The 71,010-nt window shown below is 38.2% G+C and overlaps 4 protein-coding genes across 16 annotated transcripts; 1 reads left to right on the forward strand and 3 right to left on the reverse strand.

The window, feature by feature from the left end:
• Positions 1-256: 256 nt before the first annotated feature.
• LOC141395111 (uncharacterized) lies at positions 257-5,266 on the reverse strand. The gene is made up of 3 exons (XM_073970545.1): positions 5,134-5,266; positions 4,864-5,070; positions 257-796 (listed from the first exon to the last, which is right to left on the reverse strand). The coding sequence occupies exons 1-3, from the start codon at positions 5,234-5,236 to the stop codon at positions 561-563; spliced, it is 546 nt and encodes a 181-aa protein (XP_073826646.1). The 5' UTR covers positions 5,237-5,266; the 3' UTR covers positions 257-560.
• LOC141395112 (uncharacterized) lies at positions 5,264-6,223 on the reverse strand. The gene is made up of 2 exons (XM_073970546.1): positions 6,085-6,223; positions 5,264-5,874 (listed from the first exon to the last, which is right to left on the reverse strand). Exon 2 carries the CDS (start codon positions 5,869-5,871, stop codon positions 5,452-5,454), a length of 420 nt encoding a protein of 139 aa, XP_073826647.1. The 5' UTR covers positions 5,872-5,874; positions 6,085-6,223; the 3' UTR covers positions 5,264-5,451.
• On the reverse strand, positions 5,264-41,155 carry LOC141395113 (uncharacterized). 12 transcript variants are annotated; one of them, XM_073970557.1, is made up of 6 exons: positions 41,038-41,155; positions 40,940-40,980; positions 27,085-27,829; positions 12,148-12,251; positions 6,085-6,309; positions 5,264-5,874 (listed from the first exon to the last, which is right to left on the reverse strand). In XM_073970557.1, the coding sequence occupies exons 3-5, from the start codon at positions 27,164-27,166 to the stop codon at positions 6,112-6,114; spliced, it is 384 nt and encodes a 127-aa protein (XP_073826658.1). In that variant the 5' UTR covers positions 27,167-27,829; positions 40,940-40,980; positions 41,038-41,155; the 3' UTR covers positions 5,264-5,874; positions 6,085-6,111. The 12 variants fall into 12 exon arrangements, with proteins under 12 accessions (XP_073826658.1, XP_073826661.1, XP_073826657.1 ...); XM_073970560.1 differs by lacking the exon at positions 40,940-40,980 and having other exon boundaries at positions 5,264-5,825; positions 41,038-41,146; XM_073970556.1 differs by lacking the exon at positions 40,940-40,980 and having other exon boundaries at positions 41,038-41,146.
• A 2,032-nt stretch (positions 41,156-43,187) lies between these two features.
• LOC141395114 (reticulocalbin-2) lies at positions 43,188-56,282 on the forward strand. 2 transcript variants are annotated; one of them, XM_073970561.1, is made up of 4 exons: positions 43,188-43,378; positions 45,292-46,016; positions 46,076-46,223; positions 55,236-56,282. In XM_073970561.1, exons 2-4 carry the CDS (start codon positions 45,812-45,814, stop codon positions 55,891-55,893), a joined length of 1,011 nt encoding a protein of 336 aa, XP_073826662.1. In that variant the 5' UTR covers positions 43,188-43,378; positions 45,292-45,811; the 3' UTR covers positions 55,894-56,282. The 2 variants fall into 2 exon arrangements, with proteins under 2 accessions (XP_073826662.1, XP_073826663.1); XM_073970562.1 differs by having other exon boundaries at positions 43,209-43,385.
• The last annotated feature ends 14,728 nt before the right edge of the window (positions 56,283-71,010 follow it).

Below are 71,010 nucleotides of genomic sequence, written 5' to 3' on the forward strand. Positions count from 1 at the left end.
GGCGCCCAAATAATCAATTATATGATGTGTCGGAGTTTGGTGTGACAGTCGTAGAATTTTGTAAGGAAAACAACTAAGTTTAAAATCTTTTCCAACTGCCGTTTTTGGTAACATAAGATGTCAAAATTTGACATAAATTCAATGCAATTGACACATTATGTTAACATCAGCTGGGCTGATAATGCTACTTTCTTATTGTATCATGATTGGGACTTATATTCTTGCAATTGCCATCATATATTAAAGAAAAATAAAATTTTAAGCTATTTCTGTATTCTTTTATTTATTCATCATAAAATAACATTATGCTACACATGTATTTTTTTGTTTAGTAAATGGTTTTTTATTTAAAAATACTTTTTTGGTTAGTTAAAGTTGAAATATATAAATTGTTGGTTTTGTTTTTCTTTTCAGTTGAAATGCACTTAATTTAAAAAAGAGACAAAATATGTTTTTCATATTTTATGCATGATTATGGTTAATTAATAAATGTATACAGAGATAAATAGATATATTTTTGTGTGTGTATGAAGAATGTATAAATATGTAGGATATTTTGTTTAGGGTTTAAGCAGTAATTTGAAATCATCATTTGCATTTTTTGCTAAATATTCAAATGGTATTTTTTCTTTATTATCGGCTATGTCTTTTAGTTTGGGATTTTTCTCTAGAAGAAGTTTACTAACATCCAAATGACCACCAATTGCTGAACGATGTAATGCCGTTTGACCATCATCATCTTGTATATCCAAATTGGCGTGAGAATCTAGCAATAGTTTGACTATGCTAAGATTACCTGGAAAAATATTAGATATATAAAGGTAAGTGAGGTTGAAGAACATAGGCATTGGTACAATTGGTCCGTAGTTGCAACAACCACATTAAACTTTAAGAAAAAATTTACATCATTTACACTTTTTCATGTGGTTGTGGTCACAAAACGTGGATTTTTAAAAGATTCTTAGGAGCAACCAAAGTGATCACAAAACGTGATTTTTTCAAGTTTATTTGGAGCAACCAAAGTGCTCACAAAACGTGGATTTTGTAAAGATTTTTTGGGAGCACCCAAATCGCTCACAAACGTGGATTTTTTTAAAGATTTTTTGGAGCACCCAAACTGCTCACAAAACGTGGATTTTTTAAAGATTTTTTGGAGCACCCAAAGTGCTCACAAAACGTGGATTTTTTAAAGATTTTTTGGGAGCACCCAAAGTGCTCACAGAACGTGGATTTTTTTAAGATTTTTCGGGAGCCCCCAAAGTGCACACAAAACGTGGATTTTTTAAAGATTTTTCGGGAGCACCCAAAGTGCACACAAAACGTGGATTTTTTAAAAATTTTTTGGAGCACCCAAAGTACTCACAAAACGTGGATTTTTTAAGGATTTTTTTGGAGCACCCAAAGTGCTCACAAAACGTGGATTTTTTTAAGATTTTTTGGAGCATCCAAAGTGACCACTAAACGTGGATTTTTTAAAGATTTTTTGGAGCACCCAAAGTGCACACAAAACGTGGATTTTTTAAAGATTTTTTGGAGCACCCAAAGTGCACACAAAACGTGGATTTTTAAAGATTTTTTGGAGCACCCAAAGTGCACACAAAACGTGGATTTTTTAAAGATTTTTTGGAGCACCCAAAGTACACACAAAACGTGGATTTTTTAAAGATTTTTTGGAGCACCCAAAGTGCTCACAAAACGTGGATTTTTTAAAGATTTTTTGGAGCACCCAAAGTGCTCACAAAACGTGGATTTTTTAAAGATTTTTTGGAGCACCCAAAGTGCTCACAAAACGTGGATTTTTTAAAGATTTTTTGGAGCACCCAAAGTGCTCACAAAACGTGGATTTTTTAAAGATTTTTTGGAGCACCCAAAGTGCTCACAAAACGTGGATTTTTTAAAGATTTTTTGGAGCACCCAAAGTGCTCACAAAACGTGGATTTTTTAAAGATTTTTTGGAGCACCCAAAGTGCTCACAAAACGTGGATTTTTTAAAGATTTTTTGGAGCACCCAAAGTGCTCACAAAACGTGGATTTTTTAAAGATTTTTTGGAGCACCCAAAGTGCTCACAAAACGTGGATTTTTTAAAGATTTTTTGGAGCACCCAAAGTGCTCACAAAACGTGGATTTTTTAAAGATTTTTTGGAGCACCCAAAGTGCTCACAAAACGTGGATTTTTTAAAGATTTTTTGGAGCACCCAAAGTGCTCACAAAACGTGGATTTTTTAAAGATTTTTTGGAGCACCCAAAGTGCTCACAAAACGTGGATTTTTTAAAGATTTTTTGGAGCACCCAAAGTGCTCACAAAACGTGGATTTTTTAAAGATTTTTTGGAGCACCCAAAGTGCTCACAAAACGTGGATTTTTTAAAGATTTTTTGGAGCACCCAAAGTGCTCACAAAACGTGGATTTTTTAAAGATTTTTTGGAGCACCCAAAGTGCTCACAAAACGTGGATTTTTTAAAGATTTTTTGGAGCACCCAAAGTGCTCACAAAACGTGGATTTTTTAAAGATTTTTTGGAGCACCCAAAGTGCTCACAAAACGTGGATTTTTTAAAGATTTTTTGGAGCACCCAAAGTGCTCACAAAACGTGGATTTTTAAAGATTTTTTGGAGCACCCAAAGTGCTCACAAAACGTGGATTTTTTAAAGATTTTTTGGAGCACCCAAAGTGCTCACAAAACGTGGATTTTTTAAAGATTTTTTGGAGCACCCAAAGTGCTCACAAAACGTGGATTTTTTAAAGATTTTTTGGAGCACCCAAAGTGCTCACAAAACGTGGATTTTTTAAAGATTTTTTGGAGCACCCAAAGTGCTCACAAAACGTGGATTTTTTAAAGATTTTTTGGAGCACCCAAAGTGCTCACAAAACGTGGATTTTTTAAAGATTTTTTGGAGCACCCAAAGTGCTCACAAAACGTGGATTTTTTAAAGATTTTTTGGAGCACCCAAAGTGCTCACAAAACGTGGATTTTTTAAAGATTTTTTGGAGCACCCAAAGTGGTCACAAAACGTGGATTTTTTAAAGATTTTTTTGGGGCTCCCAAAGTGCTCACAAAACGTGGATTTTTTAAAGATTTTTTTGGAGCACCCAAAGTGGTCACAAAACGTGGATTTTTTAAAGATTTTTTTGGGGCTCCCAAAGTGCTCACAAAACGTGGATTTTTTAAAGATTTTTTGGAGCACCCAAAGTGGTCACAAAACGTGGATTTTTTAAAGATTTTTTTGGAGCACCCAAAGTGGTCACAAAACGTGGATTTTTTAAAGATTTTTTTGGGGCTCCCAAAGTGGTCACAAAACGTGGATTTTTTAAAGATTTTTTTGGAGCACCCAAAGTGGTCACAAAACGTGGATTTTTTAAAGATTTTTTGGAGCACCTAAAGTGCTTACAAAACGTGGATTTTTTAAAGATTTTTTTGGGGCTCTCAAAGTGGCCATGAAGCGTGGATTTTTTAAAGATATTTTGGAGCACCCAAAGTGCTCACAAAACGTGGATTTTTTAAAGATTTTTTTGGGGCTCTCAAAGTGGCCATGAAGCGTGGATTTTTTAAAGATATTTTGGAGCACCCAAAGTGCTCACAAAACGTGGATTTTTTAAAGATTTTTTTGGAGCACCCAAAGTGCTCACAAAACGTGGATTTTTTAAGATTTTTTGGAGCACCCAAAGTGGTCACAAAACGTGGATTTTTTAAAGATTTTTTTGGGGCTCCCAAAGTACTCACAAAACGTGGATTTTTTAAAGATTTTTTTGGAGCACCCAAAGTGCTCACAAAACGTGGATTTTTTAAAGATTTTTTGGGAGCACCCAAAGTGCTCTCAAAACTTGGATTTTTTAAAGATTTTTTGGAGCACCCAAAGTGCTCACAAAACGTGGATTTTTTAAAGATTTTTTGGAGCACCTAAAGTGCTTACAAAACGTGGATTTATTAAAGATTTTTTGGAGCACCCAAAGTGCTCACAAAACGTGGATTTTTTAAAGATTTTTTGGAGCACCCAAAGTGCTCACAAAACGTGGATTTTTTAAAGATTTTTTGGAGCACCCAAAGTACTCACAAAACGTGGATTTTTTAAAGATTTGTTGGAGCACCCAAAGAGCTCACAAAACGTGGACTTTTTTAAAGATTTTTTGGAGAACCCAAAGTGCTCACAAATCGTGGATTTTTTAAAGATTTTTTGGAGCACCCAAAGTGCTCATAAAACGTGGATTTTTTTAAAGATTTTTTTGGAGCACCCAAAGTGCTTACAAAACGTGGATTTTCTAAAGATTTTTTTGGAGTACCCAAAGTGCTTACAAAACGTGGATTTTTTAAAGACTTTTTTTGGAGCACCCACAAAACGTGGAATTTTTAAAGATTTTTTGGGAGCACCCAAAGTGCTCACAAAACGTGGATTTTTTAGAGATTTTTTGGGAGCACCCAAAGTGCTCACAAAACGTGGATTTTTTAGAGATTTTTTGGGAGCACCCAAAGTGCTCACAAAACGTGGATTTTTTAAAGATTTTTTTGGAGCACCCAAATTGCTCACAAAACTTAGATTTTTAAAGATTTTTTGTAGCACCCAAGGTGCTTACAAAACGTCGATTTTTTAAAGAATTTTTGTACCTCCCAAGGTATTCACAAAACGTGGATTTTTTAAAGATTTTTTGGAGCACCCAAAGTGCTCACAAAACATGGATTTTTTAAACATTTTTTGGTGCCCCCAAAGTAAGTGGATTTTTTAAAGGTTCTTAGGAGCAACAAGAACTTGGATAAAGTGTAAGCGATGCCAAGTTTTCGTTTGAAGTTTTCATGTGGTTTTTGTTTTTAACGGGTACAACGACACTCAAAGGAGGCATTAGAATTAGACCTATACTCATTTTACCCACCTTTCATAGCTGCACGATGTAAAGGTGTAACACCACCTTTAGTAACGGCATTAACATCAGCTTTTCCCTCATTTATAAGCATTTTGCAAATTTCTTCATTACCATTACGCGCCGCATAATGTAAAGCTGTATAATCACAATTATCCAAATCCATGGTTTTACCTTTTTGGATAAAAATACGCACCCGATCGACTTCATTATAAATTACTACAAAAGACAAAGAACAACAATTTAATAAAACTCCCTTTCAACTCTCAAAAAATAGCTTACCTGCATTCCAAATGCCTCGATCAAATTCCATATCGCTAAGAGTCTGCTGAGCAGGTTGGACTTGTTTGTGACACTTGCAACAATCAGCCTTGTGTCGATCCATGTTTGTGTTCTTTTTTATAATTTCAAATTTTGTTATGGAAAAAAATCTAACTTTTAATACTTTGTTTAATTAAGTATTTTTAAAAATCTCTTATTTTAGGTTATGTTTGTGTCTTTAGGATTTTGTTTAAGATTTGCTTCGAAAAAATAGAATGTAGTTTAGTTGTTTAAATTAAGATTAGTTGTTTTTGTTGTTGTTGTTAAGTTCCCCTTTTTTTAGATTTCACGTTGCATGGTCCAACAAATTTCAGCTTCACCCGAACTGCAAATAACTTTATAACTTAACTGGGCCAATGTGTTCATCATAATCATGGGTGGACAATTAATCATAACACCATTCACCACTGGTTTAATGGCATTTTCAAAACGTTTCGAGAGGGCCTGCAATTCGGTATCGTTTAGACCAAAAACTTGACACGAACGATCATGCAGCGAACCTTTAACAGTTATATAAGCATAGGTTCCTTCGTTGTGGACAACTGGCACAGGTATGGTAACAACACTGGCTGGTTGGGGAGCAGCAGCAGGAGCCGCAACAACAGGAGGTGGAACAATACACTGATTAGACACCGAAGTGGATGATGCAGATTCTGGTAAAGTATTTGTGGGAGGTGTGTTAGTTGGTTCAGATTCCATTTCCTTGCAAACAATAAATTTATAGGTTGTTAAGTTTGTTTTTTGTTCTACGTTACGAGAGCTTAAAGCCGCGTTTTTTCTAAAGTTTGTTTTGGAAATTTAATCGAAAACTTTTTGCTTTTGTTAACAACAAAAAACTTGGCTTTTGGAATTTTAATAAAAATTTTAAAATTTTGGGAAAAAGTCGTGGATAATTCTTGGAAATTTACTAACACATCAGTTTGCGGACGAAGATAAAATTTATTCTGGCGAATGGACTTTATGGTAATTGCCTAAACTGACCGCTTCTCTTCCAATATTTGAGAGATTTTCTCTTACAACAGATTCAGTTTCTAATGGTTCTGGTTCGGCAAACTCTTTACGCATTGTCCACATGTACTCATTATAGTCTTGCTTAACCGCTGTCGATGAGGAGGCAACCACACGAAAACCTAAAATCTGCAAAATGCAAAAGAGGAGGATACAAAAATTGAATGTTAGTTGGGATGGATTTAAAAATATAGAATTTTTCGTTTGGTACAAAGTCAGAAAAAGTGTGTAAAACTATAAGTAAGACATTTGCTCTGTTAAAGAACCTGCAAAAATGTACTATTTTGTTTTTTCAATAGCAGGTATGTTGCCGCACTCAACACAGTAAAGACAATTAATATGTGCAGCTATGCATTTTTGCGAAGACCTCAAATTTATCATATTTTCCGTGCAAAGTTGTACTATTGGAATAATCTCAGTAAAAAACTTTTAGTTGCATCTATAATTGCTTGGTCATTTTCCAAAAATATACCGTTGTTCAAAGCGTCAAACAGGTTTCTATTGATAACTGTAGCGACTCTGCCCAACGAGCAACATTTTTAATGATCATCGAAAGGATGAAAAAAAATCCACGCTTTGGACTATCACAGCGCGAATAAAGATTATTTTTTAAGGACTATCAAAGCGTGATTTTTGTAAGAATATTGTTTAAGGACTATCAAAGTGTCAATTTTTTTAAGGACTTTCAAAGCGTGGATTTGTTTAAGGAATATTTTTTTACGGACTATCACAGCGTGGATTATAAAGAATATTTTTTAAGGACTATCAAAGCGTGGATTTTTTGAAGAATATTTTTTAAGGACTGTCAAAACGTGGATTTTTCGAAAGAATATTTTTTAAGGACTATCAAAGAGTGGACTTTCTTAAAGAAAATTTTTTAAGGACTATCAAAGCGTGAAATTTTTTAAAGACTAGTTTTTTAAGGACTATCAAAGCGTGGATTTTTGAAGAATATTTTTAAGCGTCGATTTTTTGAAGAATATTTTTAAACGTCGATTTTTTGAAGAATATTTTTAAGGACTCTCAAAGCGTGGATTTTTTTGAAGAATTTGAAGCGTGGATTTTTTAAAGGATATTTTTTAAGGACTATCAAAGCTTGGAATTTTTTAAAGAATATTTTTTAAAGACTATCAAAGCGTGAATTTTTTAAATATTTTGTGAGGACTATCAAAGCGTGAATTTTTTAAGAATATTTTTAAGCGTCGATTTTTTGAAGAATAGTTTTTAAGAACAATCGAAGCGTGGAGTTTTTTAAAGAATATTTTTTAAGGACTATCAAAGCGTGGTTTTTTAAAGAAAAAAATTTAAGCACTATCAAAGCGTGGATTTTTCTAAAGAATATTTTTAAGGACTATCGAAGCGTGGAGTTTTTTAAAGAATATTTTTTAAGGACAATAAAAGCGTGGAGTTCTTTAAAAAATATTTTTTAAGGACAATAAAAGCGTGGAGTTCTTTAAAAAATATTTTTTAAGGACTATCCAAGCGGGGATTTTTTTGAAGAATATTTTTTTAAGGACTATCAAGCGTGGATTTTTCTAAAGAATATTTTTTAAGGACTATCAAAGCGTGGATTTTTCTAAAGAACATTTTTAAGGACTATCAAAGCGTGGAGTTTTTTAAAGAATATTTTTAAGCTCTATCAAAGCGTGGATTTTTCTAAAGAATATTTTTAAGGACTATCAAAGCGTGGAGTTTTTTAAAGAATATTTTTTTAAGGACTATCAAAGCGGGGATTTTTTTGAAGAATATTTTTTAAGGACTATCAAAACTTAAATTTTTTGAAGAATATTTTTTAGGACTATCATGCGTGGAGTTTTTAAGGAATATTTTTTTAATGACTACCAAAGCGTGGAGTTTTTTTTAAAGAATATTTTTTAAAGACTATCAAGACGTAGATTTTGTTGAAGAATATTTTTTAAAGACTATCAAGACGTAGATTTTTTTGAAGAATATTTTTTAAGGACTATCGAAGAGTGGAGTTTTTTAAAGAATATTTTTTAAGGACTATCAAAGTGTGGAGTTTTTTAAAGACTATCAAGACGTAGATTTTGTTGTAGAATATTTTTTAAAGACTATCAAGACGAAGATTTTTTTGAAGAATATTTTTTGAGGACTATCGAAGAGTGGAGTTTTTTAAAGAATATCAAGACGAAGATTTTTTTGAAGAATTTTTTTAAGGATTATCGAAGAGTGGAGTTTTTTAAAGAATATTGTTTTAAGGTCTATCAAAGCGTGGAGTTTTTTAATGAATATTTTTTAAAAAGACGTAGATTTTGTTGAAGAATATTTTTTAAAGACTATCAAGACGTAGATTTTTTTGAAGAATATTTTGTAAGGGTCTGCTTTAGCCACCCTTGTGTCACTTCATGCGGCTCCTATAACAAGTATACAGGGAGAAGGCTGGTCAGATTTGGAACAACGAACCTGGCTGTAAGGTATCAAAGGCAATCTGGCCCAACCTCTCCAAACGGAAGACCACTTCTCTACTCTCTATGAGAAAACCCGACCTGAAACTAATGGTTGAAGTAATCGCGGGACACTGCAAAATAAGATCAATGACCTGCAAATGGGATAGAGATGACTCCACGGACTACTGCAGATTATGCGAAGATGAAGAAGAAACAGAGACGATTGAGCACTTATTATGCCGTTGTCCAATGCTCAGGACCAGAAGAATCCAAACAATGGGTGAACATACAATATCATCTCTGACAACATTCTGCCAAGCCGACAACACTGCTTCTTCTCGCCAAGGGTCTGAAGTGGCTTCAACATGATCAAAACACAGCATCTTAATATGGCAAAACCTCCTTACTCGCTCTCCTTTCATAAATAATTTCTCAATTGTCTTTCAATCCATAGCACTTTCTTAATTATTCTCCCTTATTTTCTTACTTACTTAATTATTCTTATTTCTTACTTCTCAACTCGATACCTTCTATGCAATTATTTCTTTTCTTGTCTCCTACCCACACTATAGGATAAACACAATTGACCATAAGGTCTCCGAGTGGAGTGGCTGTCTAATACGACAGCTGCGCGTCCTTTAACCTAACCTAACTCAGCTGCGGTTATCTCGGAAGTTCTACCGCCGGTAAACAATTTTCCCGGTGCTTTACATTTTAGTTGTTCCATTGCCTCTTTTATTTCGATCAAGCTGAGAGAGAGGGTTATACGGTATATTCAGCGTATTTTCCATCGGACTGCTACTGTACATTTCGTTATTTTCAGTGGCGTTTTTCACGTTACTAATTTCTTTCAAATGTTCTCTCCATCATTGAATTTCTCTAGCGTTGTAGCTTCCTCATGTTGTTCTGGCTGGCTGCTTCCTCGGATGTTTTTGCCAGATTTTTTAGGAACTTTCCTTTGTCTCTCCTTGCCGCTTTCTTCACTTGTTTTGCTAGGTGTTTTTTTCCTTCTTGTTCTACACCCAATGTTTTTTCCGCAACTTGGTTGTTTTTGTTGTTGTAACAGTGTTTATTATTGTATACTTGTGTGTTCGTTCTTCTGCTCAATATGACTCTGGGTCTATCTCCATTTCCAGGAAAGTGGCTGCTTCTATGGGATGTAACCGGAGATCCACTGGAGTTAGATGAGTAGGTTTGGCGAGCAGTTGAAAAGGTGCAGTGTTTCATGCCACAATTTGGAGATATATTAAATTGATGTCTTCACATGTATGATCTTGGTTTATTGGTGACTTTTCGCGTATTGCCGTGATTAAGGGGTGTTTACACTAGCCATCAATGTCATATGACCCGAAATAAAAACATTCCACATCTGCCCACACAGACAATGTGGAGACATATCTTCACTGCATTTTCGCTGGTGTGAACGCAAAAAGTATATGGCGTAAGGAAAATCCCCAATATTTCACACATTAGCGACTGTATATCGATGCAAAGTTTCAGGTCATATGACATTGATGGTTAGTGTAATCACTCTTTTAGGGTGTTTGTGGTTGTGTTGTTTTGGATCTGTTGTAGGCGCAGTTGTTTTCGCCTGGTGTGTCTGACGTGTCTTCTGGGGCATTTCAATTTGATCTTCATTTTGCCTATGATGAGCTCGTGGTCACTGTCAGTTCCTCTTTTGTTTCTGACGTCTAACAGAGAGCTTTTCCATCTTCTACTAACGCATATGTGATCTATTTGGTTGCGAGTATTGCCCCATCGGTGATGACCGTGTGTATATATGAATCTTCTTGTGCGGGAAGATGGAACTACAAGTGACCAGCTGGAATGTTTGTTTATTGCAAAATGCACGTCCTATTTCGTGTGCCAAAGGTAATTGCCATAAGATCTTAATGTTGTTCTTAATTTTGCCTTGTGTTAGTTTCGTTAATCATTGTTTTATTCCAGCTAAGTGTTGATTGGTCTGCTATAGCTTGTCTTGTCCATTATCACACAGTCAGATATTGGCTGCCTTCGGTGCCGTGTGTGCAAAGAACTTTTAGCTTTCTTCGACATTATGATCCCAACAACGCTTTCACCACCATTGTCTTTTCCACTGCAAAGTATATTGTTGTCGTTTTATGTGGGAAATTCATCGCTTTCATTTCGCTTATACCTAAGACTTCGATCTTATACGATGCCATTTGCTTTTCTAGCTGTGCATCTCCACGAAGATTTCGTACATTCCATTGCATAATATGCATCCTATTTCGTGTGCCAAAGGTCATTTTCAGAAGATCCTGATGTTATTCTTAATTTTGCCTAGTTTCGTTTATCATTGTTATATTCCAGCTAATTAAGCTAAGCATGTTCTATATGGTGGATGGTAGTCCATCTATCGTTGCCTAGAAACAACTCTTCCTTTGAATTTATTCAGTGGTTGCTGTTGTTGCAGCATGAAATCTACGTAGAAGCTTAGGTTTGATGGGTTGGCAGCCGTTGGTGGAAACACAATGGTTTCGGGTCAACCCGGTACGTAAGAACGAGCCGCCGTGGGTTCAGTCCTTGGGGTCATTGATTATTTAGTGTTGCCATTTTCCTCTGGTCGGCGCTATCTCCTGCCATTCATATATTTGTGTTAACCTCATATCCTGGTGTTAATACCGTGGTTGATTAATAGGATGTATTTCATCTGGAGGGCGATGTAAGTCACTTTTTCCTCCTCCGCCTGGATTCGAGCCTGGACCCCTTGGTTTATAGTATGGCTCACTATCCACGTCATCACACCACACCTTAGGTACACTGTATTCTTAAAAATTCCACATGCAAAGCACTATAAATAAAATACTTTTGGGCAATGGTCGCAGTTTTCTTAGTACTTTCCGAAGAACACCATCCAGTATTGACTATAGTAGATAGTTAAATCCTATCAGCCGTTACGCAAACCTATCAACTAAGGTGCAAAATCATATGTAACGACATTATTGTCCGTATCCGTAACTTTTAATGAATTAAACTGTAATGCACACATAAGTTCCTGTTCAGTCATTCTATCGATTGCGGTGGCTCGATTCCCATTACTTCATCGTCAAGTCCTACAAGAACTGGTTCCGATATGGTCTAGTCTGCACTTGGTGTAATGTGATAATTCTTATGTGGAATGCTTGTGGAAAATACATAGTTATTTTGCAGTCGTTCCAATCGTACAACTTCCCATTAAGATATCTTAGAACTCCAGCGCTTTTTAACCTGTTGTTTTATTGCTGCCATGTTTTTGTCACCTGAAGGTGACACGCGAAGTGGAGTGAGATTTGATGTTAATAATGGACTACGGGTCACCTTGTAGCGTCAAACATTTTGACCTCGCAGCTCCATTCTACATTCAACCGTTGTATTGCAAATAAGTTACTTCTTAATCAGAAGACGAATATTTTTTCTAACTATACATGTCTGTTCCTTTTTGTGCTTTACTTAATCACTCAAATAAATTTTGTACATAAACCAAAGAATAGAAAAAAAAAACTATCAATATTTATATGCAAATGAAATGAAATGAAAATACATCACACAAATACATTACCTCTAATGCGGAAAGTATATGACAAGGATGTACTAAATAAACAATAGTTGTCTCATCCACTAGACCACCACATGAAAATTTATTCAATTGTTCAATATCTGAGGCTGAAATTGTAAAACAAAAAGAAAATCGAAAGTGATTATTATCGCTTAATAAAATTATCAAGATAATAAATAATTTGAAATATTAGTGTTGTAGAGATAAACGAAAAATTGCATTTACAAACAAAATTGAAATTGTTTATTGTTGTTTTTCAAAGGTTATATAAATTTAACTAACAAAAAAAAAAAAAAAAAACAAATACAAATAAATACCAGTAATAAGTGGTGGTGTTAATCAGTGCTGAAGCTTTAATTTTTTCTATGCGATTAAGTTTTGTGGTGTTTGCTAGGCAACGTTTAACGATAAAATGCTCAATGTATCGAGAAAAAAGTGTGGAGTAGTCAATGAGAACAAATGTATTCGAGTAGAGAGGGTATGTAGTCATTGTTTCCATGCTATGAGCGCCAGTTAAACAGTGGGACAAAACAAAACTTAATGAGGCCCAATTATGAAATGTATTAAAAATAAAATAAATAAATAACAAAAAAGTCATTCTGATTGCAACTAAAACGGCCTTTGAATTTGAGCTTTTTGCCGAGTTAAACTTCTTTATGAGAATTTATTTGACGTTTTTGCTATTGAATTGGCATTTGAAACGCAGTGGTACAGTTAAGTGCAAACCGGGTATAATTTGACATGAAATTGTTACTCTTTGTAGATACAAGTCGGTTTTCAAATTCTATCATTCCTTCACTCAACCAACACACTCAATAATCAATGTACACATTTAAAACCATTATAACCTCAAAGTCTTAATCCCTAAACACATCCAACTTTTCAGTAAAGATGGGCGTCATTTCTGATAAAAGAATAAAAGAACATGCCCAACATCCTTTTATCAGAAATGACGCCCAACTTTACTGAAAAGTTGGTATCAATGCATATCCAGGTGACCACTATGGCGCAGTTATCTGTATAAGTCACCAGTTTTACGCCGTTTGGAGGTGAAGGAACGTTGGTTACATACAAGTTAAACAGCAAGGGAGATAACACAATTGAATTGCAATGGACTCCGAAGTAAGATCGAGGAGAGAGTAAATTTTATGAGTCGGAAGAACATCAAGGTCGCGGCGGTGCAGGAAACCAAGCTGAACAACAACCACAGCTTAGAGCATTGTGATGGTTACAATGTTCTGAGGAAAGATCGCACCAGAAGTGGAGGTGGGGGATTGGATTTCCTATTGCACCAGTCTGTCCAATACAGACCTATCTCGCTTGAGCCTGTCTCTAATGACCCGTACATGGAATGTATGGGGGTAGCAGTCAGGTGTGGAGCTGCCGAGATAGAGTTGCTGAATGTATACAACCCGCCGAGAAATAGCTGTATCCCTGATTATAGGCCTGATTTTAGCCCGCTCTTGCAAGGATTGAGCAGATTGATAGCTCTACGTTTTGCACGGTCAATGAGGACGCCCCTACCAGAATTAGAGGAGAGTGTCACAGTTCGCCAGACATAACCATCATGTCACCTGGTCTGACAAATGACGTTACCTGGCAACCCGTCATTTCCCTTGGATCAGACCATCTCCCCATAATTGTCTCCATTAGCAGACCACCCGACTTCATCACCTCTGAACGACGCACAATCCTTCTGATGTTCGGGTAGCGGAAAGGACGTTCCGGGACATCATCACTGCTGCAGCCGCTCGCCATATCCCTGCAGGTCGAATACCCAAAGTAAGACCAAATTTCCCAACAGAGGCGACGGGATTAGCAAATGAGCGTGATGAGCTTCGTCGTATCAACCACAATGACCCCAGAGTCAGGGAGCTGACACTGGAAGTTAACAGGCTGGTCGGCGAGCATAAGCGGAACAAATGGTTAAATCATCTGAAGAGCTGCAACATTGCAGCCGGTATAGGTGAATTGTAGGCAACGGTTAAGTCACTTTCGAACCGTGGAAGAAAGGAAGATAGGACCTAAGTCACGTTTGGCGAAGTTACGTTGACTGACCCGAAGAGGTGCGCAAGTAATTTCAATCGAAAGTTTGTCGAGCATCCCGAGAGTGACAGGGCGAAGACAAGAGTATTATGTCGCATCAGATCTCTTCCTGCCGAGGATGAACCACAACAATTTACAATCGATGATGTTGCCAATGCCATCAGGAACGCTAAATCATCCAAAGCGTTGGGCCCTGATGGAATCTCCATGGTAATGTTGAAGCAGCTGGATGAGCCGGTTGTCGAGTATCTCACCAAAGTCTTCAACTTGTCGCTGGCCACCCTCGTTGTTCTCGAAGTCTGGAAAATGGGAAGGGTGGTCCCACTACGGAAGCCAGGCAAGGATGCCAGCAAAAGTGAATCGTACAGACCGATTTCGCTTTTGTCGCACGTTCGTCAATCATAAAAAAGCTGATTGCTGATTTCAGAGAGTTCACCAATCACCGCTTCAGAGAATTGCCCAATCCTTCTGATGTTCGGGTAGCGGAAAGGACGTTCCGGGACATCGTCACTGCTGCAGCCGTTCGCCATATCCCTGCTGGTCGAATACCCGAAGTAAGACCAAATTTCCCAGCAGAGGCGACGGGATTAGCAAATGAGCGTGATGAGCTTCGTCGTATCAACCCCAATGAACCAAGAGTCAGGGAGCTGACACTGGAAGTTAACAGGTTGGTCGGCGAGCATAAGCGGAACAAATGGTTAAATCATCTGAAGAGCTGCAACATTGGAGCCGGTATAGGTGAATTGTGGGCAACGGTTAAGTCACTCTCGAACCCTGGAAGAAGGGAAGATAGGACCTCAGACACGTTTGGCGACGATACGTTGACTGACCCGAAGAGGTGCGCAAGTAATTTCAATCGACAGTTTGTCGAGCATCCCGAGAGTGACAGAGCGAAGAGAAGAGTATTACTTCGCATCAGATCTCTTCCTGCCGAGGATGAACCACAACAATTTACAATCGATGATGTTGCCAATGCCATCAGGAACGCTAAATCATCCAAAGCGTTGGGCCCTGATGGAATCTCCATGGTAATGTTGAAGCAGCTGGATGAGCCGGGAGTCGAGTATCTCACCAAAGTCTTCAACTTGTCGCTAGCCACCCTCGTTGTTTCCGAAGTCTGGAAAATGGGCAGGGTGGTCCCACTACGGAAGCCAGGCAAGGATGCCAGCAAAAGTGAATCGTACAGACCGATTTCGCTTTTGTCGCGCGTAGCAAAGACAGTTGAGGCCTTGCTCCTCCCCAGTATCAGAAATAGCTATCAAGTTGCCGATCATCAACATGGATTCCGTAAGCAGCACAGCACGACAACAGCGCTGCACGCCATTAACACATATATCTGTAAAGGACTCAACCAGAGACGGCCGTGCGATAGAACAGTGATGGTGGCGCTTAACTTATCAAAAGCCTTTGATACAGTCAGGCACTCCACGCTGTTTGGGGACATTGAGCAGACAACCCTCCGCCCAAGCTTGAAACATTCGATAGTCAACTATATGTGTGGACGCCAGTTGTACGTGGAATTCAGGAATAAGAAGTCCAAACCCCGTAGAGTGAAACAGGGAGTTCCCCAAGGTGGGGTGATATCTCCGGAACTGTTTAACCTCTACCTCTCCTGTATTCCACCCCCTCCAGACGGCATTGAGATCGTGACGTATGCGGATGATTGCACGATCCTGGCGTCGGGTACCTATCCTGATGACATCTGTGAGAGACTGAACAACTATTTAACCGATCTTACCACCTTTTTCTATTCGAGGAATATGCAGATTTCCGCCACAAAATCTACAGCCACTCTGTTCACCACATGGACAGCGCAGTTTGGACGTGAGTTGAATGTCGTGGTCGACGGTAGCAGAATTCCGACCACAAACTGCCCTAAAACTGCCCTACATTCACGTCATGCGCACACGCCACAGCTATCTGCGACAAGTTGAGAAGTAGGAACAAGGTCCTCAAGTCCCTGGCCGGCAGCACTTGGGGTGCAAATAAAGAAACCTTGTTGACCACATATAACGCGATAGGTCGGTCTGTGGTAAGCTATGTGGCGCCAGTCTGGTCCCCGAGATTATGTGATACGAATTTGAAGATTCAAAGTTGCCAGAATGCCGCCCTGAGAACAGCGACAGGGTGCCTCCTCAAATCTTCAGTGGACCATCTACATTAGGAGGTAAAAATTCTTCCTGTAAAGCAACACAATGAGATGCTTTCGTTGCAGTACCTGCTTGGATGTTATCGTGTGAGCCATCCCAATCACCATCTTGTGGGTAGGTCCGGCCCATTCAGAGAGATCAGGAAGGATATCCATGCTCTAGAGGGAGAGGTCCAACGATACAGGAGAGAACCCCTAGATCAACAAGCATATCAAGTAGGATTGAATAGCATTCACACGGACGCAGTTGCCAAGGCCTTAAGCAATTATAGTGTGAATAAAGTACTCGGAGTACATCGGAGTACCAGAGTAGTTTTGGCTCAACTACGCTCGGGATATTGCAGTCGCCTAAATTCGTATTGGGCGGAAATCGATCGCGCCGTGCAAGACATATGCCCAGTATGCGGCATGGGCCCGCACGACACACAACACCTTTTTAACTGCCCCTCCAAACCTACCCATCTAACTCCAGTGGATCTGTGGCTACATCCCATAAAAGCAGCCACTTTTCTGGAACTGGAGATAGACCCAGAGCCAGATTGAACAGAGGAACGAACAAATAAACATAACAAAAACACTGTTACAACAATAACAACACAACTCCTCGCGGTCCACCCTGTTTGAATGGGGAGCTGCAGAATTCCACATGCGTCTGCCTGCCATAAATGTAATTATATAACCATTTTTTCGTAGCATTGGGCAATGTGGAGTTCAAAATGTCGTCAAAAAAACACTGCATGTCAAATGCCTTTGACAGGTCTATGGCTACTACGATCGTCCTTTCGGCAGATCTTGTTTGGTTTATGCTCTTTGCAATATTGTTGACGACATCTGTAAGGGCTGTGGTGGTGCTGTGTGCCTTTTTGAATCCATGCCGGTGAAGAGCTGCAGGAAGATAATCGGCCATGCTGTGTAGCAGTAGAAAATGCAAAACCTTGGCTAGCAGTGACAAGAGGGAGATCGGACAATATGAATCTCCTTTGCTAGCTGCATTGTCGGGTTTTGGTAGCGCAATTATTCTCGTAGAAATTCCAAAACATTGGCTAGCAGTGACAAGACGGAGATCGGACAATATGAATCTCTTTTGATAGCTGGCTTGTCGGGTTTTGGTAGCGTAATTATTCTCGTCATTTTCCAAATCTCTGGAATCACTGACCTATTGACCTATAGGTTCAGGATTTCTGCTAAGTATCCAAAGTGCTAACATCCTCCAATGTAAATAGGACAGGGGCCTCTCTCCTTAATTGCCCTGTTCTGCTCCGTTGGATGTGTAATAAATTGTTGGCAGAACTTTAGCTCACATTTTTTGTCATCGATGATGTCAGCACCTCCAAAACTGTTCATTGTGGCCCAGAGATTATGTGAACCAGCTTTACAGTTGTCCAGATGCTTCACATATTTCTCTCTGCGATTGGTTGACGAGGATATTGATTTCGACTGACAGAGTTGGGATTCTTGGATCATCTGGAGATGACTGGCGGATCTCGCCTCGTTTTTCTATGAATCGCTCAGCAGCGATGAAAATTCTTCTGGTATCAAACGTTTGGCCGCTCTCAGGATGATGTCTCTTAACAACCTTTTTCACTATCTGGCACATAAGGAAGTCGGCTGTACACTGTTGGGGATGTGGTCCGATGCAAGGAATATCCGCGTTTGCCAAGATGTGAATGGCAGAAGCGATGAGCTGATTATGCTAATGTCAGGGAAGCTGGAGCAGTATGAGGGGATTCTGGCTGGGAAGTTCTCATTGATCAGCGAGAATTTGTCACGATTCAGACTTCCACAAGTCTGCCTCTATCTAAACTGCGCCATTGGTGGTGGACGTGCCTTTAAATGAATGATACTAAACTTCTGCCGATTGTATTTCTGCGTTTTAGCTGCGCTTGGTGTTGTTGGGCAGGGTATTTGTTTAACGTTAAGTCTATTAAATACCATTATGCTGGTGACTCGCCGGTAGTTTTAAATCGTGCTGGGCCAACACACACGCTGTTCGTTGAAATATATTTTGTCTTTATTTTGATTGGTACAAGCCAAATGAGCCAGGCAGTGGTGATGTGCCTTCAATTCGTCTAAGCTCGCTGGGTTTTGTACGGATTTACAATTTGTGTCCTTCAAAATAAATCGATTTATTCGGGCTATTGGTGTTGAAGCCTTAGATTTGTTAGGTGGTGATGGATGAACTGCCGCCGTGCTGTCTGGTTGACAAACATTATCTGGTAAAAACGTAAACAATGTAATCTGACTGAATCTCTTTCTCAAGCACTCTTTCTCAAGCACTCTAGTCTTAACTTTCGGCTGCCGATCATTGGTTATTTCAGTGGGATTTGATGGATTTTTCCATTTTTTATTTCAAGTTAAATTTTCTAATTTTACACCAAGGCTCCAGCAACACCATCCATCCAGGTCAACGATTAAGCGGATAAGGAAAGAGGTGAAGTTGGCCTTGTTTAATAGTGAGTTGCAATTATTGTTCAGGTGCCGTGAACTGCAACCAACTTCGCTAATCATTGCATACAGCCCGAAGGGTTGTATTTGCATGCGAAGTTGCACTTTGTGCGATTAGTCGACTACGTAACTTTTGGCTGATGGTGACGTGGCACCAAACAAAAATGACACGGTACAAATTCTGATGGATCGATTTGTTCAGCAATGTGATTTCCACGAGAGAGAGGGTAGTTGATAGCCCCATATTTCGTGATGGGCGTTGTCATTGCCAAGTAACATACGACTATCACCCTCCAAGAGATGGAATATCGAGGGCTCATAGCCAGGCCCAAGGCAGTTGACCGGCGGTATGTATATATTGACTATTTTAAGTTCTGAACCTGCAGTCAGAACTAAGATTGTCATTGTTTTGATGATCTGTCCGTCTGGCTGATGTCCAGGATGACTCGAAAGGGTCGAAAACAGTTATATTTTTTCCTAAATTTAGATCATGTTCGAAAATGGGCCATATCTTATGTACCAGAGGTATTATCCAGCTTTTGTTTCTCTGTGTAGTTACTGTGCCGCATAGAATTCTGCATACTAATTAAGGAACGTTTCTCTGGACCTTTGGCGTCGCTTACGAATTTCGTCCTCGAGTTCTTCAAAATACCGTGCTGGGAGGAAGAATCGCTGGAAGTCTCCCCGGAAGTCAGTCCAGGAGGGCCATGGGATCATTATTATTGCGAAACCAGACAAATAGCAGAACATAGTATTGTAGGGCATACATGTGGGCCACCAACCAACTGGTAGGTGGTCGTACCAGAGACTTAACTCTGCACCTCCTAGGTGTGTTGGCCTAGTCGGGTAGTTGGTGTCGGATCCTTTGTGGGAGAGTCGTGGTGGTTGTGGTTGTACCCAAATAGAGGATTGAGTTTACGGCTTGAATGTGGTGACACCGGCAGTCTGAGCCATACGATGTACGCAAAGTTGTAGTCGTGCCAGCACAGGACCAGTTCTTTCATTATGCAATCGATTTATTCTTTACTCTAAGGTCCCTGCTCGGGCGCCACTGTAATGATATCCAAGTCCGATATTCAAAAATCACGGTATCCAATGAGGAGAATGGGATGTCATAGTCGCTGTCAAATGCTACTCAATAAGGATAACATAACAGGCACTGAATCGTTTCCATTTCCTCCTCATTTACAAACTGTTCCTTTTTCCACCCCCAGATTTACTTTCAACGTGGTCATGGTTTTAAGACTAGAAATCTCTTTGAAAAACCAATAATAAATAAATCGTGTAATAATGAACGCAAGATTACGTTTTTTATTATTATCATGATAATAAACTCTATTTTAAACTTAATAATCTTATAATAAGCTATGACTCATAGCTTTTCGAAATGGCCCACTGTCATATAAATATCTCGTACTCTCTTTACGCTCACGCGAATAGTAGTTATAGCAGAATAGTATAGTATGTGTCACATAGTAAAAATGACCGACCGGCAAAGCAGCGATGATATCAAGTGTGTGTGAGAAAGTTCTAAAGCCAAAAACACGACGAAATGGGGAGTTAATAGTAAAAGCAGCAACAACAACAACATAAGAAATTGACAGTGTTTCAAGCTTTTTTTTTCATATTGACTGTTCAATTTGTGCCAGAGAATGAATATAACAACAATAACGAGAATGTCATTAAACTTTTGTGATGTGCTGTGGGGTGTTGTTGTTGTTGCACTGATGATGACGCATTATTTTGTAAATATTTGTATTTGGCGTTTTTTAATTCAATTTTTTTTTACAGAGTTGTAAATATTTACATTTTCATAATTGAGAGAAGAAAATTATTAAGGTTAGGTAAATAAAGACCAGCATCATACACACGTGTCTTAATTTGGATTACTAAATCACATGCAGATTTAATTTGAATCATGAGTTCCTAATGGATCTATTTTTATAAGTCTTAAACGCAGATTGAAACATATAATAAAAACAAACTTTAATTCAAACTCGTTTTAGAGTCAAACAAAACCAAGGTAAACAATGTTCTACTATTGGAAATTTATCGAGTTTTTATTGAAGGCCTTCGATGAACATTTCGAAACAACTTTCCAACAGCCTTTAAAGTGCTTCTTCTTCTTTATTTGCCTATTCGTTTTTCGAATTTTGGCGATCAATGCAATTATATACATACATATTACATCTGTTACATTATAAATTTCATTTTGGTTTTTATAAATTTCTTATTATCTCAGCAAATGACTCTCTGTTTCGGCTTTCGCTGAGAAGATTCCCAACATCTTGGATACCAGTCCACTCCTGTATGTTATTAATCCATATCATTTCCTTTCTTCCTCTAGTTGGTCTTCCTTCAATTTTTGTTCGGATTATATTTTGGAGTAGCTTATATTTGTTGTTTCGCATTATATGTCCAAGATAAGCTGTTTTTCGTTTTTTTATTATATGGATTATTTCCTTTTCCTGGTGTAGCCTTTGCAGTACCTCACTGTTTGAAACAAACAGCGTCCATGGAATTTTCAATATTCTTCTGTATGTCCACATTTCAAAAGCTTCTAGTTTTTTAATATCTGTTGCCTTTAAGGTCCAAACTTCGACAGCGTATAACAGAACTGACCATACATATGTTTTCATGTATCGCAGCTTGGTTTTTATGTTTATATCATGGCTGGTAAAGATTTTTTTGTACTTGATGAATGCTTCCCTCGCCATTTCAATTCGGCATCTTATTTCGGATGAGTTATCCAGCTTGTCATTTATCACTGCACCGAGATATTTAAAGCTGTATACTCTCTCTACTGGTGTATTTTTTATTGTTAGTGTGAAAGGGGGACAGCGGTTTTCTTTGCTCACAATCATATATTTTGTTTTCTTAATATTGATTTTTAACCCATACAACTCGCTTTGTGCTATTTAAGAGATATTGAAGACCTGACATGCTGTTTAAAGTGCACATAAGCTAAAATGTTGAGCTATTGTGAGGAAGGTAGCGAAAGGAGTCATCCGATATAGTCCATCTGTAAACTTGATTTATGTGTAAAAGTTGGAGCAATTAGCAATTTTATTAGGTCGCCGTGAATTTTTTTGAACTTTAGGACCAATGTAGCAGGAAACGTGGCCTTACCCACGAAAACTTTCAAAACTATCCTCGAACAGTCGTTAAACAGCATTTAAGCAAAGATTTTGAACTTTAGTGAGGGTGGGAGGTCGAATTTGATGAAGTTTGGAGAAAATTTTAGAATGGCGAACTTAAACTGCAATTTTGCAAAAAAATGTATTCGAGGTCGTAACAGAGACTTAATTCTACGACCAACCACGGATAGTTGCCCAAGTCTGGTAGTTGGTGTCGGGCCACTTGTGGGAATATCGTGGTGGTTGTACCCAAATCGCGGATAGAGTCTTCGGCTTGAATGTGGTGTTGCATTGAGCCATGGAAAGACAGGCGGCCCAATTATGAATATCAACTCCCCGTGAGTTTTCTCACCTTTTGAAACGGTAGAAAAACAAAACTCACGGGCAGTTTACATTCACTATCACCCAGAGGGATTTTAGATGGGTTCCACACCAAACCAATGTGGTGAATAGGGCCAAACACTTGAACACAACCGCTACCACAATCCCACGGCAGCGGGTTCTTACGTACCGGATTGATCCGAAACCAAAAGTGTTTCGGCCAGCGGCTGCCAACCCAGCATTATATGTTGCTACAACAACAACCGATACCACACTACGGTACAGGGGGCCTTTACCAGCGTAATCAGCTCAGTGTTGTGCGAACACCATGGGGTTAGACCGGAAGATAGGTACCCACATTAAACACAGCATATCTATCTGTAGAGCATACATACATATTGGCCACTTTCTCGATTCTTTCTAAAAACTCCAACTCCTAGCCCCCGAATGGCGGCACCGCTGGTATCAGTAAGAGCGATAATCACCTTTCGATGTGGATTGTTCGTGCAGATCTAGCAGTTAGAATAACCCGGCTAGTTCTTTGGGCTCTTGCTCTTCACCCGAAAACTGGCCAATCTTATTCGGAGTTTGATGTAGTTTGGAAGAAATTTTACAATGGCCAACTTAAACTACACTTTAGCGAAAAATGTATACATTTTATGTTGGAGGTATCCGAGGAAGTGGACCCACTGAACCCATATGAGAATGTGCAAAGTTTAAGGGAAAGGTAACCGAAGGAGTGGGCCAATATGGCCCTTCTTAGAACTTGATCTAAATTTAGGCAAATTATTACGAGGTGCAACGTTTGAACCAAATCGTTTAATCCGTTATTGTGCGCACCAACCAGACATACAGGGCTAAACCGACTTTAAATTATCCGAAACGGATTTCGTCCAAACATTCTTTCGGCTGAGTATACACTACATACGCTTTCGCGATTCTTCAAAATCAACGTTTTGGTCTTCTACCTATAGAGGATCCCTGTAGGTGGTCTTGTATCTATAACTGGTAAGGAAAGGATCAAAGTCGGGCGGGGCCGACTATATGATACCCTACACCACTGTGAATATGTAAAATATATTTGGGAGCTATATCCAAATCTTAGCAGATTTCAATATAATTTGGCACATTTATTTTAAGACCGAATTCAGCCACACATTTAAAATTTCATCAAAATCGGACGTATATAGCGAGTTTGGTGCAGCAACTACGTCAAATCGGCCGAAAATATGTATGGGAGCTATATCCAAATCTGAACCGATTTTCACCAAAAGCAATAGCGTTCTTCCTATGGCTAAAAAAATTGTAGTCCCCAATTTTCAGCTGAATCGGACAAAAAATGCGACCTGTACGTTGCGAACAAAAATACATGGACAGACGGACGGACATGCATAAATCGACTCAGAAAGTGATTATATGTATATTCCCAAAAGGAACTATTACGTTCCCTTTTGTATGTTACATACAAATGCACAAAGACATAATACCACAGTGTGATGTAGGGTATAAAAAAACTCCTTTCGGAGGTCTTGATCTATGGAATATGCCGTTGGGAGGTTTTTTCAATCTATTGAAGACCTCTTTTTGAGGGTTTCTATCAATAAAGAAAACCAATGGGTGGTCTTCTGCTTATAGAAGACCAATTTGGGAAGTCTCATATCTATAGAAGATCCCTTTGGGAGGTCTTCTAACTAAAGTAGACCCCCTTTTGCAAGTCCTCTATTTATAGAAGACCCTTTGGGTGGTGTTCTTTCTACTCATATAGGAGGCCCCTATGGATGGTATTGGAATACCCTTTTGGAGTACCTGTAAACATAGAAGACCCCATTGAAAGGTCTTCATCTATAGAATACCTCTTTTTGGGCGTCTAGAGGACCTTTTGGTAGGGCTTCAATCTATGGAAGACCCCTGTGGGAGATCTTCTATCTATGGAAGACCTCTGTGAGAGATCTTCTATCTATGGAAGACCCCTATGGTAGCTCATCTTCTATTTAAGACCCCATCGGGAGGTCTTCTAAGTAAAGTAGACACCTCTGGGAAGTCTTCTAACGAAAGTAGACACCTCTGGGAAGACTTCTATCTATAGAAGACCCTTTGGGTGATCTTCTACTTATAGATGACCTTTTGGAGGTCTTCAGTCTATAGAAGACCGCTGTGGTCTGGCTTTAGAAAAACCCTTTGGGAAGTTTTTTATCTACAGAAGACCCTTTGCGAAATCATCTATCTCTAGAAGACACTTTGGGAGGTCTTCTATATATAAAAAACCCTTTAATAAACCTATAGAAGACCCCTTTGGAAGATCTTCTACTCTTTGGGAGTTCTTCTATCTATAAAAGACCTCTTCGGAAGGTCTTCTATCTATAGAGGACCCCTGTGGATGGTCTTCTATATAGACAACCCCTTTGGGATGTTTCTATCTATAGAAAACCCCTTTGGATGTCTTCTATATAGAAGAACCTTTTGGATGGTGTTCTTTTATAGAAGAACCCTTTGGTATTTTTTTCTACAAAAGTTTCTTTGCGAGGTCGTCTATATACAGAAGACATCTTTGAGAGGTCTTATATATATAGAAGACCACATTGGGAAGTCTTTTATCTATAGATGACCCCTTTGGAGGTCTTCTACCTACAGAAGAACCTTTTGGATGGTCTTCTTCTATAGAAGACCCCTTTGGGATGTCTTTTTTTCTATAAAGTTGACTTTTGGAGGTATTCTATCTATAGAAGACTTCTTTGGCAGGGAGGTCTTCTATATATGGGAAACCTACTATCTATAGAAGACCTTTTTGGGAGCACTCTTCCACGGAAGACAACTTTGGGAGGTCTTCTATCTATAGAAGACTTCTTTGGGAGTAATCAGTTTGTAGAATACCCTTTTGGAAGTTGTTGTTGTAACAGTGTTTTACTTTATTATGTTTGAATGTTCGTTCTCCTGTTCAATCTGGCTCTGAGTCTATCTCCAGTTCCAGGAAAGTGGCTACTGTGATGGGATGTAACCACAGATCCACTGGAGTTAGATGAGTAGGTTTGGCGGGGCAGTTGAATAGGTGCTTTGTATCGTGCGGGCCCATGCCGCATACTGGGCAGATGTCTTGCACGGTGCGATCAATTCCCGCCCAATAGGAATTTAGGCGACTTCAATATCCCGAGCTTAAGTGAGCCAAAACTACTCTGGTTTGTCGTGGCAGCAGACGCTCTTCAGCTGCGATAGATGGGGGATGTACTCCGATGACTGCATTCACACAATAATTGCTTAAGGCCTTAGCACCTGTGTCCGTGTGAATGCTGCAAACCTGCCTGATATGCCTGTTGATCTAGAGGCTCTCTCCTATATTGTTGGACCTACGTCTCTAGAGCATGAATATCCTTCTTGATATGCCTGGGTTTATCGGTGGCCAGCAGATGGTGATTGGGATGGCTCTCACGGTAACACCCGAGCAAGTACTGCAACGATAGCATCTCATTATGTTGTCGTACTGGAAGAATCTTTGCCTCCTCATGTAGATGATCCACTGTAGATTTGAGGAGGCACCCTTTTGCTGTTCTCAGGGCGGCGTTCTGGCAAATTTGAATCTTGTCCCACTACGTGTCACATAAATTCGGGGACCAAACTGGCGCCGCATACCTTACCACAGACTGACCTATCGCTTTATACGTGGTCAACAAGGTTTCTTTATCTGCACCCCAAGTGCTGCCGGCTAGGGACTTGAGGACCTTGTTCCTACATTTCAGTTTATCGCAGATAGCTGTGGCATGCGCGGACGACGTGAAAGTAGTGTCGAATGTTACCCCTAGAATTTTGGGGCAGTTTGTGGTCGGAATTCTGCTTCCATCGACCCTGATATTCAACTCTTTTCTATACTGCGCCGTCCATGTGGTGAACAGAGTGGCCGTCGATTTAGTGGCGGATATCTGCATATTCCTCGCGTGGAAAAAGGTGGTAAGATTGGTTAATGGGAGTTCTCCGTTCTATAATGTCACGGTAAACCAGAGTAGCTTTAATATTTTTAAAGAAAAATCAATGTTCTGTATCTCCTAAAAATCTTTAAAAAATCCAAGTTTTGTGTCGCCTAAAAATTTTAAAAAAGTCCAAGTTTTGTGTCGCCTAAAATTTTTTAAAAAATTCACGTTTTGTATCTCCTAAAAATCTTAAAAAAAATCCAAGTTTTTGTGTCTGGTAAAAATATTCAAAAATTCACGTTTTGTGTCTTGTAAAAATCTTTAAAAATATCAACGTTTTTTTCGACTAAATTTTTTTTTAAAAATCCACGTTTTGTATCTCCTAAAAATCTTTTTTAAAAAAAATCCACGTTTTTGTGTCTGGTAAAAATATTTGAAAAATTCACGTTTTGTGTCTCCTAAAAATCTTTAAAAAAATCCACGTTTTGTGTCTCCTAAAAATCTTTAAAAAAATCCACGTTTTGTGTCTCCTAAAAATTTTTAAGGATTCACCTACAAAACGTGAATATTTATTTAAATTAAAAAAAAAAAATAAATTCATGTAAAAAAGGGTGTATTGTCCTTTTAGGATTTTTTATTAATTACTATCTTAGGACTACAACAAAAACAAGCATTCATTATAAAAGTGATTGATGAGCAGTGATAACTACAAAAAGTGTTTATTAAAATGATTTTAAATTTCCATACATTCCCACCTCCTGGCCAATTGAAATGTTTTCAAGAATGAATTGAAACATAAGGAACTGCATTCAAAACTTGTAAAAAGGTGTTACGTGCAAAAATGAAACGTAAAATTGATTAGGAAAATTGTGAAATTTAAATTTGTGGGTTTAAAAACCGAACAAAAAATTAAAAGGAAATTCACAAATTAGTGGTTGTTTACCTTTTAATCCTGATACCAGGACACGCCATGGATATTTGTGGCTATAAGAGGCTAAATTACCACGTATTATTATGTAGGGCATTTGGTTGGATTTATTTCGACTTTTATGGCGTGGTTAGATATTGGGGTGGTGGTGGTGGTATTGGTGCGCCACTACAAAACAATTGCATCAATTGGAGACTTTGATTGATTTTTCTTTCTTCAATGTTTGTATAAACAGATATTCGTTGTTTTGTAGTTCTGCGAAATCCAAAAAAAATATCCACAAGTTATTAAATTTCGCACGACACAATAAATTTTCGCTTTATTTTGTTTTCGTTTTTCCTGTTTCTTTCGCTCTCAAAGTTTCACAAATGACTGAAATGCAAAGTTGATGTGGAAAAACTTAGATTGGCTTTTTTAGACTAGAGCAATTTGTTGCTTTTGTTGTTGTTGCCGTTTTTTCTTTGGTTATGTTACTTTTTTGCAAAAGTTTTGCCGGTTTTTATTTGCCGGAATGTGGTCGGTTTTGGATTGTTGCTATGCTTTGTAATTTTTTTTTGTTACTTTTGGCTGGCTATGCGCTAATTCACTTTTATTATGATTGTTGTTGTTATTAGTTTCTTTACTGCCACAAGTCGTTGCCTTTATTAACAGCTTAGCTTCTTTGTTCGGAGTGTTTTGGTGCTGTCATTTAATTTTGCTTTAAATGGCTATTTGTTGTTATTAACAAGGTTGTTGCACGACGATGTTAGTAGACTGGGGGCTAGACAAAATAAGGTTTGGTTGTTAGTTCAAAGACAGGTAGGCTAGTTATGGTTAAACGTTTTTTTTTTTTTTTTGTGATATGATTTTCTTTTGTGTGAATTTAATTTTCTGTGCAGATGTTGAATGGAACTTTTTGAGGCTTAAATGGGTTTAAAGGAACCTCTCGGATCGGGTTGAAATGTTTACCATAGATAGTCCTTGCTACTCGGATCACAACGATACATAGTTTTCTTGGTGGAAGTCCACACATTCCGAGATATGGGTATTGACTTTTCGGAAATGTCTTACTATAACACCATTATTTATGTTGCATAGGGAGATGCCCCTGGGGGATCGTGTTCAAATTTTCACCATAGGTAATCCTTTGTAACATGGGCACAACGATATATACTTTTATAGGGATGTCGCTACTGGAACAACGTAATGTTGTTAAAGTAAATCAAATCCAAAAATGTCAAGACCCACATCCAAAGAACTATGGACTTCCCCTGGGAATCTATATATCGTTGTGAGCAGGATACCAAGAACTACTTATTGCAAAAATTTCAATCCGATCCGAGAGGTGCTCCTAAACAACACTTAGTCTCTTTTTGGTGGTTAAATTTGTAGCCACAACTTTGGGAGGTCTATAGAAGACTCCTCCTTTAAGAGGTTTTGTATCTATAACAAGTAAGAAAAGCGTTAAATTCGGCCGGACCGAACTTTTTATACCCTCCACCACGAACTATATTGATGTGAATTCCAAAAATTCCGAAAATTGGGAGATATCGTCCTATGGGGTCTATATGAGGGCGTTGACCTATACCGACAAATTTCAGGTGGAAAGTTGTATACCCTTAACGAAGACTAACTACCAAATTTCATTCATTTCGGAGGGATATTGACGTCACAACCTTCAAAATACCAAAAATCAGGAGGAACCGTTTTATGGGGGCTATATGAAGACGCGGGCCTATACCGACAAATTTCAGGTGGAAAGTTGTATACCCTTAACGAAGACTAACTACCAAATTTCAGTCACTTCGGTGGGATATTGAGGTCACAAGCTTCAAAATACCGAAAATCAGGAGGTCCGCTCTATGGGAGATATACTAAGGCGTGGACCTGTACCGACAAGTTTCTGGGAGAAAGTTTTATACCCCAAATGAAGACCAAATACCAAATTTCAGCCATTTCGGGGGATTAATGTGGCTACAACCTTCAAAATACCGAAAATCTGGAGGAACCGTGCTATGGGGGCTATATGAGGGCGTGGACCTATACCTTCAAATTTCTGGGGGAAATTTTTGTACCCCCAACGAAGACTAAATACCAAACTTCAGCCATTTCGGTGTGATAATGAGGTTAAAACCTTCAAAACACCGAAAATCGGGAGGTATCGTCCTATGGGGACTATGTCAAAACGTGGACCTATGTAAACATTTTATGGTAGAGGGTATAAAAAAAAAGTCTCCCGTGGGAAGTCTTCTATATATATAAAACTCCCTTGAGAATTTTACTTTCTATAGAAGACCGCCTTGGGAGGTCTTCCATCTACAGAAAACTTCTTTGGAAAGTCTTCCATCTATAGAAGACCCCTTTGAGAGGTCTTCCATCTATAGGAAACCTATTTAGGAGGTCTTCTATATACAGAATACCACTTTGGGAATTCTTGTATCTATAGAAGACCCCTTTGAGAGGTCATGAATCTATAGAAGACACCTTTGGAAGGTCTTCTATCTACGGAGGACCCCCGTGGAAGGTATCTAAAGAAGTTCCCTTGTGGAGGTATTATATGTATGGAAGACCCCTTTGGGAAGTCTTCTATTTTGAAGACACCTTCGGTATGTATTTTATCTATAGAACACCTCTTTGAGAGGTCTTCCATCTATAGAAAACCTATTTAGGAAGATCTTCTATCTATAGAAGATCCCTTTGGAAGATCTTCTATCTATAGAAGACCCCTTTGGAAGATCTTCTATCTATAGATGACCCCTTTGAGTGGTCTTCCATCTACAGAAAACCTATTTAGGAGGTCTTCTATATATAGAAGACCCTTTTGGGAAGTCTTTTATCTACAGAAGACCTGTTTGGAAAGTCTTCTATCAATAGAAGACCTCTTTGGGAGGTCTGCTATCTGTAGAAGACCCTTTTGGGTGCTCTTCTATCTACAGAATACCACGTTGGGTATACTTTTATCTATAGAAGACCCTTTTGGGAGGTCTTGTATCTATAGAAGCCCACTTTGTGAAGTCTTCTATTTATAGAAGAGCGCTCTGAGAGGCCTTCCATTTATAGAAGACCTATTTGCTAGGTCTTCTTTTTATAGAATACCTATTTGGGAGGTCTTGTATCTATAGAAAACCACTTTGGGAAGTCTATTTATAGAAGAACGCTCTGGGGTTTTTTTAATCTATAAAAGACCCTTTGGGAGGTCTTCTGTATAGAAGATCCCTTTCTGAGGTGTGCCTTCTATAGAATATCCCTATTAGAGGAGTACGATTTATAGAAAACCCCTTTGGGAGGTCTTTTATCTATGGGGGACCACTGTAGGAGGTCTTGTATCTAAAAGAGTCCCCTTGTGGAGGTCTTCTATATATAGAAGACACCTTTGGGAAGTCTTCTATATTGAAGACACCTTTGGGAGTTTTTCTATCTATAGAAGACCACCTTAGGAGGTCTACTGTCAATAGAAGACCACCTTGGGAGGTCTTCTGTCAATAGAAGGCCACCTTGGGAGGTCTTCTATCTGTAGAAGACTAACTTGGAAAGGCTTTTATTTATAGAAGACCAATTTGGAGGTCTTCTATCTATAGAAGATCCCTTTGGGAAGTCTTGTGTCCATAAAAAGTCCCCTTTGGGAGTCTTCTATGAATAAAAGACCCCTTTGGTAAGTCTTCAATCTATAGAAGACCGCTTTAGGAGTCTTCTGTATATAGTAAAACCAATCTATAGAATGAATTTTTGGGAGGTCTATATATTTATAAAAGTCCCCTTTGGATGGTTTTTTATCTATAGAAGACACCATTGAGAGATCTTCCTTCTATAGAAATCCTCCTTGGGAGGTCTTCTATCTATAGAAGACACCTTTGGAAAGTCTTCTATCTATAGAAGACCGCTTTAGGAGGTCTTCCATATATAAAAAAGGCTTTAGGAATTATTTTATCTATAGAAAACCTCAATGGAAGATCCCTTTGAGAGGTGTTCCATCTATAGAAGACAACTTTCTGAGGTATTCTATATATAGAAGACCACTTCGGGAAGTTTTCTATCTATAGAAGACCGTTTTGGGAGGTTTTCTATCTATAGAAGACCCCTTTGGGAAAAATATTCATATCTTCCCGCGGACTTCCCCTTTGGATGGTTTTTTATCTATAGAAGACACCATTGAGAGATCTTCCTTCTATAGAAATCCTCCTTGGAAGGTCTTCTATCTATAGAAGACACCTTTGGGAAGTCTTCTATCTATAGAAGACAGCTTTAGGAGGTCTTCCATATATAAAAAAAAGGCTTTAGGAATTATTTTATCTATAGAAGACCTCAATGGAAGATCCCTTTGAGAGGTGTTCCATCTATAAAAGACAACTTTCTGAGGTATACTATATATATAGGAGACACCTTTTGGAAGTCTTCTATCTATAGAAGACCGTTTTGGCAGGTCTACTATCTATAAAAGACCCTTTTGGGAAAAAATCCTCATATCTTAAAAAAGGTATGGACTTCCCCCGCGGAAAACCATATATCGTTGAAATCAGGATACCAAAGACTACCTATGGTAAAAATTTCAACCCGATCCAAGAGGTGCCCCTAAACAACACTTGTTCTCTTTTTGAGGTTAAATTTATAGTCACTACAACTTTTAGTAAAACCAGGCTAAACTAATCTCAACTCAATATGTACAACACCATTATCTAGTCTACATTTGGAATAACCCATTGCTCAAGATGATACGCATTTTAAATGTAAGCCAAACCAAAGGTGATTGTATGTCTTCTCGTGTATGTGAAACATTCATGGAAATGTTTGTATAATTTTAAAATTGCTCTTTTAATGTTTACATTGCATGTCTCTAATGGCCTAACAATGGACTATTATTACACATGGCTCTGTGACAATGTAATTTCAAGGGAATAATACAAAACGATGGGATTTTCTAAGCACTGGCTACCATAATGGGTTGTTAGAGGGAAGGTTCTTAGTCTCAAAGGAGCCCAAATGATCTAAATGAGATTACAAAATTTGCCAAAATCGTAAGATTTTCTAAATTTGTTTACATTTTCTACAGATTTTTCTGTCCGATTCTAAAATGTATTTCCTGGGAGTTTAAAACAACCTTTACGACAAATTAAAAATTGAATCATAAGAATCAAGAATGTTTGGATATACATAAATCAAATTGTTAGAAATACATTTCTCGACACTATACCAAAAACTTAACAATTATTGTGATTCTCTTTTAAAAGGCTACTGTTATTATTTATTCATTCAATATAAATAAAGTGCTGATAAACACGTCATGGTCCCCACCCATTGCTAACATCCCACTAAAAGTAATTTCACTTCCAATATAAAAGCAAATAACCTAAGTCTTTTAGGGGAGATAAAAAGGACAGGAGTTCACCTTTAGCTCTCGCAGCGAACGGTCAACATCTCTTTTTCGTGCGCTCAACACAAAAGTCTATTTTTCGTATCAGAGTAAAACAAAAAAAATCAAAGTTCATTTTCTCTATCATCTTTTATTTTTGTGTACTCGTCATACAAGTTTTTTTCTATTACTGCCTGTTAGTGATCGGTACTCGTAATGGAGTCCTCCTCTGGAGGAAACTACTATGCTAGTCTAGACCCAGGGGAACCAAGTTCCGCCTCTCCTAGACGCAAAAAACAAAAAACAAACGCAACCGTCATGCTTGGAAATTCCATGGATTATCCACCTCTTTTGCAAACACGAAACAAGAAGCAGCAATGTCCAAAGTTCGTAATCATGAAGAGCAAAAATATCGATCAACCGTTGAAATCATACAACATTTTCCTTTTATCAAAAGCCATACAAGGCATTTCTTCAGAGCCAACATTAAAAACAATATTCACGAGAGATGGAAATTTAATGTTCCTTACAAAAAACGAATCGCAAGCCCATCGTTTCATCAGGGCAAAAAGTCTACCAGGCCTTTGCCCAATAGAATGTGCACTACATCCTACTTTGAATATTGTCAAAGGTTTTGTATACTGCGATCTGTTAACCAATCTTAGCGAAGAAGAAATTGTAAAAGAAATGAAATCCCAAGGAGTTGTTGGATGCAAGAAGATAACCTCATTTAAAAATGGCATTGTATCTAATACACCCATGCATATTCTCGATTTTGATCTCTACGAAGTTCCACAGACTGTTGATATTGGCATAATCCCATGCAAAGTGAAGGAATACGTACCAAACCCTTTGCAATGTAAAAACTGTTACAAAATAGGCCACACAAAAAATTTTGCAAAAACAACACAGCATGTGAAATTTGTTCTTCTGTAATACACGATCCCACACCATGCACTAAGATCCAATGCATCAATTGTAACCACTCTCACCGCTCCACCAACAAACAGTGCCCAGCCATATTACAGAGAAAAGAGATCTTAAAATATAAGATAAAAAATAAATGCTCATTTAAAGAAGCATCCCAACAATCACCAAAGCTCACGAATTTTGAAATACCAGTAGAGAAATTAGAGGAAGCAATGGAAGAGCGAAAACTCAAATTAAATACAATAAACAAAGACAACAACATCTCAACTACCGTTGAGAAAACAACAAAACCACAATCTCCTACTGAAAAAGTCAACAACCAATTAAGAAAAGAAACTGATTCAACAATATGTACAACATCCACCACTGAAAATTCATCATCAAACACTCTGCTAAATTCTTTTTTGAAAACCAACAATTCTATCTCCTCTCTCAGCCCCACAACTGAAAATACTAAAACTACCATTTCACACACAAATACATCAACATCACCTACAAATACTTCAACATCATCATCACCCGCAAATACATCAACATCATCATCACCCACTCAAAATGTACAAAGCAACAAATTCACCTCTTCGTTTCTCAGCAACTCAACTACATCATCACTCAATATCTCAAGAGCATCATCTGCAGATACAAAGAGCAATACTCTCAAAGAGACACCTGCTAAAATCACTGCAAGAAGGTCTGAAATAGACACACAAGATATTGACATGACAAGTAGCTAATCTGTTATAGTACTTTTAGATTTCTGTATCCGCTCGATTTTGAGTGTCGATTCCATGGCGTATACGGCAAATGAATCCAATGGTTTTTTTTTTTTTGACGTATGCGCAATGGAGTTGTCATTTGGAGTCGAGCGGATTTCGTAGGTCTAAACGTACTATTAGATACATTCCATCTCGATTATCAATATGGATAACTTTAAGATTATCCAATGGAATATTAAAGGTTTGATCAATAATTATATTGATCTTCAACATTTAATAAATGATTATAATCCGGATTTTTTATCCATACAAGAAACACATATACCATATAACGGAAATATAATTGCGCCATCCCAATTTGCTTGTTATTCAGCAAATCATCCGGATAACAGAACTGCTAAAAGTGGAATCGCTGTTTTTATTAAAAACCATATACCTCACAAACAAGTTACCAATAACTCTAAACTCCTGAACATATCAGTTGAGGTTACTCTTAATATAAAATTTACGATTGTTTCGGTATACATCAACCCGAACGAAGCATTTTCACATTCCGACATCTCAGATCTTTTTTGCAATATACGTACACCTATAGTATTCGTCGGCGATGTCAACAGCTGGAACATAATTTGGGGATCAAATACAACTAATCCTCGGGGTAATATTATAGAAAATGCCCTCAACATTCAAAATTTGTGTGTGCTCAACGATGGAAAACCCACGCATTTGTCAACATTTGGCACTCACACCAATATAGACATTTCGTGCTGCTCTGCATCCCTATTAACATCCGCTACTAGTCACACATTGGACGACTTATATGGTAGTGACCACTTTCCCACAATTACCAATATCTTGTTGGGTACTTCTTTCATAAAATCAAAGCCATCGATCAAATATAACATAAAAAAGGCGAATTGGGACTCTTTTCAAATTGATGTCGATAAGAAATTGGACACTAAAAATCTTAAAGGTAACCCAAATAAAATTAATGCGATCTTCACAAAAGCCATTCACGTAGCTTGTAACAAAAACATACCAATTTCTAAAATTATACCAAGAAAGACCGTCCCTTGGTGGAATAAGGAATTGGACACCCTACGCAAATACAAGATGCGTTGTTATCGGAAATTTAGAAAATCACCCTCTATGGAGAATTTAAAATTATACAAAAAATCCAATGCCAAATTTAGATTTGAATCCAAAAAAGCAAAAGCGTTATGCTTCTACAATTTTACTAAGACCATAAGCCGTGATCTTCCCATAAATTTTGTGTGGCAAAAAATCAATAGATTATCAAAAAAATGTGAGCACCACTCCTTTACAACCATGGAGTCCAATGGTATACTTATAAATGATCCTGTTGATATCGCTAATCACTTTGGTAATAAGTGGTCAACCGAATCCTCTAACACCAATTTCTCCAGTGATTTTTGTTCCGCCAAATCAAAAATTCCATCAACATTTTCCAATATCGCTTTAAATAAACAAGCATCTACAATTGAATCAAAAATTGAATTCTCCGAACTTTTATTGGCGATGAAAAAAGTCAAAGGGAACACACCAGGACGTGACAGTATATCATACCCAATGTTGCTAAACTTGTCCAACAAATGCAAACATAAACTGCTCTCGTTTTACAATGATGTTTTCGAAACTGGTATAATTCCTCATGCGTGGAAGGCTGCAACAATTATACCAATCTCAAAACCAAACAAAACCAAGACAGATTTTTCTGCGTATCGACCCATATCTCTACTGTCTTGCATTTCAAAACTATTAGAACGCATTATCGCCAATCGGTTATCATGGTTTCTAAGTACACGCAAACTAGTTGCAATTAACCAAGTTGCATATAAATCAAATCAGGGTTGTACAGACGTACTTCTACACATTGATTCGTATGCATCAAAAGCCATCTCTACAAAAAATCATGCATCCGTATTATCAATAGATTTTGAAAAGGCATTTGATCGCATAGGACTGCATGTCATCTTAGAATCCTTATTGTCATGGGGCGTTGGCTACAAAATCTTAAATTTCATCAAATCATTTCTAACAGGACGTCATTTTCGAGTTAGAATTAACAATTTCTTCTCCGAGCAGTACACAATGGATAATGGTATCCCACAAGGATCTCCACTTTCTGTGATGCTATTCCAAATAGCCTTTAACCAAATAAGTGATATCATCAACCAACATCCAAAAATATATCATTGTCTTTACGCCGATGACTTATACATTTTAAATTCTAACAAGGATAATACCACTACCAACAATCTGTTCTCCAAAATAATAACTGACATCAACACATGGTCCAAGACATCCGGTGCCAAAATATCTTTCTCAAAGTCTTCAATTCTTCACATTTGTCGAAAGCACAATTGTCTTCCCACAGACATATCGGGAAATGGATTTAATATATCTTACGTTAATAAACTCAAAATTCTGGGCATTGTATTCCAAAAAAATTATCGGTGGAATGAACACATCCTAAAATTGAAGAAAGACCTAATACCGAGGTCCAACATCATCAAATACCTGTCATCAAAAAGTTTTGTCCACGTAAATACTCTGACATACTTGGTAAAGACATTGGTTTTAAGTAAAATTGACTACGGTTTGTATTTATTCGGCAATAGCCCCAATTCAACACTAAAACAAATTAAATCTGTATACCATGACAGCATCAGAGCAAGTTTGTACGCGTACAGAACGACACCCATAACTACATTGCTTATAGAATCTGGGTTACCCTCTCTCGAAGACAGATACCAAGAGTCTATAAATCTGTTATTGCCGAAAATTCTGTCTTCCAAATCCTCGCTTATCGACGCAGACGTATCCAAAATTATGAAGGCGAAAAGAAAACCCAAAACACCATCAGCCATTTATTACTCTCTTACAAACAACGTACTCAATTTCAAAGATAAGCTGTCTTCTAACAAAATAAAAAGTCCCACTTGGTGTTTTTCAGACAAAGCTTGCGATATATCCCTCAGTACTCTAGGCAAGAGTACAACTCAAAATGAAACATACTGTCAACATTTTCTTAATTTTTCTTCTCAACATTCTGATTGGCAGTTCCTATACACTGACGCATCGAAAACAAACACAATATCATCATGCCGTGGTTGATGCTGAAGGCTACGTTTTAAAGACCAAAAAACTCATAGACTTTGCATCCATCTTCACAGCTGAGGCTGCAGGGATAATTGAAGCCATCAACTTCGCAACATCAACAAAACGTAAAACAGTTATTTGTTCTGATAGCTTATCAGTAATAAAAGCAGTTTCTAATCTATCAAATATTAAATGGACTTCAGTTAACACAATTAGAGATGCATTATCTGAAAATAACAACATTAAATTATATTGGACGCCTGGGCATGTTGGCACTAAAGGAAATGGTTACGCGGATGAAGCGGCTAAGAATGCATGTACAGCCCCTCTAGTGTATGACAAAATTACAGAGAAAATTGATTTGAGAACTCATATTAAAACTGAGCTCCTCGATATTAGAGCAAACAAATTAGCTCTATTTAGACATAACCATTACAATCATGTCAATCCTAAATGTATCAAGCCCATTTATCCCACATATGTGGACAAAAAGAAGATAAGATTATTCTCCAGACTACGTATGGGACATACTATATCCACGCATCAACATCTTATTAACAAGGACATTAACAATACTTGCCCGAAGTGCGGAAGTATCTGTACAGTAGAGCACATCTTGCAGAATTGCAACCAACTTTCCCATCATTACCACACATATCTTAACAACCGAGGACTGGATATCCTGAAATCTCCAACACCTGCCAACATTGAAGCAATTTATAATTTCATATCAAAATCCAATTTTATAATCTAAACTAATTATATCGTAACTTTTAACTATTACAAGCTCTAGCTGATGGCCACAGTAGCCAATGCTAAATCTTGCTTTACTAACTATGTATTTACTACATTGTTAATAATAAATAAATAAATAAATAAATAAATAATAAAAAGGACAGATTTGCTAGAGCGACTTTTGCTTATTTCCAGGACTTTCTGGGGTTTTTAAAACTAATGAGGGTATTCACTTTGCCTCATCGAAAGCAATAGTTTTGGACTTCAAGTTTGTTTGGACAATTTTGTGTCGATTTAGCTTGGTTGGCTTGGCTGGGGCACATAATAATAATTCTCTATTCCGCGAGGGAAACAGCTAACTTTTTTGATCTAGGGATTCTCTCTTGTAGAGTTGGACCATCCTGACAAGGCATTGGCATCATTACGCAACTAAAGCATGCAATTTGCTGTACTGGAAGAAGCTTTGTGTCCTGTTCCATCACTTTGCACTTATATTCGCGGATCACACTGACGCCACAAAGCTTACACCAAACCGGCATATCGCATTATATGTGGTCAACAAGGTTTCTTTATATGCACCCCAAGTACTGCCGGCTAGGGACTTGAGAACATTGTTTCTATATCTCAGTTTGTCGCAGATAGTTGTGGCGTACGCGGCCGACATGAACATGCTGCTGAATGTGACCCCTAGGATTTTGGGGTAGTTTATGGTTGGAATTCTGCTACCATCGACCACGACATTCAACACTGTTCTCAGGGAGTTCAGCTTTTTATAAATTACACCAGGGAAGGTACCTTATGGTAAGATCGCATACGTTGATCCGCATACGTTACGATCTCAATGCCGTCTTGAGGTGGTGGAATACAGGAGAGGTAGAGAGAGTTAAACAGTTCCGGAGAAATCACCCCAACTTGGGAAACTGCCTGTATCAATGAATTCCACGTATGATTGGCGTTCACACATATAATCGATAAACCAACGTTTGAAACTTTGCCGGAGGGTTGTGTACTTGATGTCCTCAAAGGTTTTTGATAAGCCATCATTGTTCCATCACACGGCCTACTCTGTTTGAGACCTCGACAAATACGCGTGGAAATGGTGTGCAGTGCTGTTGTCATGCTGTGCTGCATACGGAAGCCATGCTGACGATCGGCAACTGGATAGCTATTTCTGACGCTGTTGAGGACTAAAGTCTCAAGTGTCTTTCCTGCGGGCGACAAAAGCGAAATCGGCCTTTAAGATTCTGGCATCCTTGCCTGGCTTCAGTAGCGGGACCACACTGTCCATTTTGCAGACCTCGAGCACGATGTGGGTGGCTAGCGAGAGGTTGAAAACTTTCGTAAGACATTTAACTCCCGACTGATCCAGGTGTTTAAGCAATACCATGGAGATAGCGTCAGGGCCCAACACTTTGGATGATCTAGCGTTCCTAATGGCATTGGCAAAATCATCCATTGTAAATTGTGGTGGTTCCTCCTCGGCAGGAAGGCATATAATGTGACGTAGTACTTTTCTCTTCGTTGGCCAATTCAGATGTGTTCGACAAACTGTCGATTGAACTGAGAAAGTGTCGATTGAAATAACTTGCACACTTCTTCGGATCACTCAGCGTAACTTTTCAAAAGTGACTGAGGTCCTATATTCCTTTTTTCTAGAGTTTAAGAGTGACTTAACGTTGACCCCAATTCACTATTTTGGGCTTCAATGCTGCAACTCTTTAGGCGACCCAGCCACTTGTGGCGTCACTAGGGTTTCCTCCACGAAGCTCATCGCGCTAATTTGCTAGTCCCGCCGACTCGGCTAGTATATAGAAGTGGCTGCAGCTGCATATGCATCACATATGTGATGATGTACGGAACAAACTTTCTGCTACCCGAATATCTGAAGGGTTGGGTAATTAGTTCTCTGAAGCGGTGATTGTTGATCTCTCTGAAATTAAGCATTAGTTTTTCCATGATTGATGATAGTTTGACGTTAAGAGGTTATGAAGTCGGGCGATCTGCTGGTCCTGGTCCGAGAGAAACGATGGGGTTACATGATGGTTATGTTCGATGGCTTATGGGGCCAAGGTAACGTGGTCTGCGATCTACTAACATAGAGCCATTCGATAACTTAATTGTGAAAATCACTCCATGGTTTGAAATTTAACTTCTACTACTGTATATTATGTGAAGGTGCAGAGGAGATAGAGACTGTCGAGCAAATACATCGAAGGTGTCTTTGCTCCACCCAAGAAAAGGCCGATTACCGTTAATGAACTTTAGATTTCGTACTCTTTTGAAAACAATTTTTCAACCTGTTTGTTCTTCGGAATTTTAAACGCCCATATTTTAATGGACCTTCTTCTCTAGGTAAAAATACACCTGAAGAAGATCGCTTAAAGTCCCGTCTTAAGCTCACATTTGATGGAATCCGCCAGAGATTTCAAACTTATTCATATGGTGGACAGCAACAAACAAGGCTACGAGTAAATATGTTTCTTTGAACTTACCAAAAAATTTTCAGGAGGGTGCAAATAACAACTTTCATCAAAAACAATCTCTATCACTGTAATTAGAATAACATTCCCAACGATGACCTAAACTAATCTTCAACCAACTACGAACATCAGAATTTATAATCTTTTGTGGAGTTTGTCTTCAACGAGAGACGTTAAAAATGAATGTAGATATTGGATTTAAGATGCAATACACACTTTTTATGGAATGTTGACTCCTTGTTGTTTTTCATTCATACTGACTGACTGACTGAAACTCTGCCTAACCTTCAACGTTCAAATACATACATACACTTGCAAATTGCTGTGTTAATGAACCTTTCCAATGAAAACCGACCGACCAACCCATCTCATCTGAAAATCTATTTAAAAAACGCAAACATCATTTGGCGATATGTATTTGAGCAATATGTAGATAATTTTTTATTAATCTCACTGATACAAATGAGTTATATTTGTTGTATTTTACTCTTTATGTATTTATGTCACGAGAAGGGGAGTTAATTATTTACATAGCACTCTTATATTACACCAAAACTCACATTAATTGTTATTAAATTCTATATTAATCTTCCTTATGTTACTGAAATTATTAAATATTTTCTCATTTGAGTCCACATAAATTTAGAATTTAGCTTACAATTTTTTTGCACAAAAATCACTTGCCACCGCAAAATAAATTTAAATGGGACTGAAGTTCTTGTGATTCCTTGACATTATCTCCATTTTCGTAACTTGTTTTCCTAATTCCCTGATATGTTCGCCATTTTCGTAGGTGTTCTTATTGAGCATTTCAAACTTTTTGGCAGTGCTTTTCAAACATAAGAACCTTTTACACCATATTTACACTTGCAGCTAAAAAAAGTATTTCGAGTAAATACTTCATTTTATCTAGTTTGATGGAATTTACAATTTAATTGATGCAGTTTTAACCTGTTAAGCCTTAAACACATCCAACGTTTGAGTAAAGTTTGTGTCATTTCTGGTAGAAATCGAAACTTGGCAGCACTTTGACTTTTATTCATCTACCAGAAACGTTGAATGTGTTTTCAGCTATACAGCTTCGGCACATACGATCCGTTGGTTGCGCTTTGAAAACAACAACCACATGAAAAAAGTGTAAGTGATGCCAAGTTTGTTTTTTAAGTTTTCATGTGGTTGATGTTGTGAAATCATAACTCCAATTGCACAACTTCCAATTATAAAAAATAAATTTGTCATATTTTTCAAAACCATACACATACATACACAATTTGTGTATACTGATTTGAAAGAATAAGCAAACCAATAGAAAAAAATTGTAATCAGCTGTTTGCTATGCCTTACCTTGTAATAATTCTATCATGGTTTTCTCCGATATCTAGCAAGACTTGCACTTCTCTTTAAACAAAAATAGCGCCGAATAACACCGTCTTCTTCTGTTTTCTGCTATACAATTTTGGCCTAGCTGAAACTAGCAGCATGTTAATTGGCATCTAAGTACCATAGCTGATACGTAGATTTTAACTGGAGTTGGAGTTTTTGCAATATCCGTAATTTTTCCGTTCCCGTATTTTTTAAGAAATTTGTATGGGGAAGCAATTTTTAACAATTCTGGCCCCGGCACATACGGTACGTTGTGCGTCGCGTTACAACAACGACATGAAAACTTCAAGAACAAACTTGGCATCACTTACATTTTTTTCATGTGGTTGTTGTTTTTAACGCGTGACGCAACGCACAACGTACCGTATGTGCCGGGGCCATTCGTTCTTTTTTCTAACACTACTATTAAAAAGTAGAGGTACACAATAAAAATAGCAATGTAACAAAAGCTCTGTTCCTTTACGTGCAAGAATCTTCAATTTTTACCACTTTTTACTCGAAAAGCGTTCCTTTACTTCAGACACAATACAATTCATATGGGAGCAGTTTACAACTTTTACCACTTTTGCCGGTTTTACCATTTTCAAAAGTAAAGGAACAGGCCAAAAGTAAGTCCCGGTCCACACTAGCGTGAATTTCATTAAAAAATTTCATGAAATTAGGTAGTCTTAAATCGAATTCCCCACTACAGCAATTTTATGATTATACTTTACTATTACTATGGAGGTCGATCTAGAGACGCATAATTTCATGCAATTTTTTCAATGAAATTACTCTAGTGTGGACCGGGACTAATTGACCATCTACATTGTTTATTGTGATACGTGAAAAGTGTTGCAACTTTTGGTACTTTTTTAGGCAAAATCAGGGTTGTATATCATGTGTACTGTGATTTCGATGTTGATTTCGCTGAAATCACGAAATGAGATGATTTCATTAGCTTTGTTCCTTTACTTTTTTAATGGTAAGAGTGGTAAAAGAGAGAAGTGTCAAAATTTTTCAACACAGTTTTTAATTTAGTGTTGTCAGTGTTCGACTTTTCCTTCGGTTTTTCGTCCATTTTGTGAAATAATCGTCAAACAAAAGTCGAAAAATCAGTTGTGCCATTTTCTACCTGCAGAAATTTTGCTGGTAGCCTGTGGTAGAAGAGAAAGCCATTTTCGCTCTCTCTCCCCTCTCACTCTCTTAAAAATTGCTTCCAGTTTTGCCACTTTTCGGGGTTAAGGAACGCTTTGCAGGTTAAAAATGGTAACAAATGGTTAAAATGGTAACCTCAGGTAACTAAGGGAACACAGCTATTGTTGTATGCGAAATCGTGATAAATTTTGCTTGATTCCGTGCGAAATCACGAAACGACGCCGACTGTAAACCAAGCAATAGCTTTTATAGAACATTACGTATGGTTTTTTTTACTATACGTTTGTCACTAATCAATAAGCTGCCTTCACATTTATTGGCACCACTTTTGTCTGTCGAAAACAAAAATATTTTTTTTCGGCAATTTTTATAAAATCGTCCTGGATTTTTGAATAAAAAACACAGTTCTGGTAATTTCCATAACAGAGCGTTGCCTTAATAGGCGTTAAATCGGATAAGTATTCTAAATCAAGCGAAAGGTAAGTGGTAAGTTTTTATCTTAACATATTAACATATGGAATGTTCGGAATGTTCTTTTCCATATATTTGTCTTTCCTTTCGGTGTAACACGGAAAAAATCAGCATTGTCACCACCCAAATGTAGTCCCGTCCCTACTGATTCCAACGTTGTATAACTTTTGTCCAGGAAATGTGTACTTCCCAAGATATAGGCCTCGAAAGTTCTGCTCAACTTTGACTTAAGGAGCAGGTTGAATGCTTCGGCTGGATTGGGATTTAGGCATAAGTTGAGCTGATTCGCTCAGCTCCAATCGGAATGATCTCACCTTTCTGATCACGACATAGGGTGAAATGCATACTTCCCGAGATAGGGTCCTTTGAAGTTCAAAAGTTCCCCTGGTTAAAGCCTAGCTGCTAAGAGAAAAATTTTAAATTAAATAAAATGTTCCTGTGCCCTAGATTTGCTCCTGTCGATAGGTGAAAATTTTTAAATATAAAGATATTTTGTTCCCGTACCCTAGATTTGCACATGTTTATGGGAAAAAGTCCTAAATCAACGACTGAAGGCCGGTTAATCAGAAAAAAATTACAATTAAAAAATATTTTTCCGAGATTTACACCTGTCCATAGGAGAAAGTCTTAAATCCCCGGCTGAAGGCCGGCTATTTGCAGAAAAAATTACATTTTAAAAGTGAATGTTATTCCTATACCCGAGATTTGTGTCTATCCATAGGAGAAAGTCCTAACAGCGCGACAGAAAGCCGCCTATGTAGAAAATTATTTATAATTTTGAAGGCAATTGTGGGTATTTATGGAACATCCAAGACCCATATGTCGGGAGCTATACATTTCCCTGAAGGAAACAAAAAACACTAATATAATAATAATTTTTCCACAAACACCCATACGGGACAATAGAGGAGACTTCTCTTATATCAATGTGCACCCCGATTAATATTAGCTCAATGATATGGGACCTACTGTTAAGACACCACTTGAAGAGAAGTTTTACAAAGCTGAAATACTCAGGAAATGTCGCCAACAATACTGAGGGGTATTTTGCCACCGTTGAAAATTTGATGTTGACTGGCCGTGGAATCGATCCCACGACCTTCTGCGTGCAAGGCGGTTGTGCAAATATACCATTGCACCACGGTGCAAAAAAAAATTTCAAATTTTTCTGGCAATGGGAGCTAAAACAAGTCTCCAAAAGCCAGGGAAAGGGAAGACTATTTTAATGGTTGTGAAAAATTGCACGTAAATTATTGTACAACATGTTAAGGTTACTTTAGATGCCCCTAAAAATTAAAAAAAATCCACGATTTGTTTACACTTTCGTTGATCCTAAAAAGAAAAACATATATGAATTGTGTTTGCGTTAGTTGCTCCTAAAAATCTTTAGAAAAATCCACGTTTTGTGGTGACTTTGTTGGTTGCTCCTTCAAATATTTATAAAAAATTTAAAATTTTTGGTGTTTTTGGTTGCTCCTAAAATCTTTAAAAATCAACAATTTGTGGGCACTTTGGAAGCTACTAAAAATCCTCAAACATCCACGTTCTGTGACCCGGTATGGATGAGTTGAGCTAGTATCTTATTAACATAAAACGTGGTAGAACAAGAGAGAGATATAGATCAAAGGTTAATTAGGTTCACATCTTTGGGAATGCTGGCCTAAAACGTGTAAACAGCAATAAAGACCCAATAGAAAGACATGCACGCGACTGCCAAAGACATGACGTGGATGGATAAAAGAAAGAGAACAATCAAATAATATAAACAAAAAATAAACAAAAAAACATACACATTTGTTTGTACAGCTTCCAAACATCTCGTCTCCCCATTCACACTCATTCTTATACAAAAACACACAATACCATTGAGAGCGACGAAGATTTCATTAATTATTGTCATTTTTTCGAATTTTCATTTCAGTCGGCCAAAACAGTTCTGGTGGTCAACATCATCTATTCAACGGCGTTGGCAGTAGTGGTGATATCCAATTAAAAGAAATATACCTACCGGCATAAGTTGTGAGAACGACTGGTCCCTCTAACAAACAAAATTGTAAATATAGAAAGTGTTCGAGGCGCGTGAATACAACGCAAGGCAGCTAATAATTTATTTTCAATACTTGATGACATCAAAACCCAAAAAACTAAACGGTCAACCTGAATAGATGATTTGTTTCACAACAACTAATTAGGCCAAGAACGAGAACAACAACAACTGTGTAAAACTAGAAAGAAGAATAAAAAGAACATTTTTTTGCGGCGGCATCAATTATTTTGATAATTTTGTTATATCAAGAAAAAGATATAAAACACATTGCCTTTCGCTTGGAGCCAAGTGCCAACAATACACAAACAAAGCCAAAAACGCAGACATTGCTTTTTCAAGTGGTTTGAATCGAAAAAAAACTCAATATTACACGTATCTTTATTAACCCACAAAAATGTCAAAATTTTGTTTGGTGCTGTGTTGCACAGCCTTTGTACTGATGGTCAGTACAATGCCAGCCTATGCTGGTGTTGCACCCCACAAGCATGAAAAGCACACGAGTAAAGAACGTGTTAAGGATGGTATATATCAGGCCAGAGATGCCCATCATCATGACAATGGTGAACACAATGTGGAATTTGATCATGAGGCTATTATAGGTAAGAGTTTGTATACAAAATGCTATACAAAATTAATAATCATTTTTTTTGTTCCCCAGGTAATGTCAAAGAGGCCCAAGAATATGACACCCTATCCCCCGAAGAATCGAAAAAACGTCTAGCTATTCTCATAAAGCTTATGGATTTGAATAACGATGAATACATTGAACGTCATGAGCTCAAAGCTTGGATTTTAAGGTCTTTTAAGTGAGTTATTATGTTTGTGCTCTATTAATGCTTCAAAATTTTTGTTACAAATATCTCATACAAATTTCATCACAAACTCCATTTCCATGTTTGTAATGCTAGGAGGGTTCAAGCAAGCAAGACGCCAACCAGCCCAAGAGCTTATTAAAATCTTTATTCAGCAAAAAATCATGCTCTGGCATAACATTTAAAGCTATTTGGCTAAAATGTGTGTTGTTCTATATTCACACACTGAAACACACACACACGCACTTATAATTAACATATTCCGCTTGAAATAGATTGACCAAAAGGTCAAACACCTCGCAACATAATGTTAACATATTGAAATGATATGTTTTTTTAAACGCTTGATATCATATCCTAATTAATTGGAAATTTAATTTTAATTTTATTTTTTTTTGTGAAATGCTGGAGAGCGGTGGTATTAGAACGTGCTATTTTGTATTGTTATTGTTCAGTGAACTGTGTAAAAAAATTTAAATGGTGTTAAAAACTTGTTTGTTCCAAATTTGGCGGGGAATTTTTTTAGGGAAAGAGTTGGCAGCCGGAAATTGAATTACACGACTTCTAGGCGTGGATTTATTAAACAATATTTGGAGAAGTCCAAGAGCCTTCTAGGCGTAGACTTATTAAACAATATTTGGAGAAGTCCAAGAGCCTTCTAGGCGTGGATTTATTAAACAATATTTGGAAAAGTCCAAGAGCCTTCTAGGCGTGGATTTATTAAACAATATTTGGAAAAGTCCAAGTGCCTTCTAGGCGTGGATTTATTAAACAATATTTGAAGAAGTCCAAGAGCCTTCTAGGCGTGGATTTATTAAACAATATTTGAAGAAGTTCAAGAGCCTTCTAGGCGTGGATTTATTAAACAATATTTGGAGAAGTCCAAGAGCCTTCTAGGCGTGGATTTATTAAACAATATTTGGAAAAGTCCAAGAGCCTTCTAGGCGTGGATTTATTAAATATTTGGAAAAGTCCAAGAGCCTTCTAGGCGTGGATTTATTAAACAATATTTGGAGAAGTCCAAGAGCCTTCTAGGCGTGGTTTTATTAAACAATATTTGGACAAGTCCAAGAGCCTTCTAGGCGTGGTTTTATTAAACAATATTTGGACAAGTCCAAGAGCCTTCTACGCGTGGTTTTATTAAACAATATTTGGACAAGTCCAAGAGCCTTCTAGGCGTGGATTTATTAAACAATATTTGGACAAGTCCAAGAGCCTTCTAGGCGTGGATTTATTAAACAATATTTGGAAAAGTCCAAGAGCCTTCTAGGCGTGGATTTATTAAACAATATTTGGAGAAGTCCAAGAGCCTTCTAGGCGTGGTTTTATTAAACATATTTGGAGAAGTCCAAGAGCCTTCTAGGCGTGGTTTTATTAAACAATATTTGGAGAAGTCCAAGAGCCTTCTAGGCGTGGTTTTATTAAACAATATTTGGAGAAGTCCAAGAGCCTTCTAGGCGTGGTTTTATTAAACAATATTTGGAGAAGTCCAAGAGCCTTCTAGGCGTGGTTTTATTAAACAATATTTGGAGAAGTCCAAGAGCCTTCTAGGCGTGGTTTTATTAAACAATATTTGGAGAAGTCCAAGAGCCTTCTAGGCGTGGTTTTATTAAACAATATTTGGAGAAGTCCAAGAGCCTTCTAGGCGTGGTTTTATTAAACAATATTTGGAGAAGTCCAAGAGCCTTCTAGGCGTGGTTTTATTAAACAATATTTGAAGAAGTCCAAGAGCCTTCTAGGCGTGGTTTTATTAAACAATATTTGGAGAAGTCCAAGAGCCTTCTAGGCGTGGTTTTATTAAACAATATTTGGAGAAGTCCAAGAGCCTTCTAGGCGTGGTTTTATTAAACAATATTTGGAGAAGTCCAAGAGCCTTCTAGGCGTGGTTTTATTAAACAATATTTGGAGAAGTCCAAGAGCCTTCTAGGCGTGGTTTTATTAAACAATATTTGGAGAAGTCCAAGAGCCTTCTAGGCGTGGTTTTATTAAACAATATTTGGAGAAGTCCAAGAGCCTTCTAGGCGTGGTTTTATTAAACAATATTTGGAGAAGTCCAAGAGCCTTCTAGGCGTGGTTTTATTAAACAATATTTGGAGAAGTCCAAGAGCCTTCTAGGCGTGGTTTTATTAAACAATATTTGGAGAGGTCCAAGAGCCTTCTAGGCGTGGTTTTATTAAACAATATTTGGAGAAGTCCAAGAGCCTTCTAGGCGTGGTTTTATTAAACAATATTTGGAGAAGTCCAAGAGCCTTCTAGGCGTGGTTTTATTAAACAATATTTGGAGAAGTCCAAGAGCCTTCTAGGCGTGGTTTTATTAAACAATATTTGGAGAAGTCCAAGAGCCTTCTAGGCGTGGTTTTATTAAACAATATTTGGAGAAGTCCAAGAGCCTTCTAGGCGTGGTTTTATTAAACAATATTTGGAGAAGTCCAAGAGCCTTCTAGGCGTGGTTTTATTAAACAATATTTGGAGAAGTCCAAGAGCCTTCTAGGCGTGGTTTTATTAAACAATATTTGGAGAAGTCCAAGAGCCTTCTAGGCGTGGTTTTATTAAACAATATTTGGAGAAGTCCAAGAGCCTTCTAGGCGTGGTTTTATTAAACAATATTTGGAGAAGTCCAAGAGCCTTCTAGGCGTGGTTTTATTAAACAATATTTGGAGAAGTCCAAGAGCCTTCTAGGCGTGGTTTTATTAAACAATATTTGGAGAAGTCCAAGAGCCTTCTAGGCGTGGTTTTATTAAACAATATTTGGAGAAGTCCAAGAGCCTTCTAGGCGTGGTTTTATTAAACAATATTTGGAGAAGTCCAAGAGCCTTCTAGGCGTGGTTTTATTAAACAATATTTGGAGAAGTCCAAGAGCCTTCTAGGCGTGGTTTTATTAAACAATATTTGGAGAAGTCCAAGAGCCTTCTAGGCGTGGTTTTATTAAACAATATTTGGAGAAGTCCAAGAGCCTTCTAGGCGTGGTTTTATTAAACAATATTTGGAGAAGTCCAAGAGCCTTCTAGGCGTGGTTTTATTAAACAATATTTGGAGAAGTCCAAGAGCCTTCTAGGCGTGGTTTTATTAAACAATATTTGGAGAAGTCCAAGAGCCTTCTAGGCGTGGTTTTATTAAACAATATTTGGAGAAGTCCAAGAGCCTTCTAGGCGTGGTTTTATTAAACAATATTTGGAGAAGTCCAAGAGCCTTCTAGGCGTGGTTTTATTAAACAATATTTGGAGAAGTCCAAGAGCCTTCTAGGCGTGGTTTTATTAAACAATATTTGGAGAAGTCCAAGAGCCTTCTATGCGTGGTTTTATTAAACAATATTTGGAGAAGTCCAAGAGCCTTCTAGGCGTGGTTTTATTAAACAATATTTGGAGAAGTCCAAGAGCCTTCTAGGCGTGGTTTTATTAAACAATATTTGGAGAAGTCCAAGAGCCTTCTAGGCGTGGTTTTATTAAACAATATTTGGAGAAGTCCAAGAGCCTTCTAGGCGTGGTTTTATTAAACAATAGGCCATGTTAGCTCGATTAATCCATAAACAATAAATATTTGGAGAAGTCCAAGAGCCTTCTAGGCGTGGATTTATTAAACAATATTTGGAGAAGTCCAAGAGCCTTCTAGGCGAGGTTTTATTAAACAATAGGCCATGTTAGCTCGATTAATCCATAAACAATAAATATTTGGAGAAGTCCAAGAGCCTTCTAGGCGTGGATTTATTAAACAATATTTGGAGAAGTCCAAAAGCCTTCTAGGAGTGGATTTATTAAACAATATTTGGAGAAGTCCAAGAGCCTTCTAGGCGTGGTTTTATTAAACAATATTTGGAGAAGTCCAAGAGCCTTCTAGGCGTGGTTTTATTAAACAATATTTGGAGAAGTCCAAGAGCCTTCTAGGCGTGGTTTTATTAAACAATATTTGGAGAAGTCCAAGAGCCTTCTAGGCGTGGTTTTATTAAACAATATTTGGAGAAGTCCAAGAGCCTTCTAGGCGTGGTTTTATTAAACAATATTTGGAGAAGTCCAAGAGCCTTCTAGGCGTGGTTTTATTAAACAATATTTGGAGAAGTCCAAGAGCCTTCTAGGCGTGGTTTTATTAAACAATATTTGGAGAAGTCCAAGAGCCTTCTAGGCGTGGTTTTATTAAACAATATTTGGAGAGGTCCAAGAGCCTTCTAGGCGTGGTTTTATTAAACAATATTTGGAGAAGTCCAAGAGCCTTCTAGGCGTGGTTTTATTAAACAATATTTGGAGAAGTCCAAGAGCCTTCTAGGCGTGGTTTTATTAAACAATATTTGGAGAAGTCCAAGAGCCTTCTAGGCGTGGTTTTATTAAACAATATTTGGAGAAGTCCAAGAGCCTTCTAGGCGTGGTTTTATTAAACAATATTTGGAGAAGTCCAAGAGCCTTCTAGGCGTGGTTTTATTAAACAATATTTGGAGAAGTCCAAGAGCCTTCTAGGCGTGGTTTTATTAAACAATATTTGGAGAAGTCCAAGAGCCTTCTAGGCGTGGTTTTATTAAACAATATTTGGAGAAGTCCAAGAGCCTTCTAGGCGTGGTTTTATTAAACAATATTTGGAGAAGTCCAAGAGCCTTCTAGGCGTGGTTTTATTAAACAATATTTGGAGAAGTCCAAGAGCCTTCTAGGCGTGGTTTTATTAAACAATATTTGGAGAAGTCCAAGAGCCTTCTAGGCGTGGTTTTATTAAACAATATTTGGAGAAGTCCAAGAGCCTTCTAGGCGTGGTTTTATTAAACAATATTTGGAGAAGTCCAAGAGCCTTCTAGGCGTGGTTTTATTAAACAATATTTGGAGAAGTCCAAGAGCCTTCTAGGCGTGGTTTTATTAAACAATATTTGGAGAAGTCCAAGAGCCTTCTAGGCGTGGTTTTATTAAACAATATTTGGAGAAGTCCAAGAGCCTTCTAGGCGTGGTTTTATTAAACAATATTTGGAGAAGTCCAAGAGCCTTCTAGGCGTGGTTTTATTAAACAATATTTGGAGAAGTCCAAGAGCCTTCTAGGCGTGGTTTTATTAAACAATATTTGGAGAAGTCCAAGAGCCTTCTAGGCGTGGTTTTATTAAACAATATTTGGAGAAGTCCAAGAGCCTTCTAGGCGTGGTTTTATTAAACAATATTTGGAGAAGTCCAAGAGCCTTCTAGGCGTGGTTTTATTAAACAATATTTGGAGAAGTCCAAGAGCCTTCTAGGCGTGGTTTTATTAAACAATATTTGGAGAAGTCCAAGAGCCTTCTAGGCGTGGTTTTATTAAACAATATTTGGAGAAGTCCAAGAGCCTTCTAGGCGTGGTTTTATTAAACAATATTTGGAGAAGTCCAAGAGCCTTCTAGGCGTGGTTTTATTAAACAATATTTGGAGAAGTCCAAGAGCCTTCTAGGCGTGGTTTTATTAAACAATATTTGGAGAAGTCCAAGAGCCTTCTAGGCGTGGTTTTATTAAACAATATTTGGAGAAGTCCAAGAGCCTTCTAGGCGTGGTTTTATTAAACAATATTTGGAGAAGTCCAAGAGCCTTCTAGGCGTGGTTTTATTAAACAATATTTGGAGAAGTCCAAGAGCCTTCTAGGCGTGGTTTTATTAAACAATATTTGGAGAAGTCCAAGAGCCTTCTAGGCGTGGTTTTATTAAACAATATTTGGAGAAGTCCAAGAGCCTTCTAGGCGTGGTTTTATTAAACAATATTTGGAGAAGTCCAAGAGCCTTCTAGGCGTGGTTTTATTAAACAATATTTGGAGAAGTCCAAGAGCCTTCTAGGCGTGGTTTTATTAAACAATAGGCCATGTTAGCTCGATTAATCCATAAACAATAAATATTTGGAGAAGTCCAAGAGCCTTCTAGGCGTGGATTTATTAAACAATATTTGGAGAAGTCCAAGAGCCTTCTAGGCGTGGTTTTATTAAACAATATTTGGAGAAGTCCAAGAGCCTTCTAGGCGTGGTTTTATTAAACAATATTTGGAGAAGTCCAAGAGCCTTCTAGGCGTGGTTTTATTAAACAATATTTGGAGAAGTCCAAGAGCCTTCTAGGCGTGGTTTTATTAAACAATATTTGGAGAAGTCCAAGAGCCTTCTAGGCGTGGTTTTATTAAACAATATTTGGAGAAGTCCAAGAGCCTTCTAGGCGTGGTTTTATTAAACAATAGGCCATGTTAGCTCGATTAATCCATAAACAATAAATATTTGGAGAAGTCCAAGAGCCTTCTAGGCGTGGATTTATTAAACAATATTTGGAGAAGTCCAAAAGCCTTCTAGGAGTGGATTTATTAAACAATATTTGGAGAAGTCCAAGAGCCTTCTAGGCGTGGTTTTATTAAACAATATTTGGAGAAGTCCAAGAGCCTTCTAGGCGTGGTTTTATTAAACAATATTTGGAGAAGTCCAAGAGCCTTCTAGGCGTGGTTTTATTAAACAATATTTGGAGAAGTCCAAGAGCCTTCTAGGCGTGGTTTTATTAAACAATATTTGGAGAAGTCCAAGAGCCTTCTAGGCGTGGTTTTATTAAACAATATTTGGAGAAGTCCAAGAGCCTTCTAGGCGTGTTTTATTAAACAATATTTGGAGAAGTCCAAGAGCCTTCTAGGCGTGGTTTTATTAAACAATATTTGGAGAAGTCCAAGAGCCTTCTAGGCGTGGTTTTATTAAACAATATTTGGAGAAGTCCAAGAGCCTTCTAGGCGTGGTTTTATTAAACAATATTTGGAGAAGTCCAAAAGCCTTCTAGGCGTGGATTTATTAAACAATATTTGGAGAAGTCCAAAAGCCTTCTAGGCGTGGATTTATTAAACAATATTTGGAGAAGTCCAAAAGCCTTCTAGGCGTGGATTTATTAAACAATATTTGGAGAAGTCCAAAAGCCTTCTAGGCGTGGATTTATTAAACAATATTTGGAGAAGTCCAAAAGCCTTCTAGGCGTGGATTTATTAAACAATATTTGGAGAAGTCCAAAAGCCTTCTAGGCGTGGATTTATTAAACAATATTTGGAGAAGTCCAAAAGCCTTCTAGGCGTGGATTTATTAAACAATATTTGGAGAAGTCCAAAAGCCTTCTAGGCGTGGTGTTATTAAACAATACTTGGAGAAGTCCAAGAGCCTTCTAGGCGTGGTTTTATTAAACAATATTTGGAGAAGTCCAAGAGCCTTCTAGGCGTGGTTTTATTAAACAATATTTGGAGAAGTCCAAGAGCCTTCTAGGCGTGGTTTTATTAAACAATATTTGAAGAAATCCAAGAGTCTTCTAGGCGTGGATTTATTAAACAATATTTTGAAAAGTCCAAGAGCCTTCTAGGCGTGGATTTATTAAACAATATTTGAAGAAATCCAAGAGTCGTCTAGGCGTGGATTTATTAAACAATATTTGGAAAAGTCCAAGAGCCTTCTAGGCGTGGATTTATTAAACAATATTTGAAGAAATCCAAGAGTCTTCTAGGCGTGGATTTATTAAACAATATTTTGAAAAGTCCAAGAGCCTTCTAGGCGTGGATTTATTAAACAATATTTGGAAAAGTCCAAGAGCCTTCTAGGCGTGGATTTATTAAACAATATTTGGAAAAGTCCAAGAGCCTTCTAGGCGTGGATTTATTAAACAATATTTGGAGTAGTCCAAGAGCCTTCTAGGCGTGGTTTTATTAAACAATATTTGGAGAAGTCCAAGAGCCTTCTAGGTGTGGATTTATTAAACAATATTTGGAAAAGTCCAAGAGCTTTCTAGGCGTGGATTTATTAAACAATATTTGGAAAAGTCCAAGAGCCTTCTAGGCGTGGATTTATTAAACAATATTTGGAGAAGTCCAAGAGCCTTCTAGGCGTGGTTTTATTAAACAATATTTGGAGAAGTCCAAGAGCCTTCTAGGCGTGGTTTTATTAAACAATATTTGGAGAAGTCCAAGAGCCTTCTAGGCGTGGTTTTATTAAACAATATTTGGAGAAGTCCAAGAGCCTTCTAGGCGTGGATTTATTAAACAATGTTTGGAGAAGTCCAAGAGCCTTCTAGGCGTGGATTTATTAAACAATATTTGGAGAAGTCCAAGAGCCTTCTAGGCGTGCATATATTAAACAATATTTGGAGAAGTCCAAGAGCCTTCTAGGCGTGCATATATTAAACAATATTTGTAGAAGTCCAAGAGCCTTCTAGGTGTGGTTTTATTAAACGATATTTGGAGAAGTCCAAGAGCCTTCTAGGCATGGATTTATTAAACAATATTTGGAGAAGTCCAAGAACCTTCTAGGCGTGGATTTATTAAACAATATTTGGAAAAGTCCAAAAGCCTTCTAGCCGGGGATTTATTAAACAATATTTGGAAAAGTCCAAGAGCCTTCTAGGCGTGGATTTATTAGACAATATTTGGAGAAGTTCAAGAGCCTTCTAGGCGTGGTTTTATTAAACAATATTTGGAAAAGTCCAAGAGCCTTCTAGGCGCGGTTTTATTAAACAATATTTGAAGGAATCCAAGAGTCTTCTAGGCGTGGATTTATTTAAGAATGGATTTGTTTGTGTCTATTATTTATTTGGGACGTCTCTTGCTTGTTTTGCTTTTTAACGTTTCAGAGATTTATTCCAAAAGGATAGAATAAATTCTGGTGCTATTGAGATCTTCATTGTTGAGAAAAGCTGCCAAGGATTCACCATTTTTTTTTCTCAATGTTCACACCAGCTTAATGTAAGGCGTATTCACCTGACTAGCCCTTCATGCTATTTTTGGTTAACGCAACTTTGGGCTTATTTGATTGCATCCTTTTAAGTCATAAAGTGAAACATATTTGGATGTATTACGGATGTGCAATATGCGCTATAGAACAAAGTCTAAAAAGAAACAAATGCAATGAACAAATCAGGCAATCATTTTTAAGTCCATAATAATCAATTCATCATTCATAACCTTAAAAAAAAACTTCATAATCACCTTACTATTGTTATTCTACAGTTACAGCAGCAACTTCAATGTTTCATATGGATAACAAATAATAACAAATTTTCTTTCTTCCCAAATTGCCAATGTCTAGGAAACTTGCCGAAGAAGAGGCGGCCGATCGTTTTGAAGAAATCGACCAGGATAATGACAATCAGGTGACATGGAAAGAATATCTACAGGATGTCTACGCCATGGAAGATGAAAACTATAAAAAGGAATTGATCGATTTCGATAGCTATGATGAGGAGCAGAAAATGATTAAAGACGATAAAGAAATGTTCAAAGCTGCCGATTTAAATGGTGATGGTCAGCTAAACCCCGATGAATTTGTGCTCTTCCAAAACCCCGAAGAACATCCACAAATGTTGCCACTCGTTTTGGAGCACACAATGCGTGATAAGGACAAGAATGGTGATGGTAAAATCGATTTTAAAGAATATGTTGGAGAGACTGCCGATCATCATGACAAGGAATGGTTGATTACCGAAAAGGAACATTTCGACAAGGACTATGATACCAACAGTGATGGGGTATTGTCGGGCAATGAGGTACTTAGTTGGGTTGTACCCAGCAACGATGTTGTGGCCACCGATGAGGTGGATCATTTGTTTGCCGCTACGGATGAAGACCACGACGATCGTCTATCCTATTTGGAAATATTGAATAATTACGATACATTTGTGGGTAGTGAGGCCACAGATTATGGTGATCATCTGCAAAATATTCATCATTTGGCTGATGAATTGTAAGGAGTAGAAGGTGAAGAAGACGACGGGGTGCAAGAGGGCATCCCCGATCAAGACGACGACGACAAAGACGTCTGAATTGTACAACGACAGCAGCTATGTTGATTCTACTAAACGTATCATATTTATTTTGATATGTCATCGCCACCTCATTGATTTAGTCTCAATTTTTTATTATTTATTAATTAAATGCATTGCCTTGCATTTTTATCTCGATATTTTATTTTTTTTGCTTTTTTATTTTGTTCGAATCATACCTCCTATTAGTTTTTAAGTCAACTCTGTGCTATACAAATGTATTTTTTTTTTTACTTTTTTTATTTATATTTTAGTTTTTTCTTTTTTATATATAAGAAATAAATATTCATATTTTTATGAAAGAAAATGTCAAATCTATGTTTTGTACTTTAGAAAATAGAGTATAGAGTACTTTAGATCGAAGATCTTCTGAAGGCCTCCAATAGATAGAAGACTTTTTTAAAATCTACTCACAGCAATTGATAAAACCCTATTTTGCAAGAAACAAAACAAACAGGAATGTATCCTGTATGATTATTTACAGATTTTTGGTGCACCTAAATTGGCCATAAAGCGTGGATTTTTTAAAGAATTTTTGGTGCACCCATATAGACCATAAAGCGTGGATTTTTTAAAGAATTTTTGGTGCACCCATAGAGACCATAAAGCGTGGATTTTTTAAAGATTTTTTGGTGCACCCAAGATGGCCATAAAGCGTGGATTTTTTAAAGATTTTTTGGTGCACCCAAAGTGGCCATAAAGCGTGGATTTTTTAAAGATTTTTTGGTGTACCCAAAGTGGCCATAAAGCATGGATTTTTTGGTGCACCCAAAGTGGCCATAAAGCGTGGATTTTTTTAAAGATTTTTTGGTGCACCCAAAGTGGCCATAAAGCGTGGATTTTTTAAAGATTTTTTGCTGCACCCAAAGTGGCCATAAAGCGTGGATTTTTTAAAGATTTTTTTGGTGCACCCAAAGTGTCCATAAAGCGTGGATTTTTTAAAGATTTTTGGTGCACCCAAAGTGCCCATAAAGCGTGGATTTTTTAAAGATTTTTTGGTGCACCCAAAGTGTCCATAAAGCGTGGATTTTTTAAAGATTTTTTGGTGCACCCAAAGTGGCCATAATGCGTGGATTTTTTAAAGATTTTTTTGGTGCACCCAAAGTGTCCATAAAGCGTGGATTTTTTAAAGATTTTTGGTGCACCCAAAGTGCCCATAAAGCGTGGATTTTTTAAAGATTTTTTGCTGCACCCAAAGTGGCCATAAAGCGTGGATTTTTTAAAGATTTTTTGGTGCACCCAAAGTGGCCATAAAGCGTGGATTTTTTAAAGATTTTTTGCTGCACCCCAAAGTGGCCATAAAGCGTGGATTTTTTAAAGATTTTTTGCTGCACCCCAAAGTGGCCATAAAGCGTGGATTTTTTAAAGATTTTTTGCTGCACCCAAAGTGGCCATAAAGCGTGGATTTTTTAAAGATTTTTTTTGGTGCACCCAAAGTAGCCATAAGCGTGGATTTTTTAAAGATTTTTTGCTGCACCCAAAGTGGCCATAAAGCGTGGATTTTTTAAAGATTTTTTGCTGCACCCAAAGTGGCCATAAAGCGTGGATTTTTTAAAGATTTTTTGCTGCACCCAAAGTGGCCATAAAGCGTGGATTTTTTAAAGATTTTTTGCTGCACCCAAAGTGGCCATAAAGCGTGGATTTTTTAAAGATTTTTTGCTGCACCCAAAGTGGCCATAAAGCGTGGATTTTTTAAAGATTTTTTGCTGCACCCAAAGTGGCCATAAAGCGTGGATTTTTTAAAGATTTTTTGCTGCACCCAAAGTGGCCATGCAGCGCAATAATAAATAAAGCGTGGATTTTTTAAACATTTTTTGGTGCACCCAAAGTGGCCATAAAGCGTGGATTTTTTAAACATTTTTTGGTGCACCCAAAGTGGCCATAAAGCGTGGGTTTTTTAAAAATTTTTTGGTGCGCCCAAAGTGGCCATAAAGCATGGATTTTTTAAACATTTTTGGTGCACCCAAAGTGGCCATAAAGCGTGAATTTTTTAAACATTTTTTGGTACTCAAAAATGGCCATAAAGCGTGGATTTTTTAAAGATTTTTTTGGTGCACCCAAAGTGGCCATAAAGCGTGGATTTTTTAAAGATTTTTTGGTGCACCCAAAGTGGCCATAAAGCGTGGATTTTTAAAGATTTTTTGGTGCACCCAAAGTGGCCATAAAGCGTGGATTTTTTAAAGATTTTTTGGTGCACCCAAAGTGGCCATAAAGCGTGGATTTTTTAAAGATTTTTTGGTGCACCCAAAGTGGCCAAGATTTTTTGCTGCACCCAAAGTGGCCATAAAGCGTGGATTTTTTAAAGATTTTTTGCTGCACCCAAAGTGGCCATAAAGCGTGGATTTTTTAAAGATTTTTTGGTGCACCCAAATTGGCCATAAAGCGTGGATTTTTTAAAGATTTTTTGGTGCACCCAAATTGGCCATAAAGCGTGGATTTTTTAAAGATTTTTTGCTGCACCCAAAGTGGCCATAAAGCGTGGATTTTTTAAAGATTTTTTGCTGCACCCAAAGTGGCCATAAAGCGTGGATTTTTTAAAGATTTTTTGCTGCACCCAAAGTGGCCACAAAGCGTGGATTTTTTAAAGATTTTTTGCTGCACCCAAAGTGGCCATAAAGCGTGGATTTTTTAAAGATTTTTTGCTGCACCCAAAGTGGCCATAAAGCGTGGATTTTTTAAAGATTTTTTGCTGCACCCAAAGTGGCCATAAAGCGTGCATTTTTTAAAGATTTTTTGCTGCACCCAAAGTGGCCATAAAGCGTGGATTTTTTAAAGATTTTTTGCTGCACCCAAAGTGGCCATAAAGCGTGGATTTTTTAAAGATTTTTTGCTGCACCCAAAGTGGCCATAAAGCGTGGATTTTTTAAAGATTTTTTGGTGCACCCAAAGTGGCCATAAAGCGTGGATTTTTTAAAGATTTTTTGCTGCACCCAAAGTGGCCATAAAGCCTGGATTTTTTAAAGATTTTTTGCTGCACCCAAAGTGGCCAAGATTTTTTGCTGCACCCAAAGTGGCCATAAAGCGTGGATTTTTTAAAGATTTTTTGCTGCACCCAAAGTGGCCATAAAGCGTGGATTTTTTAAAGATTTTTTGCTGCACCCAAAGTGGCCATAAAGCGTGGATTTTTTAAAGATTTTTTGCTGCACCCAAAGTGGCCATAAAGCGTGGATTTTTTAAAGATTTTTTGCTGCACCCAAAGTGGCCATAAAGCGTGGATTTTTTAAAGATTTTTTGCTGCACCCAAAGTGGCCATAAAGCGTGAATTTTTTAAAGATTTTTTGCTGCTACCAAAGTGGCCATAAAGCGTGGATTTTTTAAAGATTTTTGCTGCTACCAAAGTGGCCATAAAGCGTGGATTTTTTAAAGATTTTTTGCTGCTACCAAAGTGGCCAAAAAGCGTGGATTTTTTAAAGATTTTTTGCTGCACCCAAAGTGGCCATAAAGCGTGGATTTTTTAAAGATTTTTTGCTGCACCCAAAGTGGCCATAAAGCGTGGATTTTTTAAAGATTTTTTGCTGCACCCAAAGTGGCCATAAAGCGTGGATTTTTTAAAGATTTTTTGCTGCACCCAAAGTGGCCATAAAGCGTGGATTTTTTAAAGATTTTTTGGTGCACCCAAATTGGCCATAAAGCGTGGATTTTTTAAAGATTTTTTGGTGCACCCAAATTGGCCATAAAGCGTGGATTTTTTAAAGATTTTTTGCTGCACCCAAATTGGCCATAAAGCGTGGATTTTTTAAAGATTTTTTGCTGCACCCAAAGTGGCCATAAAGCGTGGATTTTTTAAAGATTCTTTGCTGCACCCAAAGTGGCCATAAAGCGTGGATTTTTTAAAGATTTTTTGCTGCACCCAAAGTGGCCATAAAGCGTGGATTTTTTAAAGATTTTTTTCTGCACCCAAAGTGGCCATAAAGCGTGGATTTTTTAAAGATTTTTTGCTGCACCCAAAGTGGCCATAAAGCGTGGATTTTTTAAAGATTTTTTGCTGCACCCAAAGTGGCCATAAAGCGTGGATTTTTTAAAGATTTTTTGCTGCACCCAAAGTGGCCATAAAGCGTGGATTTTTTAAAGATTTTTTGCTGCACCCAAAGTGGCCATAAAGCGTGGATTTTTTAAAGATTTTTTGCTGCACCCAAAGTGGCCATAAAGCGTGGATTTTTTAAAGATTTTTTGCTGCACCCAAAGTGGCAATAAAGCGTGGATTTTTTAGAGATTTTTTGCTGCACCCAAAGTGGCCATAAAGCGCGGATTTTTTAAAGATTTTTTGGTGCACCCAAAGTGGCCATAAAGCGTGGATTTTTTAAAGATTTTTTGGTGCACCCAAAGTGGCCATAAAGCGTGGATTTTTTAAAGATTTTTTGCTGCACCCAAAGTGGCCATAAAGCGTGGATTTTTTAAAGATTTTTTGCTGCACCCAAAGTGGCCAAGATTTTTTGCTGCACCCAAAGTGGCCATAAAGCGTGGATTTTTTAAAGATTTTTTGCTGCACCCAAAGAGGCCATAAAGCGTGGATTTTTTAAAGATTTTTTGCTGCACCCAAAGTGGCCATAAAGCGTGGATTTTTTAAAGATTTTTTGCTGCACCCAAAGTGGCCATAAAGCGTGGATTTTTTAAAGATTTTTTGCTGCACCCAAAGTGGCCATAAAGCGTGGATTTTTTAAAGATTTTTTGCTGCACCCAAAGTGGCCATAAAGCGTGGATTTTTTAAAGATTTTTTGGTGCACCCAAAGTGGCCATAAAGCGTGGATTTTTTAAAGATTTTTTGCTGCACCCCAAAGTGGCCAAAAAGCGTGGATTTTTTAAAGATTTTTTGCTGCACATCAAAGTGGCCATAAAGCGTGGATTTTTTAAAGATTTTTTGCTGCACCCCAAAGTGGCCATAAAGCGTGGATTTTTTAAAGATTTTTTGCTGCACCCCAAAGTGGCCATAAAGCGTGGATTTTTTAAAGATTTTTTGCTGCACCCCAAAGTGGCCATAAAGCGTGGATTTTTTAAAGATTTTTTGCTGCACCCCAAAGTGGCCATAAAGCGTGGATTTTTAAAGATTTTTTGCTGCACCCCAAAGTGGCCATAAAGCGTGGATTTTTTAAAGATTTTTTGCTGCACCCCAAAGTGGCCATAAAGCGTGGATTTTTTAAAGATTTTTTGCTGCACCCCAAAGTGGCCATAAAGCAGCGTGGATTTTTTAAAGATTTTTTGCTGCACCCCAAAGTGGCCATAAAGCGTGGATTTTTTAAAGATTTTTTGCTGCACCCCAAAGTGGCCATAAAGCGTGGATTTTTTAAAGATTTTTTGCTGCACCCAAAGTGGCCATAAAGCGTGGATTTTTTAAAGATTTTTTGGTGCACCCAAATTGGCCATAAAGCGTGGATTTTTTAAAGATTTTTTGGTGCACCCAAATTGGCCATAAAGCGTGGATTTTTTAAAGATTTTTTGCTGCACCCAAATTGGCCATAAAGCGTGGATTTTTTAAAGATTTTTTGCTGCACCCAAAGTGGCCATAAAGCGTGGATTTTTTAAAGATTCTTTGCTGCACCCAAAGTGGCCATAAAGCGTGGATTTTTTAAAGATTTTTTGCTGCACCCAAAGTGGCCATAAAGCGTGGATTTTTTAAAGATTTTTTTCTGCACCCAAAGTGGCCATAAAGCGTGGATTTTTTAAAGATTTTTTGCTGCACCCAAAGTGGCCATAAAGCGTGGATTTTTTAAAGATTTTTTGCTGCACCCAAAGTGGCCATAAAGCGTGGATTTTTTAAAGATTTTTTGCTGCACCCAAAGTGGCCATAAAGCGTGGATTTTTTAAAGATTTTTTGCTGCACCCAAAGTGGCCATAAAGCGTGGATTTTTTAAAGATTTTTTGCTGCACCCAAAGTGGCCATAAAGCGTGGATTTTTTAAAGATTTTTTGCTGCACCCAAAGTGGCAATAAAGCGTGGATTTTTTAGAGATTTTTTGCTGCACCCAAAGTGGCCATAAAGCGCGGATTTTTTAAAGATTTTTTGCTGCACCCAAAGTGGCCATAAAGCGTGGATTTTTTAAAGATTTTTTGCTGCACCCAAAGTGGCCATAAAGCGTGGATTTTTTAAAGATTTTTTGCTGCACCCAAAGTGGCCAAGATTTTTTGCTGCACCCAAAGTGGCCATAAAGCGTGGATTTTTTAAAGATTTTTTGCTGCACCCAAAGAGGCCATAAAGCGTGGATTTTTTAAAGATTTTTTGCTGCACCCAAAGTGGCCATAAAGCGTGGATTTTTTAAAGATTTTTTGCTGCACCCAAAGTGGCCATAAAGCGTGGATTTTTTAAAGATTTTTTGCTGCACCCAAAGTGGCCATAAAGCGTGGATTTTTTAAAAATTTTTTGCTGCACCCAAAGTGGCCATAAAGCGTGGATTTTTTAAAGATTTTTTGGTGCACCCAAAGTGGCCATAAAGCGTGGATTTTTTAAAGATTTTTTGCTGCACCTCAAAGTGGCCAAAAAGCGTGGATTTTTTAAAGATTTTTTGCTGCACATCAAAGTGGCCATAAAGCGTGGATTTTTTAAAGATTTTTTGCTGCACCCCAAAGTGGCCATAAAGCGTGGATTTTTTAAAGATTTTTTGCTGCACCCCAAAGTGGCCATAAAGCGTGGATTTTTTAAAGATTTTTTGCTGCACCCCAAAGTGGCCATAAAGCGTGGATTTTTTAAAGATTTTTTGCTGCACCCCAAAGTGGCCATAAAGCGTGGATTTTTAAAGATTTTTTGCTGCACCCCAAAGTGGCCATAAAGCGTGGATTTTTTAAAGATTTTTTGCTGCACCCCAAAGTGGCCATAAAGCGTGGATTTTTTAAAGATTTTTTGCTGCACCCCAAAGTGGCCATAAAGCAGCGTGGATTTTTTAAAGATTTTTTGCTGCACCCCAAAGTGGCCATAAAGCGTGGATTTTTTAAAGATTTTTTGCTGCACCCCAAAGTGGCCATAAAGCGGGGATTTTTTAAAGATTTTTTGCTGCACCACAAAGTGGCCATAAAGCAGCGTGGATTTTTTAAAGATTTTTTGCTGCACCCCAAAGTGGCCATAAAGCAGCGTGGATTTTTTAAAGATTTTTTGCTGCACCCCAAAGTGGCCATAAAGCGTTTGGTCACCCAAAGTGGCCATAAAGCGTGGATTTTTTAAAGATTTTTTGGTGCACCCAAAGTGGCCATAAAGCGTGGATTTTTTAAAGATTTTTTGGTGCACCCAAAGTGGCCATAAAGCGTGGATTTTTTAAAGATTTTTTGGTGCACCCAAAGTGGCCATAAAGCGTGGATTTTTTAAAGATTTTTTGTTGCACCCCAAAGTGGCCATAAAGCGTGGATTTTTTAAAGATTTTTTTGGTGCACCCAAAGTGGCCATAAAGCGTGGATTTTTTAAAGATTTTTTGCTGCACCCCAAAGTGGCCATAAAGCGTGGATTTTTAAAGATTTTTTGCTGCACCCCAAAGTGGCCATAAAGCGTGGATTTTTTAAAGATTTTTTGCTGCACCCCAAAGTGGCCATAAAGCGTGGATTTTTAAAGATTTTTTGCTGCACCCCAAAGTGGCCATAAAGCGTGGATTTTTTAAAGATATTTTGCTGCACCCCAAAGTGGCCATAAAGCAGCGTGGATTTTTTAAAGATTTTTTGCTGCACCCCAAAGTGGCCATAAAGCGTGGATTTTTTAAAGATTTTTTGCTGCACCCCAAAGTGGCCATAAAGCGTGGATTTTTTAAAGATTTTTTGCTGCACCCCAAAGTGGCCATAAAGCGTGGATTTTTAAAGATTTTTTGCTGCACCCCAAAGTGGCCATAAAGCGTGGATTTTTTAAAGATTTTTTGCTGCACCCCAAAGTGGCCATAAAGCGTGGATTTTTTAAAGATTTTTTGCTGCACCCCAAAGTGGCCATAAAGCGTGGATTTTTTAAAGATTTTTTGCTGCACCCCAAAGTGGCCATAAAGCGTGGATTTTTTAAAGATTTTTTGCTGCACCCCAAAGTGGCCATAAAGCGTGGATTTTTTAAAGATTTTTTGCTGCACCCCAAAGTGGCCATAAAGCGTGGATTTTTTAAAGATATTTTGCTGCACCCCAAAGTGGCCATAAAGCAGCGTGGTTTTTTTAAAGATTTTTTGCTGCACCCCAAAGTGGCCATAAAGCGTGGATTTTTTAAAGATATTTTGCTGCACCCCAAAGTGGCCATAAAGCAGCGTGGATTTTTAAAGATTTTTTGCTGCACCCCAAAGTGGCCATAAAGCGTGGATTTTTTAAAGATTTTTTGCTGCACCCCAAAGTGGCCATAAAGCGTGGATTTTTAAAGATTTTTTGCTGCACCCCAAAGTGGCCATAAAGCGTGGATTTTTTAAAGATATTTTGCTGCACCCCAAAGTGGCCATAAAGCAGCGTGGATTTTTTAAAGATTTTTTGCTGCACCCCAAAGTGGCCATAAAGCAGCGTGGATTTTTTAAAGATTTTTTGCTGCACCCCAAAGTGGCCATAAAGCGTGGATTTTTAAAGATTTTTTGCTGCACCCCAAAGTGGCCATAAAGCGTGGATTTTTTAAAGATTTTTTGCTGCACCCCAAAGTGGCCATAAAGCGTGGATTTTTAAAGATTTTTTGCTGCACCCCAAAGTGGCCATAAAGCGTGGATTTTTTAAAGATTTTTTGCTGCACCCCAAAGTGGCCACAAAGCGTGGATTTTTTAAAGATTTTTTGCTGCACCCCAAAGTGGCCATAAAGCGTGGATTTTTTAAAGATTTTTTGCTGCACCCCAAAGTGGCCATAAAGCGTGGATTTTTAAAGATTTTTTGCTGCACCCCAAAGTGGCCATAAAGCGTGGATTTTTTAAAGATTTTTTGCTGCACCCCAAAGTGGCCATAAAGCGTGGATTTTTTAAAGATTTTTTGCTGCACCCCAAAGTGGCCATAAAGCGGGGATTTTTTAAAGATTTTTTGCTGCACCACAAAGTGGCCATAAAGCAGCGTGGATTTTTTAAAGATTTTTTGCTGCATCCCAAAGTGGCCATAAAGCAGCGTGGATTTTTTAAAGATTTTTTGCTGCACCCCAAAGTGGCCATAAAGCGTTTGGTCACCCAAAGTGGCCATAAAGCGTGGATTTTTTAAAGATTTTTTGGTGCACCCAAAGTGGCCATAAAGCGTGGATTTTTTAAAGATTTTTTGGTGCACCCAAAGTGGCCATAAAGCGTGGATTTTTTAAAGATTTTTTGCTGCACCCCAAAGTGGCCATAAAGCGTGGATTTTTTAAAGATTTTTTTGGTGCACCCAAAGTGGCCATAAAGCGTGGATTTTTTAAAGATTTTTTGCTGCACCCCAAAGTGGCCATAAAGCGTGGATTTTTAAAGATTTTTTGCTGCACCCCAAAGTGGCCATAAAGCGTGGATTTTTTAAAGATTTTTTGCTGCACCCCAAAGTGGCCATAAAGCGTGGATTTTTAAAGATTTTTTGCTGCACCCCAAAGTGGCCATAAAGCGTGGATTTTTTAAAGATATTTTGCTGCACCCCAAAGTGGCCATAAAGCAGCGTGGATTTTTTAAAGATTTTTTGCTGCACCCCAAAGTGGCCATAAAGCGTGGATTTTTTAAAGATTTTTTGCTGCACCCCAAAGTGGCCATAAAGCGTGGATTTTTTAAAGATTTTTTGCTGCACCCCAAAGTGGCCATAAAGCGTGGATTTTTTAAAGATTTTTTGCTGCACCCCAAAGTGGCCATAAAGCGTGGATTTTTAAAGATTTTTTGGTGCACCCAAAGTGGCCATAAAGCGTGGATTTTTTTAAGATTTTTTGGTGCACCCAAAGTGGCCATAAAGCGTGGATTTTTTAAAGATTTTTGATGCACCCAAAGTGGCCATAAAGCGTGGATTTTTTAAAGATTTTTTGCTGCACCCAAAGTGGCCATAAAGCGTGGATTTTTTAAAGATTTTTTTGGTGCACCCAAAGTAGCCATAAAGCGTGGATTTTTTAAAGATTTTTTGCTGCACCCAAAGTGGCCATAAAGCGTGGATTTTTTAATGATTTTTTGCTGCACCCAAAGTGGTCATAAAGCGTGGATTTTTTAAATTTTTTTTGCTGCACCCAAAGTGGCCATAAAGCTTGGATTTTTTTAAAATTTTTTTGCTGCACCCAAAGTGGCCATAAAGCGTGGATTTTTTAAAGATTTTTTGCTGCACCCAAAGTGGCCATAAAGCGTGGATTTTTTAAAGATTTTTTGCTGCACCCCAAAGTGGCCATAAAGCGTGGATTTTTTAAAGATTTTTTGCTGCACCCCAAAGTGGCCATAAAGCGTGGATTTTTTAAAGATTTTTTGCTGCACCCCAAAGTGGCCATAAAGCGTGGATTTTTTAAAGATTTTTTGCTGCACCCCAAAGTGGCCATAAAGCGTGGATTTTTTAAAGATTTTTTGCTGCACCCCAAAGTGGCCATAAAGCGTGGATTTTTTAAAGATTTTTTGCTGCACCCCAAAGTGGCCATAAAGCGTGGATTTTTTAAAGATTTTTTGCTGCACCCCAAAGTGGCCATAAAGCGTGGATTTTTTAAAGATTTTTTGCTGCACCACAAAGTGGCCATAAAGCGTTGATTTTTTAAAGATTTTTTGCTGCACCCCAAAGTGGCCATAAAGCGTGGATTTTTTAAAGATTTTTTGCTGCACCCGAAGGTGGCCATAAAGCGTGGATTTTTTAAAGATTTTTTGCTGCACCCCAAAGTGGCCATAAAGCGTGGATTTTTTAAAGATTTTTTGCTGCACCACAAAGTGGCCATAAAGCGTGGATTTTTTAAAGATTTTTTGCTGCACCCCAAAGTGGCCATAAAGCGTGGATTTTTTAAAGATTTTTTGCTGCACCCCAAAGTGGCCATAAAGCGTGGATTTTTTAAAGATTTTTTGCTGCACCCAAAGTGGCCATAAAGCGTGGATTTTTTAAAGATTTTTTGCTGCACCCAAATTTGCATATTTTTTGATTTGTTTGCTTATTCTTCTCCTATTCTCTTAGGCCAACTTGGGCCATCTCCACCTAATTATTAAAATGAAAAACGCAATTTTTAGTTTTAAAAAATTAAATAGTTTATTGTTTTTTTTTTTATTGAAATATATTGAGTTCACATTATACATTGAGACAAGTTTTGGTTTAACAACTATTGTGTGTTACATAAAATTAAATACAAATAAGTATTATAGTTATATATAAGTATTAATTTATTATATATATTTTTCAATTTGATTTCAGTTTAAAACCTAAAGAATATTTTTTTAATACATACATAGTTGTTGTTTTTTTATTTTATTGATCTACTTAATAGTTATGCGTTTTGTTAAAATGACTAGAATTCACTCATCTTTTTTATTATCTTTCTTATAATTTACAAATTTAAAAGAAATGAATAAAAATGTCAAAAGGTTAAGAAGAAAAGATGACACAGACAAAAACATAGCTCTTGAAGGGATCAGTTTTTAAAGACTGATAGTTTAGGGATTTCAATATGAAAACAAAATTAAAAAAAAAAACATGTTTGAAATAATAACTTTGTTCCTTTATGTACTACCTTGAAACTTATTTTTAACAGCAAATTCTTCGTCAGAATATGAGACAGTCCGTAGTCTCATCAACAACAAGGAATCTTACATTGCTGTTCATCATTCCGAAAATACATCTCTCCTGCAATTGCAGCAGCGTCATCAGGTCTGATAAATGACTTGTCCTGGAAAAATCAATGATGACTTCTTATACCTTCTGGTCGCATACTCAAAAAATACGAGATTGTTCAAAAGAGGTGAAATAACTGCCAACATTCGTGACGAGCTTCGTTGTGAGTACCCTGAGGACCCAAGAGTTAGTGAATTTACTCCTAATGTCAACTGTTAGGCCAACCACCACAACAATTTACATGGAGAGTTTGGTAAAAACAAACATTGTTTCACAACATCCCATACGGGACAAGGGAGACTTCTCTCATATCAACGAGTCCACCCCGATTCATATTTAGCTCAATGATATGGGACCTACTGTTTATCGCCGAGTCAGAACGGCGTGTCTTAAGACACCACTTGTGGAGAAGTTTTTCAAGGCTGAAATACTCAGGAAATATCGCCAACATTGAAAAATGTTTGATGTTGCCTGGCCGGGGAATCGAACCACCGACCTTCTGCGTGCAAGGCGGGCGTGAATACCATTGCACCACGATGGCACCCAGGAGAGGAGGAGAGTTTGGTAATGCAAAAAAAAAATCAACAGGCGTCCTCAATCTGCCGCTGGCAACCCATACTATATCCGAAGATGCTTGCCAGGAATGCTAGGAAAGGTGCATCGTGAGGACCCATCAACGTTCCCAGAAATGTATTGTAGATGTGACATCTTGGAAACAAATTCACTTTCAAAGTCCCTAAAGGTCCTCCCCAGAATCAGAAGTAGCGGCTGCTTGTGTAGAATAGTGTTAACCAACCACGCCACACTTTTTAAGGACGTCGAGCAAACCAACATCCGGCCTACTTTGAAAAGTATATGTGTGGACCTGATAATGTTGAGAGGGCCAAGTTGTTGTTGTAATAGTGTTTTTGTTATGTTTATTTGTTCGTTCCTCTGTTCAATCTGGCTCTGGGTCTATCTCCAGTTCCAGAAAAGTGGCTGCTTCGATGGGATGTAGCCACAGATCCACTGGAGTTAGATGGGTAGGTTTGGCGGGGCAGTTAAAAAGGTGTTGTGTGTCGTGCGGGCCCATGCCGCATACTGGGCATATGTCTTGCACGGCGCGATCGATTTCCGCCCAATACGAATTTAGGCGACTGCAATATCCCGAGCGTAGTTGAGCCAAAACTACTCTGGTTTGTCGTGGCAGCTGACGCTCCTCAGCTGCGCTAGATGGAGGATGTACTCTGAGTACTTTATTCACACTATAATTCCTTAAGGCCTTGGCAACTGCGTCCGTGTGAATGCTATTCAAACCTGCTTGATATGCTTGTTGATCTAGGGGTTCTCTCCTGTATCGTTGGACCTCTCCCTCTAGAGCATGGATATCCTTCCTGATCTCCCTGAATGGGCCGGGCCTACCCACAAGATGGTGATTGGGATGGCTCACACGATAACATCCAAGCAGGTACTGCAACGAAAGCATCTCATTGTGTTGCTTTACAGGAAGAATTTTTGCCTCCTCATGTAGATGGTCCACTGAAGATTTGAGGAGGCACCCTGTCGCTGTTCTCAGGGCGGCATTCTGGCAAGTTTGAATCTTTTTCCAGTTCGAATCACACAATCTCGGGGACCAGACTGGAGCCGCATAGCTTACCACAGACCGACCTATCGCGTTATACGTGGCCAACAAGGTTTCTTTATCTGCACCCCAAGTGCTGCCGGCCAGGGACTTGAGGACCTTGTTCCTACTTTTCAACTTGTCGCAGATAGCTGTGGCGTGTGCGCACGACGTAAATGTAGTGTCGAATGTGACCCCTAAAATTTTAGGGCAGTTTGTGGTCGGAATTCTGCTACCGTCGTCAACTCACGTCCAAACTGCGCTGTCCATGTGGTGAACAGAGTGGCTGTAGATTTTGTGGGGGAAATCTGCATATTCCTCGAATGGAAAAAGGTGGTAAGATCGGTTAAATAGTTGTTCAGTCTCTCACAGATGTCATCAGGATAGGTACCCGACGCCAGGATCGTGCAATCATCCGCATACGTCACGATCTCAATGCCGTCTGGAGGGGGTGGAATACAGGAGAGGTAGAGGTTAAACAGTTCCGGAGATATCACCCCACCTTGGGGATTTCCCTGTTTCACTCTACGGGGTTTGGACTTCTTATTCCTGAATTCCACGTACGACTGGCGTCCACACATATAGTTGACTATCCAACGTTTCAAGCTTGGCCGGAGGGTTGTCTGCTCAATGTCCTCAAACAGCGTGGAGTGCCTGACTGTATCAAAGGCTTTTGATAAGTCAAGCGCCACCATCACTGTTCTATCGCACGGTCGTCTCTGGTTGAGTCCTTTAAAGATATATGTGGCAATGGCGTGCGGCGCTGTTGTCGTGCTGTGCTGCTTACGGAATCCATGCTGATGATCGGCAACTTGATAGCTATTTCTGATACTGGGGAGGAGCAAGGCCTCAAGTGTCTTTGCTACGGGCGAGAAAAGCGAAATCGGTCTGTACGATTCACTTTTGCTGGCATCCTTGCCTGGCTTCCGTAGTGGGACCACCCTGTCCATTTTCCAGACTTCGGGAACAACGAGAGTGGCTAGCGACAAGTTGAGAACTTTAGTGAGATACTCCACTCCCGGCTCATCCAGCTGCTTCAGCATTACCATGGATATTCCATCAGGGCCCAACGCTTTGGATGATTTAGCGTTCCTGATGGCATTGGCAACATCATCCATTGTAAATTGTGGTGGTTCATCCTCAATGTTCCGGCCAGCGGCTGCCACCTCAGTGTGTACATGTGTGTGTGTACAGAGGGGCAAGTCGACAACTATTTCGGTCTCTGTCACCTAAAAACTGAGGCAAAGTCAAATAAGTCGAAACACGTCGTGAAAACAATTTGCGGCCCAGAAAATCAGTTTTAAATGTATATGTGTGGACCTGAGAAGGTTGAGAGGGGCAAGTCTTCAAATATTGCAGTCGCTGCCTCCTAAAAACTGAGGCGAAACCAAAGAAGTACAGGGCTCCTTCTACTGGGACAATGAATGAATGCGATAAAGTCGCAACTTGTGATGGTTGAAAAGGTGTTCAGTTCATTAGGCCCGATGTCCATCTCAAAGGGCAAGTTTTTGACCATTGCAGCTAGGCCACTGCATTTGGATGCATCAGAGAAGTTCATTAATTGTCGATCAGGAATCATCTCAGGGAAGGATGTGCCTGTCGAAATGAATCAAAGCAACATACGGCTTGGCCACAGCGATCACTAAAGCAGCCGCTCGCTACATACCTGCTGGTCGAATACCCGAAACAAGAACAAATTTCCCAGCAGAGGCGACGAGACTAGCAAATGAACGTGATGAGCGTGATGGTTGCGCAAGCAGTATTGACGCCACGATACCCAACATATGTCCAGCATGTGGATTG

Source organism: Musca autumnalis, unplaced genomic scaffold (genome assembly GCF_047663935.1).
Source record: "Musca autumnalis isolate F117 unplaced genomic scaffold, ASM4766393v1 scaffold_2, whole genome shotgun sequence".
NCBI lineage: Eukaryota > Metazoa > Arthropoda > Insecta > Diptera > Muscidae > Musca > Musca autumnalis.

Excerpts from the sequence above, each read along its gene's own strand:
- LOC141395113 (XM_073970557.1), bottom strand. The coding sequence starts at position 27,166 with ATGCCCTACATAATAATACGTGGTAATTTAGCCTCTTATAGCCACAAA. Across the intron at positions 12,252-27,084 it reads CCTGGTATCAGGATTAAAAG|CCTCAGATATTGAACAATTG; the intron begins GTAAACAACCAC and ends TTACAATTTCAG. Across the intron at positions 6,310-12,147 it reads ATATACTTTCCGCATTAGAG|ATTTTAGGTTTTCGTGTGGT; the intron begins GTAATGTATTTG and ends TGCATTTTGCAG.
- LOC141395112 (XM_073970546.1), bottom strand. The coding sequence starts at position 5,871 with ATGGAATCTGAACCAACTAACACACCTCCCACAAATACTTTACCAGAA.
- LOC141395111 (XM_073970545.1), bottom strand. The coding sequence starts at position 5,236 with ATGGATCGACACAAGGCTGATTGTTGCAAGTGTCACAAACAAGTCCAA. Across the intron at positions 5,071-5,133 it reads TCGAGGCATTTGGAATGCAG|TAATTTATAATGAAGTCGAT; the intron begins GTAAGCTATTTT and ends TGTCTTTTGTAG. Across the intron at positions 797-4,863 it reads ACATCGTGCAGCTATGAAAG|GTAATCTTAGCATAGTCAAA; the intron begins GTGGGTAAAATG and ends ATATTTTTCCAG.
- LOC141395114 (XM_073970561.1), top strand. The coding sequence starts at position 45,812 with ATGTCAAAATTTTGTTTGGTGCTGTGTTGCACAGCCTTTGTACTGATG. Across the intron at positions 46,017-46,075 it reads TGATCATGAGGCTATTATAG|GTAATGTCAAAGAGGCCCAA; the intron begins GTAAGAGTTTGT and ends TTTGTTCCCCAG. Across the intron at positions 46,224-55,235 it reads TGGATTTTAAGGTCTTTTAA|GAAACTTGCCGAAGAAGAGG; the intron begins GTGAGTTATTAT and ends GCCAATGTCTAG.